Source organism: Mugil cephalus, chromosome 16 (assembly GCF_022458985.1).
Source record: "Mugil cephalus isolate CIBA_MC_2020 chromosome 16, CIBA_Mcephalus_1.1, whole genome shotgun sequence".
In the NCBI taxonomy this organism is placed as follows: Eukaryota; Metazoa; Chordata; class Actinopteri; order Mugiliformes; family Mugilidae; genus Mugil; species Mugil cephalus.
Window position 1 is genome coordinate 24,222,613 of NC_061785.1, and position 72,089 is coordinate 24,294,701.

General features: G+C 40.0%; 2 protein-coding genes across 6 annotated transcripts in view; one reads left to right on the top strand and one right to left on the bottom strand.

Moving 5' to 3' along the window:
- Positions 1-8,113: 8,113 nt before the first annotated feature.
- On the bottom strand, positions 8,114-39,959 carry si:ch211-214e3.5 (zinc finger protein 518A). 2 transcript variants are annotated; one of them, XM_047608629.1, is made up of 5 exons: positions 39,342-39,959; positions 37,926-38,004; positions 36,996-37,113; positions 30,793-30,922; positions 8,114-21,350 (listed from the first exon to the last, which is right to left on the bottom strand). In XM_047608629.1, exon 5 carries the CDS (start codon positions 21,338-21,340, stop codon positions 17,354-17,356), a length of 3,987 nt encoding a protein of 1,328 aa, XP_047464585.1. In that variant the 5' UTR covers positions 21,341-21,350; positions 30,793-30,922; positions 36,996-37,113; positions 37,926-38,004; positions 39,342-39,959; the 3' UTR covers positions 8,114-17,353. The 2 variants fall into 2 exon arrangements, with proteins under 2 accessions (XP_047464585.1, XP_047464584.1); XM_047608628.1 differs by lacking the exon at positions 30,793-30,922 and having other exon boundaries at positions 39,342-39,954.
- Positions 39,960-60,528: 20,569 nt separating this feature from the next.
- tmem67 (transmembrane protein 67) overlaps positions 60,529-72,089 on the top strand; it is a 14,352-nt gene continuing 2,791 nt past the window's right edge. For 3 of the 4 annotated variants that reach the window (XM_047609865.1, XM_047609866.1, XM_047609868.1), the window contains exons 1-19: positions 60,529-60,752; positions 63,281-63,369; positions 63,454-63,544; positions 63,674-63,773; positions 64,244-64,307; positions 64,423-64,494; positions 64,582-64,644; positions 64,938-65,092; positions 65,207-65,315; positions 65,472-65,558; positions 65,745-65,810; positions 65,920-66,073; positions 66,166-66,286; positions 66,386-66,491; positions 71,231-71,287; positions 71,393-71,491; positions 71,576-71,674; positions 71,854-71,862; positions 71,976-72,062. In XM_047609865.1, coding sequence (XP_047465821.1) covers positions 60,548-60,752; positions 63,281-63,369; positions 63,454-63,544; positions 63,674-63,773; positions 64,244-64,307; positions 64,423-64,494; positions 64,582-64,644; positions 64,938-65,092; positions 65,207-65,315; positions 65,472-65,558; positions 65,745-65,810; positions 65,920-66,073; positions 66,166-66,286; positions 66,386-66,491; positions 71,231-71,287; positions 71,393-71,491; positions 71,576-71,674; positions 71,854-71,862; positions 71,976-72,062 — 1,833 coding nt within the window. In that variant the 5' untranslated portion in view covers positions 60,529-60,547. The remainder of the gene's footprint in view (positions 60,753-63,280; positions 63,370-63,453; positions 63,545-63,673; positions 63,774-64,243; positions 64,308-64,422; positions 64,495-64,581; positions 64,645-64,937; positions 65,093-65,206; positions 65,316-65,471; positions 65,559-65,744; positions 65,811-65,919; positions 66,074-66,165; positions 66,287-66,385; positions 66,492-71,230; positions 71,288-71,392; positions 71,492-71,575; positions 71,675-71,853; positions 71,863-71,975; positions 72,063-72,089) is intronic. The other variant, XM_047609867.1, reaches the window with a different exon arrangement.

Consider the following 72,089-nt stretch of genomic DNA (forward strand, 5'->3'; position numbering starts at 1 on the left):
CCATGAAATCAGATGAAACTAATCAGCTGGTTAAACTCCAAGCATGCCTTAAACACATAAAGGCTTGGATGACCTGTAATTTTCTACTTTTAAACTCAGACAAAACAGAAGTTATTAGCTTCATCATATATGAAAGACCTCATAGTACCATACTGTCCCAACAGATCACTACGATCTCTAAGTGCAGGTCTACTTGTGGTTCCTAGAGGTTCTAAAAGTAGAATGGGAGGTAGAGCCTTCAGCTATCAGGCTCCTCTCCTATGGAACCAGCTCCCAGTTTGGGTTCGGGAGGCAGACATAGTCTCTACGTCTAAGGACAGGCTTAAGACTTTCCTTTTTGACAAAGCTTATAGTTAGGGCTGAACTTAACCATCCCTTAGTTATGCTGCTATAGGCCTAGGCTGCAGGGGGACGATGCACTGAGGACATGTCCTCTCCTCTTTCTTCTCTGGCTCCTGTCCTCAAATGTCTTATCATTTTATTTTCTATCTCTTATAATTCCTCCCCTCCCCTCCCCCTCCATCTTCTTGTGAGGGTCGCTGGTCTGGAGTGCTGAATATCTGACCTGTGGAGTTCTAAGCTACATCTGCTGCTGTGGCCTCATCAACCAGCCCAGTCATCATGGTCTGGAGCGCTGTGTATCAGACCTGTGGAGCTCCATGAACTTCATCTGCCCCAGTCGTCATGGCCTCCTCCAGTTATCCACCTACCTAGATGAACAATTCACCAACCTGCCCAAGATTCCTGTTATACTCACAAACTGTCTCACAGATCATCAGCTATGTGTTATGTTACTAGATCCTATACGTTTCCTTCAGCTTGATGTATGTATGACAGAAGTTTGTTTATCTTGTTTCTCCTGTTCTTCTTCTCTGTCTCTACCCAGCTGGCCTTCGGCAGATGGGTCCCTCCATATGAGCTGGGTTCTGCTCAAGGTTTCTTCCTGTTAAAAGGGAGTTTTTCCTTGCCACTGTCGCCCTCAGGTTTGCTCTGGAGGTTGCGGGCTGGTTTTTGTGAAGTGTCTTGAGACAATTTGTATTGTTATTGGCGCTATATAAATAAAACTGAAGTGAATTGAATATTCCTAAGTCCCCGCATCATGCATTCAGCTACAAGTTAACTTACCTCACACTTGCTGTATACTTGTTGTGTTCACGGAGATGGCTCATCAAATTAGAAGTTCTACCTGCGCCCAATGACTGTATTCATGGGTTTCATGTGACGTCACACCGTCTCAATGGCGCCATCTTTAGGACCGTCAGATACCGGAACTACGCTGTCAATATGCCGTCTATCTGCTGTGCGGTCGGCTGCGATAGAGCTAAAGCTAAAAATACAGGACTTACGTTTTGCAATATCCCCAAAAACAATGAAAGAAGACAGAGGTGGGTCACTGAAGTTAGAAAGGATCACTGGACTCCCACAGAACACTCCAGACTCTGTGCTGAGCACTTCATCTCAGGTAAGTTATGTTTATATGCTTGCTGTGTGCAAGCCTGTCCATTTCTGATGTCAACAGCAGCCAGGACTGAATGCATGAGGGCTGCTGCATGAGAGCACACCTCTCCTAAGCCTGCCTTACAGGTGCAGTGAGCCATGACAACTGTTCCATCCTCCTGCACTGTGATCCAGGGGTGTGTGGGGGTCCCACTCAGGCTCTGTGAATGTTTTACCTGCAGTTTAAAAAAACCCAAAATGTAGGTTTAGTATGTCAGCAAGAGTACTACCTTGCAATAACGATCCTTTCATTAAGCACAGCGGGGTATTTTGCCATCAATTACAATGAGGTTGGTTCATGGATCTATTAAAGGAACCATGGGTTGGTTAAAACAACCTCTCAACCTGTATCAATGATACAGTGACACAGATACAATGACCTCGCAACCATTACTTTTACGTTAGTTTTAACCACATAGCAGCGAATATACTGGTAAATAAACACTTAGCTAGCCAAAAACAAGCTAGGAAATGTAACGTTCGTGGTAGTTTTAATTGCCCAGAAAGCTCGTAAAGCAGTAAATAAATACATAACTTACCTTTCCCATGATCAAAAAAATTTTTTGGTCCTCCAGGTGATAAAGTTTTGCCTCAGTGACCCAACCTGAGGTGAAGTACCGGTAGGCTTTAGTGCTCTTGTAAGCCTTCAGAGACTCGCCGGTGTAGGGGCGAGTCTTAGATAAATGTACATGTCAGCAAAGGACAAATTTGGCAAATTTAAGGCAGATTGAAGGGGAATTAGCATTTCAAGGGCAATTAAGTAGGGATCGAAAACCAAAATACCAATAAAGTCCAAAAGGGGCGGGGCCTGAGGTTGCCATGTTGGATGAGCTTTACTCCGTCCACACTTGGATACTCCAAATATGAATATGGGGTCATGTTGGGGCAGAGCTAAAGCAGCCTGAACGTTGAAATTCACCTACCTAGCTCTATGCTACCAGGTTAGCTCAGGCTACCGAGCTAGGCTAATTGCAATCCAAGGTGCTAGCAGCCGGCTAACACAGTGACCTCGCTCCCAGTTTGATGCCATTTATCCCAGCTAAAATATGATATATAATATATTAAATACAGTTATGATTTAGAGATTAATATCTTTAATTAAAAATAAATATATTAAAGTTCTGTTACAAGTTACAGGTCACATTTCACATCTGGGCTATGATAAAAATCGGTGATGGAGTGATGACTTTCAAAGTGTTCTCTGCTCAGATGAGAAGTCCTGATAGTCGAATTCTTCATCTCAAGTAGAACATCTGGATCACCTGAATTTTACACAGACAAATAGACATGTAACATGTGTTATATGTGTCATACGTACAGAATGTACGAAATATTATTACAAATATTCACATTTTGCTTACTCGATCTTAATTTACATCACCGCTGAACGAGACAGTGTTTCCTACTTTACATGGTGGATTAATATTTCCCACACTGAAAAAGTTTATTTAAAAGTATTATTAATCATTATTTACGTTCTGACTTTGGTGGCGGATTGATGGATAGCCTCCTCCCTGGCTAACAAACCGGAACCTCGCTGGAAGGCTCGCCAAAGGCTAATTCATTAGCTGGCTAATTAGATAGTTAACTTCAGCTACTAGACTAGCTGTATTGGACACTGACATCGACCATAAAAATAATTCTCCAAATTCACTTACCGGATGATCTTGTAGGAGGTGCAGAGCAAAGCAGATAACTAAACTAAATAACAAAGTTGTCATTACCTAATTGAGACACCCAGATAATACGATTGGAATTCAATTTTCTCCAGCATTAAGAACCGTCTGAGAGATAGCGCACATCTTACTTGCATCAGAAGTAGTGTGCACATTACGTACGAGATTAAAAAATGTTCTTTTGTCCCTATTGCCGCATGAACGACTCTTGTTTATTATATGACGTAATAGGTCAACCGGAAAACGAGCCGTATTAACGTGGTATTAACCCGCTGAAAAGACATATATCGCCAACTAGTGTGGAGGAGGACATGTTCCCGTCAGTTATTCAATTTTCTTCGGCTGCATGTAAACTGGGACAAGGACTGTTGTCAGAAAGTCGAATTTTGAGCATAGCTTGATTAAGCTCTGCATGTAAACGCACTGAATAGTAAAAACTTGAACAGTAATACTAACCATTTGGAAGTGGTTTATCGTTAAAAAGGTAATTGTACATCACTAGTCTGGCCAAATATCAACTATTTGTCACACTACGGTGAGATCATGTCTTGTTTTGTGTTTTTGTCTCATCATTTCTGGTTTTATTTTGGAAAGTGACTAATTTCCGGTTTTATTTTGAATAGTAACTCTCCGCTCGTTTCAGGTCACATGCCCTTCCTCATGTGTCATCGGTCATTGTCTCCCCTCAGTGGCACCTGCAGAAATTTTTCAAAGGGGTGGCCAGGCGGGGCCACTTAATATCTTGGGCATGGCATACCAAAACTAAAAAGCCATAATTTCAGGAATTTTAGTATATTAGTACGATTACTATTATTATTTTATTATACTGTAGTATATAGGCTAGTAGAAAACTATGAGGAAACGCCTTCTGATATAGTTTTATTGTGTTACATTTAATATTACTAATAATCTAATGTGCATAGACTAATACAGACTAGTACAGTTAACATTTTGAGTCCCACAACAATCCTATTTCACTGTGCTATGTGTGGTAGGTCATTCGTTGTTTTTTAAGATAAGCTAATTATCCTTGACCTTAAAAAGACAAATGTACAGCTTAAGTTAAAGGCACATTTATTGTAATCAAAACAGAAAAAAGAACAGGCACTTGCAGATACAAACAGAAACACTTGACTCTGATTATACAGTATGTTTCAGAAACAGTCATACATTTGCTATTTCCCACCAGGGATCAATGGTCTTTCTGATTACCAGGCTTACATTATGTTTCAGAACAATTTTATTGTGTTGTGTTGTTAATTTTCTTCTTAAAAAAGCAACAGGTATTTGGAGGTCACAGATGCAGTACGTGATGAGGACCGACTGCTGGGAGCACCTGGTGATCGCGATTGTGCATTCAGTGTGAAAGGGCCTTAACTGACGATAGAAGAATATCATCAGTACCAATACCAATATCTGTGACAGACCAGTGGGGTGGCCAGCAAATTTATAGGGGTGGCCCCCCCTGGTGGCGCCATTGTCTCCCCTGATTCCTGATTGTGTCCACCTGTTCCCTCTTCCCCATAGTTAAAAAATATGAGTCCATAGTCAAAGTTTTGCCTTGCTTCGTGCCTGTAGTTTTCTCCTCGTTTCGAGTGATTTTTCCTTGTAATTTTTTAGTCCCACCTTTAGGTCTCAGTTAGGTTTAATAGATAGTGGTTTTGTTTTCCTCCCTTTGGAGCGCCTTTTGTTGATTTATGTTATTCTTTGGTATCATAATATCATTAAGACAGCGTTTCCCTCCCATTGGAGCGACTTTTATGTTGTTACTTTTAGTTTACTCTGTAAGAGCTTTGAATAAAGATTCACCTTTATTACATCTGCTCTGCGTCTGAGTCGTGCCTCGACCTGCCCGACACTAGAAGATGTATTTCCAGGATCATGGAAGGAAGCTATAATAACCCCTACGGCATTGCTCTGTTTCTTTGTTATTTTCCCATCATTTTTATGGTGCTTTATTGGTTTTGCCTGTATCTCGTCATCTCCTGCCTTGTGTATATATAGCCCTGCATTTCCCTTTTTTCCCTATTGCGTCATTTTAGTCATTTAGTCTCCATGCTATGTCTTAGTCTTCAGCATTTTGGCATTTTTTTTCATCCTGCCACCTCTGCAGTGCTTTCTGTTTTTGTTATTATATACCTTTTGCTGAAACTCGACTCATTTCTCACCCCCCTCTATTTATATGATCATTTATGTTTATGCAGCAACCAAGCAGTAAGCTGCAAATAAGCAGCAGCACTGTATTTTAATGCCATTATCATGTCACATCTGTCATACTGTCTGGCTAGCCGGGCCTCTTTTACAACTTTAAAATCTGTACAGGTATTCTAAAATGAGAACTGAGAAGAGAACAAACAAATAAGGAACGAGACATAAACGCCCACGTCTGACGGGTGAGAGCAAATAATAAACATTGTAACCTGAAGGGAGAACATTTACATTGACCGTTAACAGCGTTAATATGAAGACCGGAGAGCTTCATCGAAACTGTGAAAGTGCTGGAGAGGAAGACACTGGTCTGTTTGGGTGGTGAGCCTGATAGTGGCCACGCCATTATTATTGCTGGATATAGAGGAGAGATCACAGTTTAGGTAATTAACCACAAAGTAATTACTCCAACAGGGGAACCTAAAATTCGAGATGATGAGCTGATTAGATTGCAGCCGGGTGGGAATTCACATTCCTCTGGATTACCCCTAACAAAAATGTGTCCAATATCCAGATGGGGAGCATGATCACTGGATGATGCAGTGTGAGCTCAGGGTCTACAATAACTGATCTTACAATGTCAGGCTAGCATTTTGCTTTGTTGCTTGCTTCTAGGCTTTGGGTTTTGAGATATATATATATACACACACACATGAATTTTATATACACGTAGTAAATGTCTTGCTCTTATATAGCGCTTTTCTACCTACTCAAAGCGCTTTTACAGTCAGAGACACATCCACCCATTCACTCACACAGGCACACACACACACATTCACACAACAGTTGAACTGGGAGCAACTGGGGGTTCAGTGTCTTGCTCAAGGACACTTCGGTATATGGCACACTCAGGGGATCGAACCGCTAACCCTTCGGTTCATGGACAACCCGCTCTACCTACTGAGCCATAGCCGCCCAGTAGGTACACATAGTGAATGTTAACTTACCAAACATGTTGCACACACAACCTGAGCCTACCGGAGAGTTGGCAATGTGTTTGGAGGAGCACGTTCATGTGACTGCTGGATGAAGGTTCAGGTTACACATATAGTTTAGATTGCATCCATACACCCATTTTTATATGGGGTTTTTACATAACAACATACTTCAGGGGTGGCGTGCCAAACAGCGGGATTTGTTGGGTTTTAAGGGGTTAAGTAAGGCTTTGAGCCTGTTATATGACACTGTCAAAAACCGGAAGAATGTTACTTCCGCTATCTCACCATATAAGGAGCTGTTTATCAATTTGCTGCAGCTTGCTCACAATATTAGGATACACCTCACCCCGATATCTCACACGTTGGATTTTTTTTTCACGTTAGATCGAGGCTTCCTCTTTTTACCCTTAAGGTGGTTAGGTTGAAGTATCATAGCTGAATCAATACTTATTCTTTGTGTGCCAAATAAATAACCTGAACGAGAGAAGTTGTTGAGTGATCTATACATAGTTAGACTATCCTTTCCTATAGGTATGAAGATCCTGGGCTGAAGGAGAGGACATTTCCTCCTTTGACAGAACCACGTAGCAACTACTAAAACTACGCAGCTAGTCCTACCTTTAGCATGCTCCCCCAGCTAGCATGTTGCCTCCTTAGCCACAGCCGCTCACTTGCTCGCTCTGCTGCCAGAGACATATTGCTTACTGTGAACCTGGATTTTGCCACAAATCCACGCCAACCCACCTCCACCGGCTGCACGGAGGCCCTCAACTCTCACTGCTGCCGTTTCTGCATATGTAGCTCTCTTGTGCTCATTAGCCTCCTAACTACCGTCTTTCTATGGGTCAGTAAGCTCAATAAAATACTCCTATACCTTCTCTGGTTCCGACCACAGCAGCAGGTCCTGCTGTAGCCAGGTGCTAAGGATCTGTGCTGCTGGACTAATCAGCTCCCAGGCTCCACCTTCCCTTAGGTGCCCTGTGCTATACCTGATCCTCGAGGGTCTGGCCTTTTCTCTCTCTCATACAGACATAATATACCTATAGTTCTTTCTAGCAGATAAGGAATTGCAGCTGCTAAGCATTTCAGGACCTGGTAGTGACATCAGGTATATCAGCCCTGCAAGACTAACCCTGCAACCTGTCAGAATGTGGTTAAGTGTACATACACAAGAACACAGTGGGCAGGCAGCATCCTCCTCTAACCACTGGTTTAGGTTCTGGGGAGATGGCAGTACATCATAAATAGCACCATCATAAATCCAATCCTGCTAGCCTCCATGCTGCTCTCTCCACTTAAACTTCCTTTTCTCCACTCTTCCAGTTTACCCACTGTCCTTGCCTAGCCTGCGACACTGCCTTAGTAAATTTTACTACTTCCTCTCACTTATGAATCTCCTCCACTACCATCTTTCAGCCCCAGACCTCTACGCCCTTGCTGTACATGACCTATGAGATCCCTATGCGCGAGGGCTGCCTGTGCTTGCTCTAGCGTATCTTTCGGATTCCACTTCCTCCCTATTATAAGCCTGGGCGCTGCACACCTAACCACTGGATCTTTCGATTGAGTGAGAATCATCTCCAGTCTAGCATCAGCGTACTTAAATTCCTCTGTCAGACTAGTTACTGGGAGTTCCAATATGCCCACTTAAGCAGTGTGGGATGCCAAGCCATTTCCTGATAGAAGAATTAATCTTGCTTTCAAGCTTTTCCACCTTTGACAGAGGAACCTCATGCACTGTCAGGGGCCGCATTAGCCGGGGTAATAAATCAAACTGCAAACACCATAACCATATAAGTACATGAAAATGTTTACATTTAATGAAAGCTTTTAAAAAAAAACATTTTATAAAAAAAGACCCTTTTCAAGAAGATTATGCTTCAGTTTATCACTTACACAATGTGCATTACAATTTACAGATTACAGTGGATTACCAAAAGCACAAAAACATTTAGTCACAGATATCTAAAACTGAAAAATAGTGTCACTTTATAAAACAAACTTGTCAAGGTATAGACATTATTTTTAATTTTGTACACATTTCCACATCTATGTAAACCTGATCACCTAAACTGACTTACTGCACCATACAAAGTGGAAGCTTTAAGGAAGAAAGCTATTAAGCATTGTAAATTTATGATATTCATACACTGAAGAAAAAGAAATCCTATTGTTCGAGCCACAACTTTTATGCACTTTTATATATACATTTTATACATATTAACCCTGGTTTAGACAATTACCATCATTTCTGCAGCAGACCGCATTTGTGTTTTCATGAGATCACCTTCTCAAAATGGCTTTGATGCTAATAATACAAAACTTTTCATCACTGTATCACTGACGGGTTAAATGGGTAAAAATAGACTCTTTCCTTATACCCTCTAAGAAAACTACTGTACCGCCAATTAACGAGCAATTAACTTAGACTTTAATGATCCATGAAGTGAATTACTTTGTAACAGTAGCTTCTTTGCATATAAAAGTAAACACCACAAGAAAGATAAAATAAAATTAGATTAATATAAAATAAAAATAAGTATTATACAGTAAAATAAAACAGTGTAATTTTTTTGTTATTATATACATATATATATATATATATATTTTTTTTTTTTTTTTTTACAGAATTAGCATTATGAACAAATATACAAAAGTAGTTGGCAAAACAGTGTCCAAGGTGATGCAGTTGTTTGGCCTGTTGCATAGCAACAATGGCATGGATTGTGTGGAATTTCCTTGTCCTTGACACCGAGGGAGGGATGCAAACTCTAATTGAGCATGCCCGTCCGTAGAGTGCCGAAGCCGGGCATGGATGTACTGTGGTCCTTTGAACCCACGTCTCCAAAGCACTTCTCATGTCACACTCCCTCTGGGTCCCATCAAGCGCACATAGTCCATCCATTCTGCTGCCAAAGACCTCACGTTCCCCAGTAGAGGCAGCACTGCCAATCCAAACCTCCTTCTCCGCTCTACCACCTCAACTCCAGCCTGGCATCCCCAGCACTTCTCTTGAAGTTCAGCGGGAATCTCAGGCCTCACTCCGGGCAGCTCAGGGGACACGGACTGCACTAGCAGCTGATCTCTGGAATACACCACCAGAAATAGCCGCTCTGCCAAACTCCACAGTTAAACACAAAAAGTCCAGAAAAAAAATTAATAAATAATAACAGCACAAAAAGACAAAAAACTACCAAAACAAACAACCCTTTTTATTTTTGCATGTATGAGTGGTGATTTTTATATGAAAATAATAATAATAATAATAATAATAATAATAATACATTTTATTTAAAAAAGCACTTTTCTAAATAATCAAAGACACTTTAAATAAAAAGAACATGAAATCAACAAGACAATATAAAATAGTACACTAAAAACTAAACTAAAACTAAAAATTAAAAAGGCTGAGCTAAACATTAAAAGCATGATCACAGCTATATTATTGTACAAAATACAATTTTATGTGAGCAAAGTGCTGTTGCTGATATAAGACTAGCCATTCTTTAAATGTCAAAGCTCCACTGCACCAGTAATGTGGGCCTCCTGTAGGGTCATTCCGTATTTACTGTAGAAACAAAAGTATCCTTCCCGTATTGAGCTGAAAATGAACGCACTTTGTTACTGTGAGAGTCAAAAAATAGTCAGTAAAATGCTCATGGAAAATGAATAACAGGGGCACTGACTGACCTAAAGCAACATGCGTCAAGTGGTGGGCACATGCGAAGCATAAGGGACAATAAAACTAGGGGAACCCTAGACCAATTTGTTGTCCATGCAACGCCAGAGGCAGATATGGTATGTAAAGAATAATTTAAAAAAAAAAAAAAAATTATATGGGAAACTAGCAAGGGCAATGGATGTCAGCACTGCATGGACAAAGATATTATAATATTATTTTTTTCAACTACAATTGATAGACGAGTACATTAAATAGATAGATAATACATACAACTAGAAAATTTCTAAAGACATTTTGAGTGTGCCTGACTCTGGCCCTGTTGCCCCCATACATTAAATAGCTGTCAGCATGTGTCTGTAAGGGCCAGGGGGAGAGAGCAGAGCAAGCAACTGCAGCAGCTCCTGTGACATTTGACACAGCTGAGAAGGGAAAAAAACGGTGAAAGAACCCTTTGAACAAGAGGACTTTTTGGGCAAACCATAGTATCATTGAACCAGCATCCTGAGCTCTTCCTGAACGTCTACATATACATTTTTCATGTGGCTACATTTAGGAAATTGGACTTTTAGAGTGATCGAAGAAACTTGTACCTATGTGTTTTTTTTTTTATTTTTTTTTTTTTTAGTGTGCCAAAAAATGGCATAATAATAATAATAATAAAATGAAGTATGGGGAATAATATATAGTGTGCTCTTTCAAGCACACTCAATTAATATACAGTTGAATTGTATACACGCACACATCTGTATATATATATATATATATATGTATATACACACACACACAGTAAAATGTCTTTTTTCTAATTGACAAGTAACTGCTGCAGACCACACTGTAAAGCATGGTTTAAGCTATAACTCAGCTGACTGTGCTCTGAAACTGAGTCTCAGAACACTGAATGACTCCAGCTTTGCTAAGAAGATACTCTGTGGGAGGACAAAAGCTGATGCAATTGTCACAGATGTCCTGTCTCCAAAGGCAAAAGAGGAGGTGATCAAACAATTGAAAAGTGGTGGAAATCCACTACCATTCTTTCTTCACACCGATGCCTTGAATAAGGGAAATCGGAAGATGTTTCGCAATGAGGGAGGGAGAGATTTTGATTATTTTTTGTTGTTACAGCTTTTGCTCATAATTACATACATAAAACATTTATTAAATCATTTTTTAAAACATTTTATTGTTTATTTAATTTAATTTACAGTTGAATTTGTTATTTGTATATATCTAAGTGGTTTAATTGTTGTTGCACTTTGTTGTTCTTGCACTGTAAATAATTTTTTGCACATTGTTGCAGTTTTTTGAAACCAAAAATAATGAACTACAAATAATGTTTGTATATTTTTACTGATTCAGTTTTGACTGTGCTTTTTGCAACAAAACTTCTTTACACCTGAAAAATCTGTGTGTATCATTCGTTCTTTCTATTTTCAATTAAAATCAAAAATCAATCAAAAATCTAAAAATGAAAAAGTGACGGTAGTTTATTAATCTAATAAAAAAAATTAAAAATGCCTGGGTTTTCATTTCATTTTTTATTTCAATTTAGACTCAGATCAAAACTACGAAAATGTAACAAACGAAGGATTTAAAACTTTTCTCGCATTTACATGTAATCCACATCCAGGCTACCACAGACAAGGCCCAGACGGGAGGCTATGGCTCAGTAGCTAGAGCAGGTTGTCCATGAACTGAAGGGTTAGCGGTTTGATCCCCCGAGTGGATGGGTGGATGTGTCTCTGACTGTAAAAGCGCTATGAGTACCTTTGAATAGGTAGAAAAGCGCTATGTAAGAGCAAAACCATTTACAGGCAACAGGCATCATCATACCACCTGGAAATAATGGTCGTAAATAAGAACTAGAAACTATTGAATGTACACTTATAACCAAAATTACAATGTTTAATCTACTCATGCTAATCTCATGCTCGTCTTCCTAGGCCATGTAATGAAGAAGTTAGCCTTTGAGTATTTTAATCATAAGATTCTACTATGGAACCATACTGCCATCCATAGGCTAGTTGAAGAAATATCTTTGGAATGTAATTCTAACAAGTAATACTGTTTCTGCATTTTCAGTATTTTAATATGTCTATATTCTACAAAGCAAGAGTGGTTAGCATAACCCGAATATAATCTACCTTTCCTTCTTCTTGATATTAGTTAGCGTTGCTTACTATTATTATTTAATTATTTGAATTAGGATATTGAGGAAAATCCTAGGAGTGAATGAATGTTTCTGATGTGTTTTCATACTGACACAATGTTTCTCATCTTAATTCTGAGTTTAATATTGTGAGAAGTACAACCATTATATAATGCTCTTGAAATGAAAGCACTGATATGTAAATCATCGTAAGACGCAAAGACCAGTTTCGGAATAAAGAGAGACACCCTGGAGAGACGGGGTGATAAACTAGCGCCTGGCCAGTCTTGGCTCAGTTTTTTTCTAGTCTCAGTTGTGTCTCTGCCTTCATTATTTTTTTCAGTTTGTCTTTGTGATACTTTTTACTTTAACCTCCAAGTTTTTGGCATATTTAAGTTTTATTCTTTCATTTTTCTCATCACATTTAATGTACAACTTTTTCAAGCTCAATTTTATTTTAACTGTCTTTAACTGTCATGCATTAATATTTCTGTAGATATTTTCGACTGGCCATTGAAAGTATTTTCCAATTTCCTTATTGACAACCACTTTTTACCACACGTATGCGACTCTGCCACACAGCAACTTCATACTTTGTCTACATAACACTGCGGAAAACTCTGCTGTAACTGATGCCGAATTCAAGACCTGGATGACTGTCACATTTCTGTTGAGTTGATGTGTGTGTGATAAAACTAAACAAACCTCAAACAAATCTAAATCTTTAATTTATAAGAAATTAGATTCCATTGTGTCTCACTTCTAACTTTCGTTAAACTCATTTATCTCTGTATCATTTTCCATTACTCCAAGTGTTATATTATTCATCATATTGTTTATTATTCACAATTCACCATTTTTTTAAACAAACCACATATTTCGCTTAAGTTGTTGTGAGAAAGGTGCTTGTGAGCTGGAAATAGATGATTCCTTTACTTAGAGCTGGCGCCTCAGATATGATGAGATTGATTATTTACTAATAATTAATATTGATTAGATATTAACTGGAATGCGATATTTCCTAAAAAAATCTCTTTTTCAGTCCAGTTGGGATATCCACGTCTTAAGTGTTTGATGCGTTTTTCTTCCTTCTCCTTACCATCCAATCTTGTGGGTACATTCTGTGCTTGGTGCTGAAGGGTCCCAATTACCCATAGTTTGTGTCCCAGGAGGTGACAGAACTCAAACGCTGATCAGTGTGAGAGGGTTTCCTATATACTCCAAAGTTGACACTTTGGTCTTCTTCCATGTGCACCAGACAGTCCAAGAAGGCCAAGCTATCTCTGATGATGACATCCACTGCATTGATATAATGGAGGTTTAGCTCCAACATGTCTGAAAGACCCCATTGTACAATATCATTTCAATAGATCACTTTGATCTCAAAGTTCAGGTCGACTTGTGGTTCCTAGAAATTCAAAAAGTACAATGGGAGGTAGAGCCTTCAGCTATCTGACCCTTCTCCTGTGGAACCAGCTCCCAGTCTCCCGGTCAACCAACCATGATCACACCAAACCAGACACAAACAAGATACACATTACTGTGAGACCTCTGAGGAGAACAAATTACAAATTAACTTCTAACTAACTAGCCTGCACGGCATCCTGCCGAAAGACCCTCACATTGAGAGCAGCTGGAAAGATAATCGGTGCCTCTCTTCCATCCCTCCAGGACATTTACAACACCTCGCTCAAGCGCAATTGCGCGTGAGCCAGGTGTTGTAAATGTCCTGTCACCCACCTGTCACACAGCTTCCTGAGTCTGCTGCCATCAGGGAGGAGACTGCAGAGTCTGCAGGCCAGGACCAGCAGACTGAGGGACAGCTTCATCCACCAGGCTGTCAGGAAACTTAACTCACTACCTGCTCTACCCCCCTTCCCTCTGCCGCTCACCAACTCACACTAACCAAGGACTCTTCACACACCCCCGACACTGGTCACAACTCACTGGAGATTTATGCCTGTATTTATACAGTACATACATATATTCATTCACTCCACCCATACTTTCTGCACTATTCAACTCAGGGTAGCATCAGTCACTTTATGTATACTGTTGTCATGCGCTATGTCATGTTCTCTTTTGTCTACTTTGTATTTACAGGATATATTTTATATTTTTTTTATTCTCAACATTTGCACATTTCTTGATTAGATGTTTTTGTTTAGCTGCTGCATCGTAGGCCTTTGAGGATGGTAATTTCATCCTGTATTGTGTTGCACATGTCAGAATTGACAATAAAGTTGACTTGACTTGACTAACTAAAGGCCTCTCACAATGGCTAATGTTAATGTTCATGAATTCACCACATCAGGAGAACACTGAACAGCCATTTCTTCTGCAGGTTGAGCCAGAAGTCAGAAGACGATTGGGAAAATGTTTCGTGGACATATGAAACCAAAACTGAATTATATGGATTAAATGAGTGTCACGTTTGGAGACAAAAAACATCAGAACCTAATCCTCTTTGTGAAACACAGGGTTTGGGATTGTTGGGGTGCATCATCATTGATGGGCTAATGAATTCTGATTTATAACAGCAACTCCTAAAGAAATGTCAGGAGATCGGTTTGTGAGCTCAATCTTTAGAGAAACTGCATCAGTACAATAACACTAACAGACAAATAATTCTACATGAGTACAAAAGTAATGTTTTGAAATGGCCAAGTGAAAAGGCCTGACCTCCATCCAAAAGAAATGTCGTTACAAGCAGCTCAAGGAGACTCACCAAAATTTCAGAACTGAAACAGTTCTGAACTAGACTGTGGTCATGCCAAATACTGACATGCCAAACATGATGTACTTATACATCTCACAGATATGTACACATTATTCATTTCTTGAATAACTAAATAAACAGTATACTGTTTGTTTCATTTTTTTGATTGGGTTTTCTTGGAATATCAGATGTTTCGAGCTGTTTTTATGCAGAAATGTAGAAAATTGTGAGGGGCAAAAAAGTTTTTGGCCTGCAGAAATAAAACAAATTCATTACAGTTTAAAAGATTCTCAGAGACAAAATAAGGCAAAGGCATCCACAACTGATGGAGGATCTCAAGAAGAAAACCATTCATATACCTCACGGATAAAAAGGCCACATTTGTTGTCGCCATGAACACATAAGTAAGAAAAGAACAGACTGGGTGCAGAACAGTATAGTTAGGAGAAATGAAACCGAGATCAACTTGTATCAGACAGACAAAGAAAAGTATGGGAAAGAGTTGAACCCAGCTCAGAAACAAAAATGTATGGCTCCAGTAAACACCAGTTATGCACTGTACACTGAATCACTGGTGTTTACTGACAAACTTACTTCAGACAGAAGCAGCCACATGAATTATTAAGTGTATAAGTATACTGTCTGCTAAATTAAGCCAAATGAAAGCAAGGTTGATTAGACAGTGCTACACAGTACCGTCAATGGCATATTATAAGTGTGGTGGGCAGATGCTGCATGACCCCTAAACTCAACATGATCAAGCCTGCATTTTAGATGCAGAAGTGCAGCACAGAAATAATTGCAGAAAGACCAACAAACACTTGACAAGTCAAAACTGGTTTGGTTTAAAAACAAAGTAAAATATGTCAGGGCCCAAGCAAATACCTAACTGTATACCACTTGTTTTCACACAGGGTATAATTGGTCATGATGATTAGCATACAAATCACAATTTTTAAAAAGAAAGCAACCAGGTTTTGAAGTGGACATCAGATTTTTACTGTCGTGTCAAGTAACTGATATTTTTTATGTTGTTTTATGATGTTTCTAAGACAGGTTTTTCATAAACATACCATACCTACATTTACAGTATGAACACAAAATATACCATTTGTGAATTCAGAAATCAAAAATGGGTTTACTTTTTACAACATGAACACAAGCAAATGGCCAGAGCTGCCAACAACAAAAATCATTTTGACCTCTCTGTACTGTTAGTATGCCATGAGTCACCCATGGTAAAAAGATAAAAGGAAAACTTTTCTGAAAAGGTATTTCAAAAAACAATGTAACTATTTGCTATAAAACTTGGGAGATTAAAGAATTACTGTGGTAAATCAAAGCTCTTAATGTGAATTGCATGCTGCAGGCTACATTAAAACTGTACACTATGATGGCAACAGCTTAAATTATAACACCAATTGAAACATATTTTCAAAACAAAATAAAAATTTATTTTAAATCACAAGCATAAAACAACTTAATCTACAAGCATTATAATTCGTTATTCAAAGTTGCAGCCCTCAGTATTTTATAGATTCTGCATAATATCTACGTAAAACATCAGTGGATTTTCCTGAAAGTAAATATATATTAAATGTATGTGAAGTACAAAACTAAGTGCACCTCAAAGATTACAAGTTTATGTCCAGTCAATACAGTGAGACTATGGTGTCATTTGGTGCCACGTTTTGTTTAAAGAAATCTGGGATTTGTCATAGTCTTCTCACTAAATGTTTCCTTTAACAGGAGTGGTTGACTAACAAAAATCACTCCAGAAGCCAGAGGCTGAATAGTCTTGTATGTCACGAAGGTATACAGGGTAACTTCTAAACTAAAGAATGGGGTAAAATCCCTCCCAGCTGGCGGGATGGTCACACCAGATACTCAGAACGGGTACAATCAGCTTTGCACCTCACATATACAGCACAAATGATTATTTTTTCACAAAAGCATAACATATTTGTCAAATTTGTTTGACATGGGTCTCTGTGTCTACGGTCATGACTTGTATGAAAATCCACAGATGTTTTTAATTTTTTTTTTATGCAGAAATGCTTAAAGTTGTAAGGGGTGTAAATACTTTTATACTACATTTTCAACTAATATGCAAAAAATGACAAACCAGGTTACTACAAAATTACCTGAGTAATACAAACATCCTATGTTGATATTATCCGGTTTCTTTCAGCCAGTGCTCATACCACAACTTCTTAATACAGTGTACCGTCTTCACAGTTCAATTTGACATGAGTAAACCTGACGTGCAGACTATCATGCTTGAAGTATTTACTAGAATATGCACCTATTGGAAGATAAACTAAGATTCACTTGAGAACATATATTTACACAGATAGAAACTGAATGAAGAGATAGCGGCAGTTGATTAAAAATAAACAATTTAACTCTTCCAACACAGAAGGACAAAATATCAAAGAATGATTTCCACAAAAGGTGGTCAAGATTTCCATGAGAGGTGAACAACTTTCAGAATAGTTTATTCCAGTCTCTAGTTGCCTCCATGAGATGTCTCTGGCCATGGCCAATCCAATCTTCTTGGCTATCAAAGAGCCGACCACAAAACCAGCAGTCAAACATCACCGGCTCACGTCTACAACCTGATAACGTTTCTACTACTTCATACTTTTTTTTGCTTTTTTTCCTTAGTTTCAGTTTAAGGACGAATCGCTCTTGGACAGAACACTGAACTGCCCGAGGTCTTGGACCATCACTAGGCAGTGCACCTTTGGTCCAGAAATTGTTCCCTTGAGCACCAAGCTCAGAGAGTGCTTGGACTGTTCTTTGAGACAGAGATACCTTAGAGACAGCACCTTTGTACCTGTTAACAACTTTCATAATACTAGCTACTTCAGGAATGTCAGCATCTGGATGATTAAGAACAACTACAGGTTGGTATTTACGAGGGAATTTTATCTGCTGTGTAGAATTTAATGGTGCAAGTCTCAGTGTCTTTTCCTCTTCTTTGGCTACGGGCCTCCATAAGATGTTTGTCTCTTTCTCTGTGGGAATTTTTGAGAATCTTCTAGCCTTATGCACTGTAGGAGGAAGTTCGTCAAATAATGTTCTCCTGCGCCTTTTTCTTTGACTTGGAGGCCGAAATGGCCTTGGTGCCAAGATCGGTTTCTCTGCTTCACATGGCTGTACCTTTACATTCATCTGCTGAGAGGCTGAAACACATGATCCATTGGATTCCTTCCGTGGAGCATTTTGTGTGGTGGTCATTTTTTTCACCACACTGGGGGTAGTTGCATGAGTTTTGTTGGATGACACCAGGAAACACTGAGTCTGAGATCTGGTGGCCAGTAACAAAGATTGATTGTTTGAGGTGGGAGTCCCACTTGTTAGATGGCTAGTGGTAGGAGTGACAATTTTAAAAATGACTTTGTTTCCAGAGCCGTCACTGGTTTGGCTATATTGAGTTCCAACCTGTGCTTCTTGGTTGTTCAGAAGCACACCGGATTTGGGTGGAGAAATGTATCTGAGCAAAAAAGCTTGGCGGCCAGTCTGTAGTGTGCTGGGTTTGTCTGTAGAACTCAGTGGCATGGCCAGAACTGGACGTGAGTTCAGTGAGAGCTGGGTGCTTCCGAGTCTGAGGCCAGGTGCACTGGGGGTTTGCAAAAATGGGACAGACCTTTGTACCAAGTAACACGTTGTTTTGTCTGTAGGTGTATTATGCGGTGTGCTTGAGAGGAGTACAGGATTCGTAAAACCTGGGTTGTTGATAATGTACTGATTTGACCCAGGTTGTACAGCAGCAAGAAGAATCGGCCCCTTTTCAGCAATTCCTGGTTTTGCTACTGGTGCAGTTGTCATCCTACTGTTTGGACTAAGAATTAGACCACTGGTATTAGTTGATCTTTCTAATCCTGGTTTCATGTAAGAAACATTGATCTGAGGATTGGCAGAATGTGTTATAAGTTTGAAACCTGGAGTGGATTTGACCTGCATTGGCATGGCAGCATCAGCAGCCTTAAGGAGTACTGGCTGATGACCCTCCTGCAGCTGGAGAATTCTAAGAGTTGTTTTTGTTTGCTTTGAAGAATCACTGTTTACACTTGAAGATTTGTTTCTTTCTGTATTAAGCTGTTGGGTAATGGCAGCATTTGAATGTTCTTCCAAGGAATTAACCAAGGAAATTGTATTTCTGTTTGTTTCTGATAGGTTTTTGGATATAGGAATGGTCTCCTCTTCAATTTTGATAATATTGAAGTCTTGGAGTACAGAATCAGGGTTTTCCTCAGTCAAAAGATTGTCAACAGCTGTGTATTCATCACCTCCACAGTCATCTGCACATTCTGGAGCCAATGTCAAGCTAAGCTGAGATGATTCACAGAAACCTTCTTTATCTGTTGAGTGTTTATAGTTATTGTCAAGGTTTTGGTTAGTATTAGGTGAAGTACTGAATGTTTCCTTGGAATAATTGTGAAAGCTAAAGACTTCTTGGTTTGGTGAATTTTGAGTGTAGTTTTCTGAGATAACAGCACTTTGTCTGTAGCTAAATGACGTTAATGGAGATGGCTGTGATGGATATACCACATGTTTTACATATTCCTGTCCTTGCTTACTTTTAACCCCCGTACTTATCCTATCACTTAGTTCTTGGGCAAGCTGAGAGGATGGGTCCTCATTTTCTGTAGTGTTAAAAGCAGAGATCTCTCCATGTTTATCAGTGTGTTTCTCGTCTGATAACTCATCTGTAACTCCATGATTTTTAACAGTTTCCATGAAGGCTGGTTTAGATGGTAACGTTTCCTTAGTAACATTTGATGGTGAGGAAAAAACAGAATTACTGCTTTTGGAACCACTATGACCTACTGATTTTAAGTTAGAAGTTGCAGTGACTGAGTTATTAAAATTAATTTCCTCGGAGTAGGACATTTCATTTTGATGATGTAGGTCAAAATGATTGGCCATGGAATATAAAGTATTTGCACAAGTGGAAGAATTATTCAATAAAGGATTTGTCTGTTCACCAACACTGCCTCTATGTGGAGTGGAATTAAGTCTGCAAACAGAGGTCTCCTCCTCCTCAGTCTTTACCTTTACTGCCACAATGTCATCTTCATCCATAGGTATGGACGGTCCACTTCTCGGGGAAACAATTAAGTGACATGATGTTGAGTTCTTGCTATCACAGCACTGCTCTTTATCAGTAGATTCTTTACTTTTATTCAACACAGGATTCGGTGTTGAGGAGCTCCCATCGTCAACTAAAACATTATTCTGTGGGGACAGTTCTTCTTTTTCTGTTGGTATTACTTTTAGGACTAAATGTTTTTTTCCATCAACCACCTTGAATCCCATAACTTTGGTTGTACAGTGGGGTGGAAGAGAGATTTTGTTCTTAACCATCAGAACAGTGAGTCCATTAGCATTGCTGTGTGTTCCAGCATCGGAACTTACAGAGTTGTCACATTCCTGTAACATGACCGCTGTAGACTTTTCTGTGTTGCAAGAAACTCTGCTCCAGCTTTTGTCGTTTTTTGGTCCAGTCCCATCCATAAAGTTGAGGGTCTCCTCTAAGCATATCTCTGGTGTGATTAGTCTGCCATTCTGGTTTGGGAAACTGCCAGAAAGACAATTCAATTTCTGGGGCTCCTGTGAATCACCACTTCTTTTTAACAACAGTTTTAAACTTGCTGGTGTACCAGTGTCTTCTACAGGCCTCCACGGTTTCCTTCTCAGAGCTTCATCTTTGTGAACAGCTGTTGTGTGTTTTATAAGGTACTCACTTTTGGCTGCACCATATCCACAGATAGGACATGTAAAAGGGAATGTACCAGTGTGAGCTTTAATATGCAGCTGGTGATCATCCTCTGTCAAGCTAATATGACTGCATTTTGAACACTTCCAATGGTTTTCATTATGATGATGAATATGTTGAACAAATGTCCCTGCATCCAAAGTTGTAAACTCACACCAGTCACAGTTAAACTGTCCATTCAGACTGTGACACATGATGTAGTGTCTAGTCAGCAAAAGCAGGGAGTACTGAACATCGTCATTGCAAAGTTCACATGTAACCAGAGTATTCCTGTGCTCAATCCGATGACGCTGAAGAGCAGGGAACTCATTTGTGACAAAATCACATAAATCACAAGGGTATGTTGGAAGGGTTCCTTTATGAATTGCTCGGAAATGCTTAAGGAGATCATTGGGGCTAAATGTGAAATTGTCTTTACACACCGAACATCCAAAACTCAGAATCTTTCCTGAGAAAACAGCCCCCTGCTGAATTTTACAGTGGGCTTTATTGAGAGTTTGTTTTTCTTTCTTAGTGGAACTTCCATGTACCTTACAGGAAGAGTCTTCAGCATTATTGAAAAGTGACCCATCTGTTACTTCTCTGAAATGCTTACGGACAAAGTCTTTTACCTTTTCTTTTTCATTCTCCATTACAGATAAGTGGCAGTTTTTGGTAGAATTGTGTGGTACAGTGAAGTCTTCTTCCATAGTTGTAAATCTGCAAATTTAAAGAGAAGACAAATGTGTTTTTGATTAATATAAGTGTGGATTTACTTAATCAACATATATTAAATATTGCAGTGGAGCACAAAAAGTAACAATGTATGGCCAGTGCATTACATACACGCAAGTGCCAAAACTGCAGTTCATCACATTACTACCTTAAGATGGCTCCAAACGGGAGTCAGTCTCAACAGGACAAAGTGGTGCAACGTTCATGAAGACAGATTACACTTGGTTCTCAAATCAGATGTGGATAGCTAAAACTAATACAGTAAAAACCAACAGCCTGCAAAAACTATAAACGTCATGAAAAGTACACTATATTGCCAAAAGTCTTCGCTCATCTGCCTTTATATGCACATGAACTTAAGTGACATCCCATTCTTAATCCATATGACGCTGACCCAATCTTTGCAGCTATAACAGCTTCAATGCCTCTGGGAAGTCTTTCCACAAGGTTTAGGAGTATGGTTATGGGAATTTTTGACCATTCTTCCAGAATGGGGGAGTGAGGTCAGGCACTGATGTTGGACAAGAAGGCTTGGTTCGCAGGCTTCGCTCCAATTCATCTCAAAGTCTATCAGGTTGAGGTCAGGACTCTGTGCAAGTCAAGTTCTTCCACACCAAACTCACTCATCCATGTTTTTAAGGACCTTGCTTTGTGCAATGGTGCACAGTCACAGGAAGAGGCCATGCCAAAATTGTTCCCATAAAGCGTGGATTTGTCTGAAATCTCTTGGTATGCTGAAGCATTCAGAGTTCCTTTCACTGGAACTAAGAGTCTGGTGATTATAAATTGGATGTAGGTGTGCATGTGAGTGTCAATGGTTGTCTGTCTCTCTCTAGATAGACTGGTGACCTATTCATGGTGTATCCTGCCAATGACAGCTGGGATAAGCTATGGCTGTGCCGCGACGCTGTGTTCCAAAGTTCCCTGAATAGCTGGACAGTCCCCCAGCTGTGGAAACACTCTATAGTCATCCCCATCCCTAAGAAGAGTACAACCAAAGTACTCAGTGACTTTAGACCATGACTTTAGACCTCCCTCATGATGATAGCTATGGAGAGGATTGTTAAACAACGTATCATTGGAATAACCAACTCACAGATATTGCATGAGCAGAGGCATTGAATATTCATTCTGGACACTTTATACAGACACTTGGAATGCTCCAACACTACAGCTAGACTCCTGTTTGACGACTTCTCCTCAACACTCAGAACTCTCCAGCCTGACATCTTGGTTCACAAACTCTCCTCCCATTTTCACCTAGATGATCAACTCAGCCTGTGGTTACTGGACTTTCTAACCCACAGATCACAGAGAGCACTGGTCAAAAACACCTTCTCCGACCTACAGCACAGCTCCACCGGCGCTCCATGTTGCTCTTCATTCTCTACACTGAAAACTGCAGATGTACACAGCCCAGTTCCCTCCTGGGCAAATATGCCGACAACACAGGGCTCCTGTCTATGCTGTCAGGCCCTGCACAATTCCACGGCCCAGCTTTTCATGAGTTCATGGACTAGTGTGCCAGCAAAACCAAGGAGATGATGGTGACTTTCTCAAGCAAGCAGCTAGCGCTGGCTATATCTTATGTCACTCCAAAAATAAATAAATAAAATCAGACTTTTACTGTGGACTAAAGGTGAATGCCTCATTGCCATTTTGCACATTGTACTTTACCTACCTGTCAAATTTGTACCGAAATGTATATATTGTATATAATGTTCAGTCATAACACTACTCATTTTTGGGTAACCGGTGTGTGTTCTTTTTTTCATTTATTTTATGTATATATTTATTCCATTTGATTATCCTTATCCTATCCCATGTTATAAATAAAGTTTTCTTAATCTGAATTCATACTACATGATTTAAGCCCAATCAGCTGGTTGTCGACTGTTTTGGCAATCCTGGGCTGTTAATTGTGAACACCTCAAAGACTGCCGGACTCTAAGTAGCCAACTAAAAATATGTATCTTGCCTGCCAAATTTCCAGCCAGGTTGTGGTGACGTGAAACTCAAACGGAGAGATTTTGAAAATGCTTTGACCATCAGTGTTAAAATTTATATAATTGTTTTAGTATGAGAGACTCTCTTTAAATTATCGTAACTATGTTTAGTGTTTCATGTCCCCTTTAACATAGTCTAGCTTTTCTTGAAAAGTTTTTTGAAAAGTGGGTTTGACAGTAAATCCTCAACCAAATTAATTTCTTCCCCTTCAGCCATTGTGGGGTGACAGAACAGCTATTACATCGACATAACTATATTTTTGCTCACCCAGCTCACAACAGATGCAGCTAGCTCTGGCGAGTTTACTCTCTGACTATAAAATCAAAGGGTGTGGCCTGTCATCACCTGAAAATATGACTCGTTAAAGAAACAGTTTGGATTTCCGTGCCTCTGGATTGCAATGTAGGCTAGTTAAGGCAGGAGCAGCACTTGCATTGTTACGGTGAGTTCCTCCATGTTTCCTATTGTATTTCCAAGTGAGCGTCTGACACACTCACACCTGACCCATACTCACAGTCGCACGATCACGATTTATGCTAACGTCAAGAGGAGGCTCTTTGGAGGCACTCAGACTCAGATGATAATCAGTTACAATGACTCAAGTCAGAAGAATCGCAAGAAATACTATGGATTGAAGTGAACCGGTTCACTGACTTGGGTCACTAGAAATACTCAAATGAGCAGGGTCACTGACTCCAATCAGAAGAATTAGAGGAAACACTGTGGACTCGAGTGATTCACTTGACTTGGTACACCGACCCAAGTCAGTGGACTCACCGGAAACACTGCGGACTCAGACAGTGACGCTACGATTTAAATGGTAAATGGCCTTGTTTTATATAGCACCTTTGTACCTATTAGTATTCAAAATGCTTTACAGTTACAGACACATCTACCCATTCACTCACACCAGTACCACAGGAGGACTTTACATGCTCTATCTGTCTGTCGTGTTTCCTCTCACAGACATTAGGTTAATGCGAGTATGAATGGTGACCCTCAACAGCATAATACAGATCCATTTCTACTTGCAATTCAAGTTAAATCAACACTGCATGCTAATTAATGAAATAATGTAGTAAAAGCATCTTTCTTGTTCATACCAAATAAAAAATAAATCTAAAATTTCTTTGAATAGCATAATTAAAATGTCAAGTTTCAAGTCTTCATTCATAGGCATCGTGTTCAAATTCATTTCATGATCATGTTTGTTTAATTTCTGTTTTACATTACACACATAATGGTTAACCAGAAAATTAATCAAAAGAATAGTTGATACATCAAAAATTTTAGCAAGATTAATCAATTGTAAAAAATAGTTGTTTAAACGGTTGTTTAAAACTTAAAGATGGTAAGGTTTGCTTACCGGAACAGTGCTTAACATGGGAGTATCATCATTTCTAAACCAATCTTCTATTCAGTCAGGCTGCACAATATATTGAAAATGTATCTTCTCGTGACGTGTCATTCGTGAACAAGACAGCTCTTGGAGCCATCTCTTTGAAGTGAATGACAGGAGTCAGTTCCCATCATTGGGAGTGTTTTTTTTTTCTCGTCTTTTATTTCTGTTAAAGCCGAACGAGATTGGTCAAGATGTATGGTGGCGTCTGTGTGTCCACTAGGGCTGGACGATTATCGAAAAAATAATAATCACGTTTATGTTGATTGATACTGAAATCACGATTAATAAACACAATTATTCATTGATTTAAAAAACAAAAAAAGAAAAGAAAAGTTTTTACTGAACCACCAAAACTCAACTTTAAATATAACTTTTTATAGCATAAATGTCACAGCCTCTGTTATCTCTCACTGACACTGGGAGCTGGTGGGATATGGAGTGGCATTGTAAAGAGTGTCCTCAGTGGTGGTTCTAAATCAAAATTACCAGGGGGGGCTGAGGTGGGGCCATTTTTTTTTCCCAGGGGGGCACATATGAGGACAAAACAGGGCAATATTTAAGCGTTCAAAATGTTTAGTTTAGTTAAAACCAAAACATGACAAAAATTCTTTGTCTCAATAAACATAAAATAAAATGTGCTCAATAAACCTTGAAACCATGTTTGTCTTTTTTGTAAAATAAGACTTCTCTTTTTGCATAAAATAAAACTTTTATCTGCACAATAACACTTTTTTGATCTAAGCATTTAGCTACATGCAGTTCTTTTTCATAGCATGAGACTTAAATGTACATTATCACACTATCTTTATCTAAATCACACTCATCATCTCACCCTTTCTTTATGTATAGTAAGGAGGAAAAATAGAAAGAAAAAATAAAAAAGGACATAATGTCCTTCTTGCTCCGTTCCATGATGATAGCCTACTAAAAAGAAAATGGAGAGGATTGGAGCATCTACTTTCAGAAGGCCATTCAAGTTTTTCATTAAAAAAGTAGACCACATGCTGTTGGTTATTTCACCTATTTTCCTAGCATGACATGTTTACTGACTTCAACAGCTTTGCTTATTCACAAACATAACAAGACCAAGCCATAATTAAGCGCGATAGTGAACAGTGAACAACAGTAAAACACAAATATGTGATGTTACGAAACTGAATCATTTTCCAACCATGGCCTCTTTGCAGTAGTCCATGCAGGGCTGTTGGCTCTTGGCCTTCACATCCAAAGTTCCAAATTCGCGCTGCTGGTCTTTCAGAAGCAGGTAACACTGCATGTAGCACTTCAAGGAGTCCGCATGGAATGTTCGGTAGTTCCAATCTTCGAGCCCCCACATGTCACCATACGAAATTAATAAACTTATTATCCGTTCAGCACGGGGCCACAACAGGGGCCAGGAGCAATTTTACAGGGTCACTTGCCCCTGTTGGCCCCTGTGTAAATCCACCAATGAGTGTCCTCAATGGAGGACTGTGCTACTGTGGCAGTGGCTGGAGTTGACGCACTTTTTTGGGTCTTTTGCTCCTTCAATACTTTGTCATAGACCACTTCATAGCAGAACTTTAAATGTTTAAATAAATTTGTCGTGTTGCTTTGGGTGCAGACACGACGGCGCAACAAACTTTGCAAACAACCTCCTTCTGCTCCACGTCCGACAATCCAAAATGTCTCCAAATGACCTAAGTTATCTACCTACCTTTCTCTTCAACTAAAAGCTCAGTCTGGCTTTCTTCCATGTTGTTAATCACTCGTTCTACAATTGATCCACACACGTCACACACTTGCTGCAGCTGCACGCAACAGGGGGGCGTTCATGGTGCTTTAACAGCGCAGGAACTTGCATACAGGCCGTGCGGCACATTAATCGTTTTTCTTTATTACAGTGTTTTTATGATTGTGAGAACCCAAAATCGAAATCGCTATCAAAATTCGATTAATCGTCCAGCCATAGTGTCCACACTGAGCAGGGGGAGGGGTTACACACACAACACACGGTAGCAAACGAACAGGAGGCAGAGACAGAGAACGCTGCAGAGACAGACACTACATGCATTAGAACAGTGTTTTCAAAATTTTGAGCCGAGGTACATTTTTTTCATTGAAAAAATCACGAGGCACACCACCAACTAAAAAAAAAACAAAACAAAACAAAAAAAATGATACTCTGTAACCTATATTAACAATATAGCCATTCTTATCAAAGTGTTTTGAATATGAGTCCAATAAACAAAAAGACAAAAGTACTTTATCATCTGTTATATTTCTTTTTTCAAACAAAAAGTATAATTTAATAACAATTTAGTAATTCTCATCAATGTGTCTTGAATAGGAATCAAATAAACACAAAAAAAAATGTATCATCCTTTATATTTCTTCTTTGAAATAAAAAGTGCACTTAACATACATACATTTAAAAATACAGCTTGAACATGAAATGCCACAACAATGTGGTCTTAAAACTAAAGAGGTAAATCTAATTCTGTCCAAAAGCATTCTCTTTGCAGGAATACAGAAATATAGTGTTTATTCTGACAGAAGCAATAATATTTGGGAAAGATGTCACTGTTTCACACAGAGAAATGTGAAGAGTTGCTAGCTTTAAGGGCTCTCTCATTTACTTTTGTGTTTTTTTCTCATAAAAGTTGCCTGTTTCTCCGTGTGTTCATAATTCCATGTGTTTAAATTCCACACTGACACCAAAGGGTGTCACATCGAACAGGATTTTCAGAACTGGGCTGATCCGCCTTTGGTGCACTTTCACATCACCAGAAGCCCTAGGGTCAGACCTCCTGCTGTGAGAGAGCTGCATGGCTGTTTTTCCCCTCCCTCTCATACGTTCTGCCTTTCAAAAGGCTTCCGGTATTCGAATAAATCACTGTATCACTGTAATCACTGCAGAAACTTTCTCTTCTCCACGGATGCAGAGTAGTTTGCAGATCTCACGGTCTTGCCAGTGCGCCATGAAAAAGTGTCAGATATTGCTATACAAGCTGTATATAAACACAGTCACGCATGCATTCCCTGATCGGTGCAATTTCTCAAACCTGACGCAGGGCTAATTATGAGGATCATGACCCCAACAAAACCCAACACAATTGATGAGGAACTGGCTAAAATTATTGTACAAGATTTTCAACCATTTTTAGTTGTGGATCACAACGGATTCAGAAGTTATACCCGTGCTCTCAATCCAATGTATGCACTTCCAAGCATGAAAACACTTTCCCAAAAAAATCATACTAGGCCTATATGACAGAGAACCTTCACTCCGGGGTCAAAAAAAAAAAAAAGCCTAACCTGTTAGCGGTACAACGGTACATAGGACTGCTGGACATCCAAACCATCACATCCAACAATTGGGTTACATGCCACTGAAAATTACAAAATGGTGTCCTCTCTACTGGACCCATCACCCATGTCTTGAACACACAATTAACAAATTTGTAGGAAATGCTCTTGCACCCATAGAAAGAAAATTCTATAGAATGGAATATAACGCTTTTCTTTCAGAAATCATCCTTCTTGAACCAAGATTAAAAAAGCTGGCCTTCAATGACAATAGAGCAGTTGAAGTACTTCAGAGAACTGAAGCAGCAGCAGGATCCTCCTTTTCAGTCAGTCAACTCCCTACCCAGGGGCCAAGAGGGAGAAGAGGCAGCAGACCACGAACAAGAGGAATCACAAGCACTTGCTGTTTGGAGGTTCTCTGAAGAACAAAAAACTCACTACAAGAAGGAATCCATCAGCAGATGCAATGCTGGAACTGAGATCATCTTTCAAGGTACCACTTTTGCAAAGAAGTGCAGATCCACTTAGCTGAATGGAGCCCATGTGTTCAGTCAACCCACGTCTTACACAGGCAGATCACAATAGCCAATCTGCACTAAAGACTTGCCGCATTTTATATATGATGCAGAAAATCTAGTGGGAACTACGTAGGGCTGGACAATTGATTTCGATGTTTGATTTTGGCTTCTCACGATCATAAAAACAGTGTAACTGAAGAAAAACGTTTAATGTGCCGCATGGCATGTATGCGAGTTCCTGCGCTGTAAAAGCACCGCAAACGCACCTCTGTTGCGTGCAGCTGCAGCAAGTGTGTGACAACTTCGGTCATTTGGAGACATTTTGGATTCAAATTGTCGCAAGTGGAGCAGAGGGAAATTGTTGGCAAAGTTTGTCACGCCATCGTGTCTGCACCCCAAAGCAACACAACAAATTTATTTAACCATTTAAAGTTCAGCCATAAAATGGTTGAAAGTGGTCTATGACAAAGTACTGAAGGAGCAAAAGACTGAAAAAAAGCGTGTAAACTTCAGCAACTGCCACTGCAACACAGTCCTCCATTGAAGACACTCTTCATAATGCCACTCCATAACCTACTGGCTCCTGGAGACAGCGAGAGATAACGGAGGCTTTGACATTTATGCTACGTAAGGACATGTGCCCTATCAGTACAGTTAGCAACCCAGGCTTCAAGACACGTCAAGACTTTGGACAAGCGTTACGTGTTGCCATCACATGAACACTTCAGCAGAGTTGCACTGCCTGCTTTGTACGATAAATGTCACGCTGAAGTTGAAAAAGATATTTCCACTGCCAAAACTTGTTACCAATTTGTTTCTGGTTGTTTTTTAAAAAAAGCAGGTTTGCACAGCAAATGGGTTGGATGACAAGAAGGTTCACTAAGGGCACTTGGGCGCATTGGTTGACAGCAGAATGTACGGAGTGAACCCTCCTGTCAGTCATCCACTCTCTTTGCTTTAGTGGGAAGAGGGCTTGGGGGGTGGAGCTTAGGGCAGAACCTTGTAAGGACTCTTCGTGAAGAGTAGAGAGCAAGGTAATGCAAGTAGAAATTTGTAGGAATAAAAGGAATGATTTGAAAGCCGAATGCCACAGCCACAGCATGGGAATATTTCGCATTTAAAGCAAACCATGATGAGCCCATTAACACAGACAAGCCAGTTTGTCGTATTAGTTTGAAACTAGTGGCAAGTCAGTTCCACCAACTTGCACAAACACCTGACACATAACCATCTGGTCCAGTTCCCAGTTGGAGAAAAAAGCTGCAGCTGGAGATGCAGAGGAGCCCTCATCCCGTCAGTCAACATTCTCCAAGACGTTAAAGCACAGGAATTGCGTACAACACAGAGAGCCTTATTTTGACGCAGTTGTGTCTCCCTTGCCAGTTTAGTGGCAAATGCAATAGGGGACAAAGATGATAAAACATGGACTAATGGAAAAGATACTTAAACAGCACAAAATTACAGAAGCCCTAAGCGGTCATGGGTTCACCAATTATTTTTTTCCATTTTCCCGTGATAACAAGTTAATTCCCTTTTTTTCTCGATTTTCTCGATTTCAAGATAGTTATCCCGTTATCTCGAGAAAAACAAAGCTTGTTTTCCCGAGATCTCGAGTTAATTAATTTGTTATCTCTAGAAAACAAGCTCTGTTTTCTCGAGATCTCAAGTTTATTATCACGTTATCTCGAGAAAACAAGATCCTTTTCACAGTGACGTCAGACAACATCTGGCACTAAGTCTGGTTTGAGTCTTAAACTGTAAATGCCAGAACATAACACAGCGCTCAACAAAACTCAGCAAATTTTCTAAAGGTAAGATTGAGACTAAAATATTTCATATGTAGTATATATCATCTTCGTTTTCCTTGGTATTGTTAGTGACTTGGGAAAGTAACGTCAAGCTATGCATGCTAACCTGCAGGCTACAAAGCAGCAACCTAGGCTAGACAGAATATGATAACGCAATGCAGCCAGGCATTATGCACAGATGGGGATTACAGGCTGTCCACCAGCAGAAATCTTATGTTAATGTAATTAATCTTTTATTTTCTCTCCCTGTTCTCCTTGTGTCTCAACAGTATATTATCCACTAAGAAAGCATGGCACATCTTACCACTATTTCAATCAGCCAATCATGTCTTTGCTGCCAAAATGTAAATATGTTTTAGTCTGCTGCTGTCTGCCGTTATTATAGTTGAAAATCGCTCTCCTACCCTCCAGAGCTGGGGTTAAACTCATCTGTCCACTCCTCATCCCTTCCAGATCTCCAACCTTCACTTCTTCAAATCACCACCACCAGTATCCAGGTCCAGTGTGTTTCCTATATTGAGCACAGCTGTGGGCCTGTGTATAATAAATGGTTGCATGTAATTAAGCTGACCTATTGTTTTGAGAATGAAATGCCATTTTGAAAATGAAATGATGTTGTGTAAATTAAATACTGTTTAAAAAAAATGAACTGCTGTTTGGCTTCAACTCTCAAGGTAGGTTGAGGATGACTAAAATAAAGTATAAAAAACAAAGAATACATCAATCATTAAATGTGTACATTAATGATACAATATTTGAACTTAGAGCAACTACATGAACATCATTCATAAAAGTATGTCCTTCTCATACTCACTATAAATAAAGACATGATGTGTTAAGTGGATTTGGATCATTTCTAAATCATCAAAACAGTGACATGACAGTAGGTGTAAAGAACTGAGTGCATTTACATGTGCAGAATAATAACCAGTGTGCTGTTAAATGATCTCTTGGGGCTACCTAAAGTTATTTAAATTGAATTGATAACTGCAATAATCTGATAAAAGACATCAGGTCCTCATGATGTTAAATGGCCACTTGAATAATATGATAATCAAGAAATATGATAATACACTGATTATAAGTGTGCCATGTAAACACTAGAAGTTGTCTATTATTGAGGCTCCTGAAATACTGGCATGAGGAGAAATACACCAAACCCACTGGAACTTGTGTGGAGTCTGCAACTGCAACATAATACAACAAAAGAGAACAGAACCCTATAATCCAGCCTTTCTCAAAGTGTGGTCCACTGGTGGTCCACGAGCGACCCCTAGTGGTCTGCGAGGTGACAAGCAAGTAACAAGCAGAACCCGCCGCCAACTCCCTATGAATGTGAAAAATCCACTGCTAAGGTGAGACAGAAATACCACAGCGACTATATACAGTTCGGGTTTTTTTGGACTGGTGAGGAGGAGGATCCTAAACCACACTGCGTTTTGTGGTATGAAACCTGCGAAGTTAAAGCGGCATCTGGAAACTAAACACAAGGAGTACATGGGGAAACCTACTGGATTTTTTTTTAAAGGAAATGCGATGAACTAAAGCAGCAAATGATGAAAGAGGTTTCACAGTTTGTTGCACCCGGAGAAAGGCTACTGAGGCTTCATACAAGGTATCCCTCTTGATTGCTAAAGCGTAAAAACCTCACTCAATAGGTGAAAATTTAGTTAAACCAGCTGCAAAGGTGATGACTAACATTGTTTGGGGGGAAAGCTAGCAATGAAATTAACAGGATCCCCCATCAAATCTATGGCTGAAAGTGTGGAAGATCAGCTGGTGACACGTTTGTGTGAAATCCAGGTCTTCTCACTACAATTGGATGAATTTACTGACATTGGGAATGAGACAAATCTGCTGTGTTTTGTGAGATACATTTATGCTGGTAGAGTGCATAATGACTTTCTCTTCAGTCGTTCCCTACCGACCACCACCACAGGAGAAGTGGTTTTTCACTCACTCAGTGATTTCATTACAAAAAATAACCTGGACTGGTCAACGTGTGTTGGCATTTGCACTGACGGTGCAACTGCAATGACTGGAAAGCAGAAGGACTAGCAGTGCTCCGTCTGCAGCTGCAACACACTGTTGCATTCACAGACAACAACTGGCTGTGAAAAAAATGCCACAGCACCTAAAATCAGTAACTGAGGAATCTGTGAAAATAGTCAAGAAGATCAAAGGTAAAGCACTGAACACACGTCTTTTTAAAGCTGTGTGTAGAAATGGGGAGCGAACACACAAAACTCCTTTTCCACACTGAAGTTCTCTGGTTGTCACGTGGGAAGGTTCTCACCCGTCTATTTGAACTGCGAGAGGAGGTATCTGTATTCCTGCACTATAGCAATGAACTGTATGACAGAATGCATTATTTCCAGTGGGTCGCAAAGTTGACATACTTGGCTGATGTTTTCAGTGCTCTCAATATTTTGAATGTGGCGCTGCATGGGAAGACTGTCACCATCATCAATGTCCAAGAGAAAATTAAAACCACACGCCTGAAGACCTCCATCTGCAAGACCTCCACTCACAGCTGGGAATATATTTTGACACAACCTTTGAATGGATCAGACATCCATTTGGGGACAAAACGCACATCGAGCAAGTCAGTTCCAAACTTTCATCAGGAGAGGCCAACAGCCTTGTGGACATTATATCAGATGAGACACTGAGGACAATTTTCAAGGAGACAGGACTGACTGACTTTTGGCTCCACATCCACCCTGAGCTTGCTGACTCTGCTCTGAAACTCTTGATGCCGTTTCCAACCACCTACAACTGTGAAGTTGGATTTTCCTGCTTTGCTGGTCTGAAAACAAAGCAGCGCAACCGGATCAATGTGGACTATGACTATGGCACCGTTCGGAAACTGATCAGTTATGTTCAGTTGAACTAATCAGTTCAGTAGATATCAGCGGCTTATAGCCCGGTGCGGCTTATGTATGTACATTTCCTTTTTTTTTTTTTTTACTTTGTGGGTGCGGCTTATATTGAGGTGCACTCTATAGTCTGGAAAATACTGTAAATAAGTGTTGTTGTTTCATTTTGTGTTGTTGTGTTGAATTTATTGTTGTTTGGTTTTATTTTGTTCTTTTATTCTGTGTTAAAATAAATTTATATGAAAATAATATAAATACATATGGGTTAAGTTGTCCTTGGTCCTTGGTCTGAAAAAGTTTGAGAAACACTGCTATAATCTTATTAAAAAAACCTGCGATAATGAGGCTACTTGTTTTTCCTCATAACCCTGTGGTGGCGTGCTCACACCGTGACAAAGTGATCAACAGCGGTTGACACTTTTCCAAAACAATGTTGGTGTGAGAGGGTTCGACATTACACATTAAGGCTTAACGATTCTAATCTATATTCCAGGCATGACTTGGTGGATGACAGCTGTGAAATAGAATACTGGATATAACAACGGTTTAATATTTATAAAGTTACCATAGAAAAACAATCCAGAAACAGACACTAATTGATTATCCTAGCATCTCTGCTAACGGCAGAGCTAAGACAACAACAACAGAAAGTTTATTGCTTTTGAAAGATCTACTTGTATTATTATGCCATAATATATGGCAATACATTAGTGAAAGAAATGTCAATATAATCTTGACAATAATCTTGTTTATCTGCAATAATTTGTGGGACAATATTTTGTCTGCAACAATTATTTATTGTGACCTAGGCCTAGACATGATGAAGGTATCATGAAACAAAATGTCAGTTGTGTGACGGTACTTCACAGTCTTGAAGACAAATATGCGATATGCTGTTTGCAATACATGTTCCAGCAACATTTCGTGAGGCAGTACTATAAGAAAGGATTTCAACACATCAAATTTTATAGGACACCTGAAAAACAAGCAAGAGACTGTGTACAGGGATTAAGTCGACTAAAAACAGAGGAATGAAGCCGCTAAGAAAGCACCACTAGTACGACTCAGACTTAAATTAACATAGCGTTTGAGAACACTAAAAAACTGCCTGTAGACTCCTGTAGTCAGGAGTGGCGAGACTTGGGTCTACTTTACTGGCCTAGAAATGGTTTGGTTTTGACCGGACTGACGTCGGTCAAAATAACGTTATTTGCAAAATATGCCAAAAAGGCTTTAATACGGTCTAAATTGTGAAAGTAATTTTTTAAAAATGGGGAGGAGCTGTTGTGCGATTGATTGTGTCAACAGATTTTAAAAGCAGTCAGAGATATATTTTCACAGATGTTTCCAACTGCCAAAGAAAAGAGAAGAAAAATGGATCGCTGCATTATGAAGACACAAATGAACCCAGGCACTGAAACCTGGTGTTGTGGCTCACATTTAGTGTCACGTAATATTAATTTAAGCAGTATTTGATGCATCCTCGTCATCCTTTTAATGTCCAATTGGACGCTAAAGTATTGTATGGCTAACGTTCTTTTATTTAGCTACATTTATCATAACTGAAATTACCTAAAATGACTTAAACTAACTGAAACTGAGGCTAATCCACTTTTCCAAATCTATACTAGCTTGTATGCATAATAATCAAGTAAGGATGTCACAATTACAGTTTTCCTAAGTACGATATTGTCAGAGAATTTATCACAATATTATGATAATCACGATTATTATGCGTTGATTGATTTCACAACTCTATTCATATGTAAAATCACATGCACACTCCTTGAAGGTCTTAAAGTTTCCTTTATTTATATCTTATAGTTTAGTTATATTACTAATTATATGACCCAATATTAGTATTTGTATATTTATGTATCTATAGGACCAATCATTTATCCCCCTGGAGAATTGTTTAAATTATTTAAGCCGTCAATTGTCATCTATACCAGATGTTTAAGTTTATTTTTAATCGCTTTAATCATTTGTCTAATTTTATGTGGCCACATATAAAACTTATTATTTTGGTTAATTTATTTATGTTTAAATTACAAAGACATAAAACAAATTAGTAAAACATGAACGGACTAGAAGCACAAGTGTACAAGCACTGGATCAAGCTGGAAGTACAAGCCCAACGTTTATGCACAGAAGGGAGAAAGCAAAACCAGGTTATGCTAAGGACGTTGACTACATGGCGTTTTCTTCTACATGTCACTGCACAGACACTGAGACTGTCCCACGACAAAGAAAAAAAAAGTTATCAACCTCACGCTGCACTGAAAGGCGACCCCGCGTCGTACTCGTACACAATTAATTGCAAATGACACGCCAACATTTAATTTCCTACTAATTCAATGCAACATTAGAAAAACTTTGACGTATTTTAATGTTACTGTGTATTTACATGTTACTGTGTATTCACCTTCATTTTGGCATACAAACTCGTGTGGTTGTCCCGCAGGTGGTCAAACATTAGATGTATTTCCTCCTCCTTTTTTTTATAACATGATTACAAGCTCATTTTTCCTGTGGCCAAAATCTTCCCAGACAGCTGATTTAACGCGTTTGGTCGGAGGGAATAACTCTTCTCCCATTTTCTCCACATGCACGCCTCTCACCTGCAACTTGGCTGGGACCAAAACAAAGCAACACACGCAGGCGCGGCAACACGTGGGTGTTGCGTAATTCTAACTTTTCGTTCCGTTTGAATTGCTCTTAACCATGGTTCCAGCATAATATTTTCTGACAGTATTCAGGAAACGTTGCGATCAATTAATCGTAGTGCTTAATACCCCGATTAATTGTGAAATCGAGTAATTATGACATCCCTATTGTCGAGTACAATTGCCTTTAATTTGATTTGATAATCCACATTTTTCCTGGTCTCGCTGAATTTACTGATACATGTCACCATTATTTTGCCACTCAGGGGACTGTGGCCCCAGGCAGCAGTGACGTCAGTGCATACCCTCTATTGTGTAACGTCCTTTTGTTATGAGAAATAAGTATCTTTGATACACGACAAATTTCAGGGGGAATTCTGATTAATAAAAAAGTAAAATCGAGATTTTTTTTTTTTTTTTTTTTAAATTGCCCAATATTGCCCACTCTTCTCTGTGGTCGGCCTACTGCAGGTGATTTATTGGGTAATGCAATACTAAAGAATTCATTGAGAAATAAGATGAGGAAATCTGAAAGTTATTTTTAAGAAAAGAACATGTGAATTAAGGTAATAATAAATGTAACATTGACATTAAAGGTTGTATTCGTTTCATAAATTTGTCTGATTGATTGCATATGTACCATATCAGCCCAAAATTTCACAATTGGTAGATCCCTAATCATTATTATTTTTATTATCATCATTATTATTTCTTTAATGAATCTGTGATTTGTTTTTTTGAAAACAGGGTTAGAAGGACATGCACATGCCTTCATGCACGTGCATGTGGATACTCAAATAGAATGCTTAATGGCAGATACTGGAAGTCTGTCTAAAATGCAGGGCTGTGATTAATTAAGTACTATAGTTTGTAACCTGAGCTGTAATTTGTTTGTCATGTAATTACTGTTTAATGGAAATTTTTTAATAAAAATGTGTATTGTCTCACCCTACTCCCTAGAAAATGCTGTTTATTGAGTTGCTGGGGCATTTCTCTGATAGCTGGAAAAAAAAGTTGCACAGAAAGAGGCACAAAAGGAGAACAACTTGAAGGAACACTCACTCATCACAGAATGCCCAACCAGGTGGGGTTCAACACAAAAGATGATACAGAGGGTCCTGGAGTAGTAGATGCCTTAGATGACAGAAACACATGGCATCTAGTTCCCACCTGGCAGGACCTAAAAATGAACGATATTTAATCATGATTACTCAAAATTAATCCATACCAACCCTATGATTAATCCAATAAAAACTGTAATCATTTGACAGCTGTAGTTTTTGTAGATCTGTTCCTTAAGCTTTTATCATTTGGGGACAACATGTGATAGCAGGAGATTTAATACTGAAGAACCTAGATGTGCAGACGGTCACTCATAAAAGTGCCTTTCATAATTAACTTATTCATAATTAACTGCCAACTTACATGTCAACTACATCACTTTGAAAGCTCCTCAAAATTAGGCTTGTTAAGTTTTGCAGGTGTTAGATGGATAGTTCACCTAACCTTTTTTTTTTTTTTTTAACAGTTTCCACATCTGGGGCCTCACATTAGGCTGTTGTAGCATAAGGTTGTTGTGTAACTGTTTTGGACAATGAATGAAACGTTGCAAGGAGTAATACTGTACAATGTGTAATTTTACTTTTACAGCATTTCTTTGAGTAATTGTGGTCTCAATGGCTTAATTCAAGGTAGGATGTTTCAGTGAGTGAAAAACCTGAATGATGTCATTCTGAAGTTGGGACTTGGAACCAAGTTAAGTTATGTTGATGCTTTAACCAATGAGAATATACCACACCTGGCCAATTGACTAGTAGTCATTCTTATAACATCTTTGTAAGAAAAGATCCAGTAAGCAAATAACATCCAATGCTATATAAAATTCCAAACAAAAAAGTTGCATAATCGATACAATAACACAGAAGCTGAAGTTACAGCATCTCAGGAGGTTAGATTTAATGGAATTAACAATGAATATCCAGTAATTGTTACCTTTACTCCTTTAGAAAAACCTCAACAACTAATAGATGCCATCTTTGAAGAAGAGGAGCTTGTAATGATTCCAGTGTGCCTGTAAGACAGAAGAATAAAATCACAACTTTGATAGTGTTGTATGTGTACATACATATTTCATCACAAGAAAGTTTTTAGTCAAAAGAAAAGGGTACATGGCGACACAAAATGTAGCAAATTTCAAAATTTGTGTATGAAACAAAATATACAAGTAAATAGCGGGACATCAAGCTCCCTTGCTGTTATTTTGTTTATTTGTAAGTTACATTTACAGTAGATACAAAAAAAAAAATCTACACGTTACAACCTTTACTCATTTACTGTAATGTACTTATACCCAATGCATTGTCTATAGAACAGGAGTTTCCAAGCTAAGGGCAGCGGGCCAACTGCAACCCATTTTTAAATGGCCACCAACAAATTTTAGACATGTAAAGGAATAGGGCCCTCACATGAAACTGTGGGAAAATGAATAGTTCTAAAAAGAAGACAAGAGGAAGTGTTTAATATGCAATGTAACTGTTATTGTGATGAAAGAGTACAATATACTATGAAACCAAATCCCAAACCTACACTAATGTCAAACAAGAACAGAAGTTAAGCAACTGCCAGGTGTTTTTTGTTTGTTCTTTGCAGGGAAGTTCATAATTAACTTTGTATTAGGGAGAAGCAGATTGACAACCAGTAATCTCTGAGATGTCCTCTGCATCTTAATCACCAAACTTACTCCCTCCCTGCCAACCATCCCTCAGTCCAAAGTTCAGCATCACTTCTCCAACTGAATGCAACATTGTTACTAGTATCAATGTGTGTGTGTGTGTGTATATATATATATATATATATATATATATATATATATGTATTCCACAGTATTTATGTGTTACTAAGTCCACTTAGCTATTTAATAAAAAGCTTAAGAAGAAGCTGCCTTTTGTGAATGAGCTGCCAACTATTTTGGTGACAAAATGAATGAAAATATTTTAATGGAATGTTGTGATGTACGATATTTTTTAAAGCATTATCATATAGTAAGCATACTTTACCTACTTAAACAGGTGAGGTGTATTGTCGATATATGCCTCATCTGAGTGGCCCAGCCCTTCGTATATTTTGTTGTATGTGGCCCTCAGTGGAAAAAAAAGTTTGGACACCCTTGCTACAGAAAGTGTTGGCTCTCTTTTAATGAATTTAAGATTATAGACAGACAACAAGAAATGACCCCACGTTGTATTGAAGTGCATCTGCACGGCGCCTGTTTTGCCCAAATTCAAGAGAAATGTATGAGTCGCTAACTACAATGTTTGTGTGGAGTTTAATAACCAGTTATTTTACATCAAAATGAAACCTCCACCAATACGAAGACATTCAAAGTTACACAAATCCGTTATTTCTTACTATGAACTCGATGAAAGTTCGTGCGGCATCCCGTCAGCGTCCGGCATTATTACAAAAGGAAGGTTTGCATGAAAAAACAAAACGAAGTCATTTGCCTCCTTCTCTGCACTCTGTAGAACCACATCGACGGCGGCCATGACAGTCCATCCGGGTACTGTTGTGCTGTTGACATTCATCTAAAAGCGGATGAATATGCATTGCTTTTCAGATACCAACTAGTGCCACGAGGTCGGATAGTGGGTATTTGTTGGAAAAGCAGATAAAATTACTTTAACTAAAGCAGAAATATAATTTGTATTACAAAGCATAGATATATAAAATAACCTATCGGTGTTTTTACAGCACGAGTCTCGCGTCATCCTTTGCGTGTGAATGCGTGCGTGTATACTCCATAGGTAGGAAAGAGCCACTACGAACAGTAATGGTGGGTACACGCCATTTCCTATTAAACTCGTTCCTTATTGGCCGAAACCCCTTTGTTTATCTCGGTCGCAGAGTTATTAATTTCCAGCTCTTTATAGGTCCCTATGCACAGACTTGCAATGGTCATATGCATTAACCATGTTTCATACCAGTAGAAATAGCCACTGGCCCATATTTTGGTTGCATGTGTCTGCATGTCTTTCTCCCTCTTTGCCTCTTATTAAGTGTGTCTGTTGAATCCTCTTTGGCTTCATATTTTACTTGAGGGCTAGTTCAGTTATTTATATCCAGCAAAATGTTTTACAGTGCTTGTTATACATCGTTTTAAAGCTTTTTACTGATTGTATTTTAGAGGATGTTCCTTTTAACTACTTATTGCCCTTTTTGTAGAGTTGTGGCACTTTAAGATTGTCAAAATGTAAAGTGCAATATGAATAAAATGTATTATTAATATTATACAGTTTGTGAAAGAGTCTTTGAACTCGCTTTTAATCGTTATTATCACTGTTATTGGTACTGTAGTTTCAGTGCTAAAAAGTCATTAGATCTTTTTAACCACCTAGTATAATAGAACAAAGATAAAATAAAAAAAGATTAACAAAAAATAAAATAAATAAAAAATGTTTTTCGGAGATTTTCCTGTGTACTTCCTGGTACATACTGTAGTCTTGCAAGGCAATCATTTCAAAAATAAACATTTTAACAGTTCATTCATCAAACACCTTGTTTTGATGAGAGGGTTATGTAAAAGGCAAAATCTTGATGACTCCCTGGCTTCATCCATCAACAATGCATCTGACTGTGGTGCCAAAGGACATTATCAATAGCAATGGTATTTTTGTATCTTGTACGCTATAGGCTACTTGCTATACAATAGTTCTATGTCTGTCATTTCCCAAGAACATGTTTTGAGTTTCCTGTTTTATTTTGTGAACTTCATTGGTTTTCTGTCTTGTGCTACCCCCTTTCCCTGATATTGATTGTTTAATTGGTTTCTCTTTGCCAAACACTGGCATATAAAGGGATAAAAGCGAAAGAACAATCAAACTGGTGGATTACAAAATTTATGTAAGAGAGGAGGTTGAAGAGGACGCTTTTGTCCCTTAATGGTAACAATTTTAAAATCAGGTATGAGGGTTAACCAAATTTAATTTTTTGTAAAAAAAAAAAAAAAAAAAAAAAAACGAGCAAGCATATTCAAATATTCACATTCATATTCGAAGCGGAGCAGAGTTTTGTAATTAATCTCAATCACATTTAGTCACATACAATATTTGCCCCAAAAAGCAACATTTTGTAATTTAAACGGGTTTTAGTGGAAGACAATCAAATAATAGACACAGACAGTAACATTGTAACCTCAAGCCCTTCATACACGTTGGGAAGCAGCACAACAAGGGGAAAAGCTATGAAAGGAAGCAAACAACAAATATATATTGTATGTATTTTAATAGGAGGTGTCTTTCTGTAGCCATCATGGTTTGTGCACATGGTTCATCTGTTCTAATTGTGGTGACCTTTTGTTGAATTCCCCATTCCTCTGCCAAACTTCAAACAAACTTCTGTCATAGATACATACATCAAGCTGAACACGTAGGATCTAGTAATATAACATATAACACATAGCTGATGATCTTATGTGACAGTTTGAGTATAACAGGAATCGTGGGCAGGTAGGTGAATTGTTCATCTAGGTAAATGGTAAATGGTCTTGCTCTTATATAGCGCTTTTCTACCTACTCAAAGGTACTCAAAGTGCTTTTACAGTCAGAGACACATCCACCAGAGGGCGACTATGGCTCAGTAGGTAGAGCGGATTGTCCATGAACCGAAGGGTTAGCAGTTCGATCCCCCGAGTGTGCCATATGCTGAAGTGTCCTTGAGCAAGACACTTAACCCCCAGTTGCAAAATTGTATTTAAGACATTTCATGAGAGAATTTCAGACAGATTTTAAACTTGACCCCACGGATACCCTGCTTCCACTCTGATTTATCTAATAATCCTAGACCTGAGCAAACCTTTAATTAGTTTGAAGTCTTTCTCATCCAGACTGAAAAACAAACTTGTGGCATTAGAAACCTCTGCAGGACCTAGTCAATATTTGGATTCTTCAGATGATGGACTTGTCTCTATAGTTGTCCTTCTCCATCTTCCATCCTGCTGCATTTGACACTACTGAGCACAGTAGTCTACTACAAAGACTCGAAAGTGTGATCAAGATTACAGGAACTGCATGAGACTGATTTGAATCCAGATTCCAGTCAAATTTCAGTTTGTCCATGTAAACAATTCTTGCAGCTGAATATTTTATTACCTCAGTACCGGTGTGTGACCGTCAACAGCTCTTCCTGGGAACTACCCTGTTGATCTTTATTGAGTGGAGTGACCTTGTGTGGCAGGGAGGGCAGGGACTCATTAATTCTTCTTGATGTGATACATGCATGTGGGCATTCCCTAAATATGAGTGAGACCATTGCCAGGGCCCAGAGTTGAGTCAGGGCCCCAACCCCCGAAAACCACCACCCCAGTGCAGAGCGCTGGGTAACAAGACTAGAGAACTACCATAGCCACGGGGCACCACACACCCCGGCGCACATGGCGAGCGATGGCGATCAACCCCAGACCGACCACTGGAGCACAATCCGGTGCAGGCCCCCACACATCCCTCCTCCACCGCCATCATCCACCAACCAATACTGCCCCACGACCAAATATGTATGCCTCTGTTGATATACGTTGAGCATGTGTATATCACAGATGTCAGATGTCCTCAGATGCGAATCTATAACACGTCTACATTTTCTGTTTATACTGTTTCACTTCCTTATTGGCAATACTGACCAGCTTGCACTGTGTACTTATAGGATGAGATATTATTTCATGTCCACCTGAAGGGATGGTGTTTGTCAAGTGGCTTTCACTTATGTGAAGTTTAAACTGCACATAAGTGAAAGCCACTTGACAGTGAAAAACCACAGTTGTGAAGACTGGAGCGGAGTATCCTGAACAGCAACTGGTCAGGCCTGGCAGTCCTTAGGCCTGTTAACAGACTGAACATTACCTTGCCCAAAGGAGTCCTGGTGGAAAGGAAGATGGCTGAGTCAAAGTCACTGGAGCAGCTTAAAGCCAATAGGATGTCTGCAAAGCGGCAAATTCTCCGGGCTGGCCAACAACATTGTCCGGGTGCACGCCATAATGTCTGAAGAGGAACTCAGAGACAGTTTCAAAAAACTCATAATTGAGGCCAACAAAGTCATGGAAGCAAATGATGATGTGGAGGCCCAGTACATTGCAGAGGTGGGGGTGGATGGAGATCCTGACGGAGTTCCCAGGTTAAGCGGGCAACAAAAGGCTGATACTTGGAAAACTGCAGCCGAGTGTGAGATGAAACCGCAAGAGCTGAAGGACCTGATTCGAAAGACACTCTGGGCTAACTTCGGAGAAAGAGGAACTGACGATGGCAGTCAAGGCTGCAGTGGAGAAAGTAAAGAGTGTGATTTCCTTTGAACCTGGTGGAAATAAAGATGCCTTTGACTTGACATGTTCAACTACACGGAAAGACTTGGTTAAGAGGGCGAAGGAGCTGCACATACAGTGGAAGTGTTGCACCCCTCCTGCAGAGCAGAAAGACTTCCAGCTGCGTATAAGAGAGCTTGAGCAGATCATTCCCAAGTTAATGTCCAGAAAAGCAGAGTTAATTGAAGCAAAAGCTAAAGAAGACACCAAAGGAGTGAGTGCAGCTTCCATCAGCTACCCCACATCAGCCATTAGCTTGCCGCCAACCTCCCTCCCTTCAGTTCACTGGCATCAGGCGAGACTTTCATCACTGGAAGAGATGACTGGGAGGCCCTTCAGAGGCAAGGAGAACCCACTAGGTCAAGAGAAGTCAAAAAGTTCAAGCTTCTTGACAGTTTTGATGATAAAATAATGAAAGATCTTCGATTGATAACTTATAACACAGCAGATGACATCCTTCAGGTCCTAGAGAACCGGTTTGGGAAACATACAGCAATCGCCATCGAAATAGTTGAGGACTCCAGAAACTTCCAGCTGTCAAAAGTCACCAGCCCAAGAAAATTGTTGAGCTCATCCAAGCTTTTGAGAAAGCCCTCCAAGACCTGAGTGACCTTGGTGAAACTGACGCTTTAAAGAATCCTCTGGTGACAAAGTTAATAGAAAGCAAGCTTCCTGATGCATTGAAGAAAGAGTGGCTTCTCTATGCAGCTGAGAGAAGCAGTGCTGACCCAGAGAAACGCTTTGAAAGTCTTCTAACCTTCTTCAAAAGTCAAGAGAGCATCTATGAGCAGCTGGACAAACTGAGAGATGATGAGGCGCCAAGGAAAGAAATCTGACTGGAGCAGAGGCAAGCCAGAATCAGAGCCTCATACCAGTGAAGTAGCCATCTCTCGGGATGTATCGTCTGTGGGGACTTTAAGCATAAGAAAGAGCTGTACTTCAGCAAAAAGTTCCGTGTCCTAAAGCTCACAGAGAAGAAGGAGGCAGTGTGAAAACTGGGAGGCTGGTGGAAATGTCTGGAGGTCCATGATGATGATAATCACTTCAAATCATCATTCCTGTGCAGAAATCCTGAGTGTGAGGACAGGAGAGACCACTGTTACTATCTATGTCCCAGTGCTGAAGTATCAAGAGGATACGGCCCATGGCCCAGAGGAGGAACAAAGGCAGCACAGTGGCAGGCAGCAACAAGAGGAATTACACCGAGGCCTAGGAGGAATTCTTCCAAAAGCTCTCATCTGAATTAGCCCAACAATGCCGGGACGCATTCTGCAATACAGCAGTGAGCACCTCCCACATTGCAAAGAGTTACTCAAGTCTTCTGGCAGAGGGTGGCCTAGTGGAGTGGCCTGTTATCCTGATGCTTTTGGAGGTAACAGCCAATGCTGCACTGTAAAAAAAAAAAAAAATCGTAAAAAATTCTGGCAGCAGGGGCGCCACAAAAATACCGTGAAATAACAGAAAATTTCTTTATCGTGAAAATAGTTATTTTCCGTAATTAAAATAGTTTGTATTTGTAATTTTAACAAGATTTTGCCATATTTTCAGGTTTTATTAACATTTAATAAGAAACATTTTCACGTTATTAAACAATTAAATTACCTAGAAATATGGTAAATAAATATTATATTACGAATAATAATGCTTAAATTTACAGAAATGTGCTGTTATTAATTGGTTTTAATGACATTATTGTATGGGAAGAGATTATATATTACTTTATATTTGATGTGTTATAACAGTGTATGAAAAAAAAATAATGTGATTCAGCTTTCAAAATACGTCAAAAAACTGTTGCAAAACTTTCGTATTTTCCGGACTATAGAGCACACCTCAATATAAGTTGCACCCACAAAGTTTTTTAAAAAAAAATGGAAATGTACATATATAAGCCGCACCGGGCTATAAGCCACTGATGTCTCCTAAACTGATCAGTTTAACTGAACATAACTGATCAGTTTCCGGACGGTGCCTGTAACATAAAAGTGCTGATCAAACAAAATAGAAAAGTTATTGGTTTATTCATCCTCCTCCTGAGCACTGAAACCACTGAAGTCATCTTCTTCAGTGTCGGAGTTGAACAGCCTCAGAAGAGCTTCGTCACATACCTTTTCTGGGTCTATGTTAGTGTTGCTCTCCCTGTCGCTGTCATCCCGGGGTAAAGCTGGCTGAAAATGATGCTTTTCGCATGCGGCCACATCTTTGCATAAGCCGCATGGTTCAAAGCGTGGGAAAAAAAATAGCTGCTTATAGTCCGGAAAATACGGTAGCTATTTGGTTGGATTGCAAGAATTTAAGGTTAGTTTTAGAAAACATCAAATGGATATATTATTGTTTTACGTTGTTTTTAACGTTTAATTACAAACATTTTACATTTTAAAATAATGAAATTACCCATGAAGCTTGTGAGATCTCAACATAACACACTACAAAGAAAATACACACCAGACTGACTATACATGGGAACTAAATGAACAACATATTCTTGTTGGGGGAACTATTGCTACTGCTTTTACTGTTACATATTTATCTTTCAAACTCCAGATTACTCTGAGTCAACAATACTATGCTTAAGTGACATAACTCTTGTCCCACAAAGCTTGTACACAGGCAAAGGGTAATAATCTAGTTTCTGCTCAGGCTTTCAACATTTCATGCTCTGCCTTGCTTGTTTCACTTTATACAATGCAAATGCTGGCATATAGGACACGTCATGAGGTGTAACAATAAATTATACATGCTGGTCGTGCATCACAAGCATGAGCTCAGTCTGTCTGAATTCAAGTGCCTCACCTTGGTTTAAACACAGAAAGAGTACCTTTTTGTAGTGAGTGCCTTTCCACTGCATCTCGGTAGCTGCTCAACATTGAGTTCTTTGACTAAAGTTTCTCCTACTGTGGAGCGCACTGCTTCACTGTACAGTTCAGCATGGAAAGGAGTGGAGTTCTTAACCACCAGTTTATGCCATGATATCAACTCTCACCACTTATCTGCAGAGAGAAAGAAAAAACAATGATGAACAATGAAATTTGCGAAAATCTAAATAAATGCTATTGGTTGTGAAATAGTCAACCTAAACTGTATTAGCAGATCTCCTCTCAAACTAAAAGATGATCGTTAGCTTATCCTTTACATATTTTCCAGTATTGTTTTGAATTTCATGTTGACGACTGACTAGTGTTGCACCAAAATTCAAATTTGAAAACCTTGAAAAAGGCAGAGTAGGTCGCTCCTCCTATATTTTTGAGAGGCAAGAGGAAGATCAAACTATTTGTTTTAAAAAAGAGTAACTGGTTGAAATAAACCATTACCAAATCTCAGTATCATTTATAAAACATTTGTTCTCTCTTCTTCAGAAGAAAATACACTTAAAATGTCTCACTAGCGACACCTGCAAGTGGCGGAGTAGCAGCAGTCTGTGTGGAAAGAAGACTTTGACATTTTGACACGTTACATAAAATCCAGCTTCCTGTTCAAGCCAGACATCTTGCCATTTCTAGTCACGCAGTAAAAGTTATAGCCAAATTAGTGAAAATGTAGAAGAGGGTTAACAATCGATTATTGTTCATTGTTGCAGCTCTAAACAAATGTTGTTCCTCTTTCTCTCCACCGTTGTAAGTCAGTTGACAAAAGCAAACGTAATGACTGACTGTTTAGTGCTAAGCTAACGTTAGTTTAAATAAAATAAAAAGTGTATGGTCTGGCTGACTACTAACACTCATAGATATATATCTATGACTAACACTGGCAGAAGCCACTTGAAGACGCCGCAGCAGTAAAATGTCTCCTGATTACACGTGTTTTGTTCAGACATGCTGTGAAATAAATCAAGACGTTGTGATTTACATTGGATTGTATATATACACACACATGAATAGCAGTCACTGCAATAATGTCAGTGAATAGTTATTTTACTATTAATTTCTCAGTAATTTTAAATGATTTTTTTAAGTTTTAAAGTAGAATTTTCCAGTTTATTCCATTAAATAACAGACAAATATTTGTAAAATTATGATACATTTGTGAACATATTTTAACAATAAATTTCTGTATTTGTAATGTATTTTTTTGCAAAAGAACAGAAATATGTTTTCACACGTATTTTCACAGTTACAGTGACTTCATGTTGTTTTACATTTGACATGTAAAATCACAGTCTCAGTGGGAAAAAAATTGGGACCCTGATTGACCTAGCTTCTGACACCAATTATATCACCCATGAGGCAGCAGTTTGGCTCCATCTCAGAGGTGACATCACACTTGTGGTTCATTGTGTGGGAGGCATGAAAGTCTTCGTCAAAATAAAACGATATCTCCTGAAAATCCGTATCAACACCTCAAGAGGCACTCTCAAGTTCCACCAGCTAATTTGCCACGGCTTAGACAGCATTGCAGATATCCATAGGCATGTGTCAACTGAAAAAATGCAAGAGTTCTTCCCAGACATTCTGCTCAGCGACCTGGCGAGGCCAAAACAGATCGAGCTCCTTATAAGTCACAAAGAGCGTCAGCTGGCTCCACAGAAAATTCACACAGGGACCTTGTGTTGTGGGACGGACCGATGGGAAAGACAGTTGCTGGCACCCATCCTGAGCTGTTTGAGGAGGTCACTGTATCAGCCCACACATCAAGGACACACTTTGCAAGGTCTATGCGAACTGCTGCTGTGAAATATGAAGAACACACCTGCCTAATCCCCATTTATCCTTCTCAAAGCCAGCGAGCTCCAACTGCTGCCCAACTTCAGGAATCCAGCTATACTGCTACTACATCCAACTTCCTCGACTAGTGGAAATGGGACAGCATTGGTGCTGGCTGTGTCCCGAGATATGGGGGCTGTCATTGTGGAAACTGTCAGCTGGGCGGCAAAGAAATGACCCTTGCTAAGAAAGGGAGATGGAGGTGGTAAAGAGTGGGCTCACATATGTAGTTGCTGATGATCACAGTGAGAGGCCTCACTGGCACACCAAGTATGCCTGGGTGGAAGATCCAGCCACATTACCAAGCAACAGGAGTGCAGTCGAGGCCACATTCTTAAGGACTGAGAGGCAACTGGCCCGGGATCCAGAGTGGAAGGCCACTTATGCTGCTCAAGTTCATGAGATGGTCGAGTGCCGGGCGGCAATGAAGTTGTCCAAAGATGTCCTTCGTGAGTGGACTGGCCCCGTTTGGTACATTAGTCATCTCATCGCATCCAACCCACAACGATGAGTCCGTCACAACTCCAGTGAGGCTGGTCTGGAACAGCAGTCAAAAGTATAGAGGGGTGAGTGTCAATGATCTCCTGCCAAAAGGCCCAGACGTCCTCAACTCAATCCGTTCTGTGCTTCTTAAATTCCGGAGGGGAGGTTTTGCTGCGCTCGTTGACATAAAGAAAATGTACAGTTCAGTGTGGCTCGAACATCGAGAGGTGCACTTGCATAGGTTCCTGTGGCGTGACTCTGAGGAAGAGGAGCTGGGTGAAAATGCACAAGAGTTAACATTGGAGACAAGCCAGCAGGCTGCATCGCTCAACTCGCTATGAGAGAGACAGCTAATCTCCCCCACTTCAGCCATCTTGAGGAAGAGCGTTGAGTGCTACAGGAGGACAGCTGTGTCGATGACCTCTTAACCTCTCATGACAATTTGGACCTGCTTAAAGTCATCACAGAAAATGTGGAGACAATCCTGAAAGCAGGAGGGTTCGAGTTAAAGCGATGGGTCTTCTCTGGTCAAAGTAGGAGGGAGTCGTCTGGAAAGCAGGAACAGGTGGTCACTCCAAGGACTGTAATTCTACCGAATCAGCTCAAAGAGGAGGACAATGAAGCTCTTGGCCTCGGCTACACATTGGAAGATGACAAGCTTCATGTCATGGTTGGGATAAACTTCTCAAAAAGGAAGAGGAAAATGAGACTCGGCCAAGACCTTCGACTAGAGCAGGTGAGAGCTCAGACGCCAGACCCACTGACACGACGAGAGTTACTCAGCCAAGTTTCTGGACTATATGACCCAATTAGTCTAACAACGCCTGCAAAGCAGACAGGAGCCATTTTGGTTTGGAGAGCATTTCAAGAGGCCAAACCCAAGTGCAACGCCACCAAAGAGACTTGAGACCTTGCGTTATCATTAAAGCTCAGAGAAGATGCCATTAGCCTCTTTGAAGAATACGTCCAGCTGAGCAAGGTCAAGTTTCATAGAGCCCTGACACCAGTGGGCGGGCCAGCTGAGCCTGATGCAATCACCTTCTCCGATGGCAGTGAACATGCTTATGGTGCCGTGCTGTACCTGCAGTGGGACTGTGACCAAGGTTCTACAGTGAGGCTGGTGGAATCTAAGACTAAGTTGACTCCCTTGGACCACAAGGGGGAAGCAGTCAAGGCAGATTTTTGTGGAGCAGTATTCGCCCCACGTTTAAAGAAATACTTTGAGCAACATGGCCGGATTCAAGTCAAGCAGTGGTACCACTTTGTTGACAGCCAAACAGTCTTTGGTACAATTCAACGTGAGAGCTACAGCTTTCAGACCTTTTTCGCCAACAGGACTGGAGAAATCCAAGGCAGCACACAACTGCAGGATTGGTGGTGGATCCCTGGATCACTGAACATCGCTGATATTATCACTCGTGGGGCTGGTCCAAAAGATTTGGATGAAAATTCACCATGGCAACAAGGACCAAAGTTCCTGAGCCTACCAGCTGATGAGTGGCCAATTAAGTCTGCAAAGGATGTATCTGCAACTGCCAGAGAGAGTGTTGGAAAGATGCAGAAGAAATCATTTACTGCTGCACTCACAAGAGCTCAGGTGAAGAAAGAACCAACAGATCTGGGGTGTCGGAGACCACCTGCTGGTGCTGCTGACTCACCTGACTCACCTGGTTAAAACGGTCGCCCAGGTTTGGAGGGCAGCAAAGTGCTTTGCAGCTCAAAGTAGGATCTTGGCAACTCCAAAGTGGGAGGCAGTTTCATCAGCCGGGGTCATCACTGCAACAGAGTGCCAAGATGCTTTAAAAGACCTTTTTCTGGCTGCACAAGAGGGCGTGACCTTTCCAACCACCACAACAGACTGGCTGGTGGTCTTCAAAGAGGAAGGAACTGGGCTATTGGTTTGTGGTGGGAGAGTCCAGGCTTTTAATGAAGACAGAGTTAGTGTTCCCCTCTTACCTTACAGCGCCTGGGTTTCAACATTGTTGGTCCGTGAAGCTCACAACAAGGGTCATGAGGGAGTGGCTGCAACTCTACTGAAAGTGAGAAAGAGAGCATGGGTCATCAAGGGATGAAGAATTGCTCAAAAAATCATTGGAAACTGTGTGGTTTGCAAGAAATCCAGAGCTAGAAGATGCCGACTAGTGATGGGTGATGTCGACTGAAAGCTTTTTGATGGCTTATCAGAGATTCACAGCAATCTGAGGACATCCTAAGAAGATTTGGTCTGATCCAGGGACGCATTTTGTCAGTGCTAAACCTGTTCTGGACAGCCTGAACAGGTCTGCTGTGGAGGAAACTTCAGCTCAAAATGGAACCGACTGGCAGTGGAAAATTCAGCCAGCAGATTCAGTTCATCGAAATGACTCTGCTGAAGCAGCTGTTCGGATTTCTGCCTTTGGAAGCAGAAAGTTATTGGGTATCAGTTTCAAAAAAAAGTTATTGTGCATCCCTAGTATTTACTGGACCTATTTATAAACTTAAGTTATTGTACCAGAACTTTTATATTAGTTTTTGTTTGCCATGGTGTCTTGATGTATTTGGGTTTCATATATATGGTGCTCACTTTTCAGTATACACAATATGGCCAATATAAATAACATAAGAGCTTGTGATGGCTGCCCTGTTTACTTCATAAGTTGGAATGTAAAATCACTCGATCACCCAGTGAAATTTAAGAAAGTACTCTCGCATGTAAAACAGCTGAAGGCAGATATTGCATTCTTACAAGAGACCCACATACGTTCCTGTGATAGCTCTCGTCTTATTAGGGGGTGGGCTGATCAGGTGTATCACGCCACCTTTTGCTCAAAGCCCAAGGGCGTCATTATCATGATTAGTAAAATTGTGCTGTTCACAGTATCTCAGGTGCAAACTGACTCTGCAGGCTGGTATGTCATCGTGGTAGGTAAACTATACACGCTCCCCGTTATTTTAGCCTCTATCTATGCCCTGCACTGGGATGACCCTACATTCTTCATCAATATGTTCTCTTGCTTACCAGATATGACAACGCATGAACTTATACTGGGTGGTGACATCTGTGCACTCTCACCTCTTTTGGATAGGAGCATATCTAAGTGGGCACCCAGGGCATACTCTTACTTTTTCCCAGTCTATCAGATGAAACTACCAATTCCACTGCTCTAGAAGATTTTTTCAAATCTTTGTAAATGCCTTCTGTAGATGTAGAACTCTTTGATGAGCTGGAATGGGATTTTTGTCAGTTCTTAGAGTTCAGGAGGAAAATAACATTGGGAACAAATTTTGCTCTCCTCCTCTGGATCTTACATGCTGGACAGCGGAAACTGCGACCAGATAGCAGCAGCTCAAATGCTGGGAACAGAGCATGGGTTGAGTCCTTGAGAATTCGACAATACTCAGGTGGCGAGCAGGAAGTCCAATAATCTTGGAACACACCTTCACAATGTTATGCAGGCTGTTTCTATCCTGTACGGTTATGGAGTGATATCAGCAGCATATAGAGAAAGTTAAAACACTTTCAATGAATGTGTAGTATGTCAGCTCACTCTCTCTCTCTCTCTCTCTCTCTCTCTCTCCCTCCCTATATATATATATATATATAGACAAGAATAACATAAACATAAACAAGAATAACATATATATATATATATATATATATATATAGAGAGAGAGAGAGAGAGAGAGTGTGTATATATATATATATATATATATATACACACTCATCAGAAAGGCACAGTCTGTTGTAGGCTCTAAGCTTGTCACGCTGGAGGAGGTGGTGGAGGACGGGATGCTGGCAAAGCTGCTGGCAATCATATACAATCCCTCTCACCCCCTCCACAAAACACTGGACAAGCTAAAGACTGCTCTTTAGCTTGTGTTTTCTAAGTGTCCTTGTCCTATTCTGTGTTTTTACTTTTGCCTTTATTTTTATATCGCAGTATTTTATTGTATTTTATTGTACCCAAATACCAGAGTTATTGTGCAGGAAACGACCAGGGTGTCGTTTTTGAGGAGGGTTTGTAAATCATGTTATAAAAATTGGAAAGGAGGAGTAAACACATCTAATGTTTGAGCATCTGCAGGACAATCACACAACTTTGTATGCCAAAATAAAGGTAAAATGCAGTGATGTGCATTATCTCCTTGTGCTTTCTCCCTGCTGTACATAAATGTGTTGTACTTCCAGCTTGATCCAGTGCTTGTACACTTGTGCTTCTAGTCCGTTTCATGTTTTACTAATTTGTTTATGTCATTGTAATTTAAACATAAATAAATTAACCAAAATAATAAGTTTTATATGTGGCCACATAAAATTAGACAAATGATTAAAGTGATTAAAAATAAACTTAAACATCTGGTGTAAATGACAATTCATGGCTAAAACAATTTAAACAATTCTCCTGGGGGATAAATGATTGGTCCTATAGATACTTAAATATACAAATACAAATATTGGGTCATATAATTAGTAATATAATTATATTTTGGCATCAAAAGATATAAATAAAGGAAACTTTAAGCCCTTCGATGAGTGTGCATATGATTTTACATATGAATAGAGTTGTAAAATCAATCAACGCATAATAATCGTGATTATCATAATATTGTGATAAATTCTCTGACAATATCCTACTAAAGAAAACTGTAATCGTGACATCCCTATATTGAACACATCATAATTTTTCATCGTAAACCTATTTCTAAAGGTGTTATTGACATGAAATTTTCGCCAGGTGTTGGTAACAACCCAAGCGAAAGAAACTAAAACAAATACGTTCAGAAATGAAGTTATGTGTAATAATGTAAAATAACAGAGGGAAAAAAGTATTGAACACGCAGAAAGGGAGGTGGAAAAAGGCATGGAAAGCCAAGACACCAGCTGAAATCTATCAGTGATCAGAAAGCCATCCTGCCCCCTGTCAGTGCAAATGAATATCAACTGGTTCAGTCCAAACTGATCGCCTATAAAAAGGTGTGCCATTACCAAGGCGTCACACAAGGAACATCTCATGATGGGTAAAAGCAAAGAATTCTCTCAAGACCTTTGCAACATTATTGCTATCAGCATTGGCATTGGTTGCAGAAGGATTTCTAAACTGAAGGTTACAGTACTGTTTAGGTCATAATCTGGAAGTGGAAAGAACTTCATTTGACTATAAACAGCCACGACCAGGTGTTCATTGCAAGATTTCTGACAGAGGAGTGAAAAGAATTATCTTTCAGGTAAATTGTTTCAAAGAAAACAATAAGCAATGCACTCAACGACCATGGCCCATATTCCCGCTCATGATGCAAGACTCCATTTCGGAAGAAAAAGCATGTTGAAGCTTGTTTAACATTTGCTGCACATCATTTGGACAAGCCTGTAAAATACTGGGAGAACATGGTCTGGTCAGATGAGAGAAAAAGTCAACTGTTTGGATGCCACAACACACAGCATGTTTGAAAGACAAAATGCACTGCACATCACCCCAAAAACACCATATCGACACTGAAGTTTGGCGGTAGTTTCTCCATACAGGAGGCATCTGTTATTGCTATTATTATCAACAAATGCTTTTGTCCAAAGTATTAAATATCAGTAAGCGTGTTCAATACTTCCCAGTGTCATTTCACATTGTAACACATAACTTAATTTGTTAAGTTGAAAATTTCATGTCAATAGCACCTTTATAAATATGTTTACTAGAACAGGAACTAGACATGACTATATTTTATTTTCTGTTTGTTACATTTGAAAATAAAAACAGACCTTGATCAAAAATAGACACATACATTGACCTGAAGGAAACATGTAGAATCTAATAATACAAGACATAGCTGATCTTATGTGACAATTTCTGAGTGTAAGAGGAATCATGGGCAGGTTGGAGAATTACTCATCCAGGTAGGAGTGGACAACTGCAGAAGGCCATGAAAACTAGGCAGGTTGACGAGTACACAACAGCAGATGTAGCTTGGAACTCCACAGATCAGATACACAGCAATCCCGTCACACCGCGGTGAGGTCATGTTGGGTTTTTGTCCTGTCTCCATGTTTTGTCTCATCACTTCCTGTTTTATTTTGAAAAGTAACTCTCCTCTCGTTTCAGGTCACTTGCCCCTCCTCATGTGTCACCGGTCTGATTGTCATTCCTGATTACTTCCACCTGTTCTCCATTACCTCCATGTGTTCAAATAGTCTGCGTCTCCCTTGTGCCGGAGTGTTTGTTTCCGTCCTTGTGTGTTCACCCTAGCATTACCACAGCATTGTTCAAGATAGCCATTTGGACTGCGCCCTGTTATTTTCTTAAGAGAGTACTTCCTTTTGTAAGTTTTTTTTTTTTTTTTTTTTCCCATGTTATCGACTTCAGTCTTTTGAGTTTTTTCCTCCCCTTGCGGAGTGATTTTTAGTTTGTTTGTTTTTTTTTCTGGAAGAAGGTGTTTCTGAGGCTGTTTTGCTGTTGAGTTTTTTTTCTTGAAACCATTTCCTGCATCTGTGTCCTTGTCTGGTCGTGACAATTCCAGGCCATAGACCCTCATAAGAAGATGGAGAGGGAGGGGTACCGGTGCTGAAGAAGCCCATCCCATCTGGCCTCAAGAACTTCAGACCGATTGCACTGACATCACACATCATGCAGGTCCTGGAGAGACTTGTCCTGGTTCAGCTGAGACCCCTGGTTGCCCCTGTCTTGGACCCTCTTCAGATTGCGTGTCATGTTGGTGTGGATGATGCTGTTCTCTACCTGTATGGTGGGAAGGGCACTATGAGGATCATGTTCTTTGATTTCTCCTGCGCTTTTAACACCTTTCAGACCCTTTCTGATAAATGAGCATGAATGACTGTGGTAAGGCTCAGGGTTGGTGTCCGCTTCTCTACTGTCTCCTGGATTGCTGATTACTTGTCCGTCAGGTCTCAGTTTGTGTGGCTGGGGGGCTGCCTGTCAGTCAGTACGTTTACATGCACATGGGAAAAAAATAACTTATTGCCTTAGAAGGTACTTCGCTGAAAAAAATATTTCACAGATGGTACATCACTGAAAAAAGGTTGAGAACCACTGACCTACTAAAAAGAAAATGAAGAGGATTGTAGCATCTACTCTCAGAAGTTCATTCAAGTTTTTCCTTAAACAAGTAGGCTACATGCTGTTGGTTACTTCACCCGTTTCCCAAGAATGACATCATGTTTACTGACTTCAATAGCTTTGCTTATTCACAAACATAACAAGACCAAGCTGTGATTAAGCGCAATAAAAACAGATTTTATCATTGTAGTGAACAACAGTAAAACATGAATATGTGACGTTATTTCTCATCAGAAAGGGATGAATGGTGTTAAAAGCACTGGAAAAATCAAAGAACATGATCCTCACAGTGCCCTCCCCACCATCCAGGTGAGAGTGAGCTCACTGCAGCAGGTAGATAACAGCATCATCCACACCGACATGAGGCTGATACGTGTACTGAAAAGGGTCCAAGACAGGGGCAACCAGGGGTCTCAGCTGAGCCAGGACGAGTCTTCTCCAGGACCTGCATGAAGTATGACATCAGTACAACCGGTCTAAAGTCATTGAGGCCAGATGGGATGGGCTTCTTTGGCACTGGTACTATGCAGGATGTTTTCCATAGCACTGGTATCATTTCCAACTCCAGACTTAGGTTAAACAAGAAGTGTAGGATGCCAGTCAGCTGGAAAGTGCAGGTCTTCAGGGGTTTACACAGTCCGGGCCAACTGATTTGCCTTGCTTGACTTTCTTCAGCTGTGCTCTCACCTGGCCAGCTGTCACAGTCATAGGAATGGTTTCTTCAGTGGGGGTGGGAATTGGAGGTGGAGAAGAAGTGATAGGCAGTAAGGGGTCAATGGTGAGTAGTAAATTGGCCATCTGGGGGGTGTGAGGACAGGATTGGTGGGACGAGAAGAGCCAGCAGGGGGTCCAGCATTGAATCTTAATAAATACATTCGGTTCATTAGCTCTGTCTGGGCCACTTTCTTGCTGCTTGGCTTTGGTATTACAGCTGATTTATTGTTAAACTCAAAGGTTAGTTAGAAGCCTACACTAATCACTAAATTATAATTTTGACGTTTTATAGATTTAATTTTAATATCAACATTATAAATATGAATGTGAATACTATGCTTGTGTGGTGGTGGTAGTGGTGATAAGGGGATTCACTCTCTCACACTGACAACACACAGCAAATGTACTGAAAAAAAGGAGACTGGCCATCTGTTGAATTCATTTAAGCATCTAGGTTGTATTTAACACAACTCTCTCACGTTTTAAAGTTAAGCGCAGATGCATAGAGTAGGAACTACATAATATGCAGAGAGGTGCCGTAAGAGCTACATATACATTAATACACAGGACGAGATGTTATGATCCCATGTGCCATGATCTGAGACAAAACTCCTTTAGAAGCCCAGTCCAACTGGAGAACCAACCAGCAGACCAGTGGTCAGCTACTAACTAGCTTAGCCACCAGCGGTAGGTAAGAAATGATGGGAATGTAACCACACTACAACCAAACATTTCTTCCTTCTGCCTATATCAGAAATAAGAAACAACCAGACACCAGCTACATAGCCTAGTCCACAGCCGAGGTAATTAGGGGTGGTTTCAGGAGTAACACACAAGAAATTGCCAGCTAACAAGCCTAGCCAACAACAGCAGGCAGTGTGCAGTGTGCGGTACATCATTAGGGTTTTCAAGTGGGCACCTCCCTTCACCGATGTTTTGTTAAGTTAGGCCCACAACACCTCAAGAAGGCTTAACAATGAACTCCAGCATTCTGGAATCACCCCCCTCAATGCAGCCATCACGGCACTGTGTGCCTATCAGCTGACCGATTAGATTAATCCTACTACAACTGCTACTTATTAACAGCACACATCTAACCTTACCTTAAGCATGCTCCCCAGTAAGTGTGTTTCCTTCGTAGCCACAGCCACTCACTCACTCGCTCCGCTGCCAGGGACATATTTTTTACAGCGACCCACTGTTTCTGCAAATGCGCCAACTTGTACAGGAGAGCAATGGTGGATTTTGCAACAAATCCACGGCAGCCAACCTCCACTGGGCCCACCCGGGCGCTCCAGCCTCGCTGCTCAGTTTCCGATGCCAACTCTGTATATCTATCTCTCTTGCGCTCATTCGCTTCCTCAGCTCTGTCTTCCCACGGGACAGCTAATTCCACAAAATACACTTTCCTTTCTATCTTGGACCACAACAGCAAATCCGGTCTTTTGAGGGTCACGGCTATCTGTTATGGATCGCTTGGCCGGCCATCTAAGTCGGACCTCACTTAGCTGCCCTGCACTGTGCCTGATCCTTGCTAGTTTGACCTTATCTCCCTCCCGAACAAACATAATATACCTCTTCTCCTTTCTAGCAGAAGAGGAATTTGCTTCAATACATTTTTCCTGAATTGCAGCTGCTAAGCATTTCAGAACCTAGTTATAATGCCAGGCATATCTCCCTTGAGAGAGGCTAACCCTGCAACCTGTCAGAATGTGGCTAAGTGTACATACACCAGAACAAAGTGGCAGGCAGCGTCCTCCCCTAACCACTGATTTAGGTTCTGGAGAGACCTATCATAAACCTAAGCCTACTAGCCTCCACGCTCCATAGCTCTCTCCAAGACACCTTCCTTTTCTCTACACTCTCCCAGTTCACCCACTGTCCTTGCTTAGCCTGCAACACTGCCTTAGTGCATCTCATTACATCCTCTTGCCTATGAATTTCTTCCACTACCATCTTCCTCTTTTCCGCTGCGGATGCTTTGCTCCACAGAGGCTTCCCTGGGAATCACCTCCTCATTTATGAGAAACGTCTTATCTACTACCTTTCCTTTAACAACTGAGATACTCCTAGACTTACTCGGCTTCACTTTCATCCTAGCCCACAGGACTCATTCCCTCTCATTTCCCCTGATGTTTAGGAACAAAGTATGTGGATGGTTTGTACAAGACATTCGACGCGACTTTACATCAAACAGCTATATGATTGAAATGTATTTTATATGTGTATTTTGTATTTTTAAGTGTTACTGTGGTGCATTTTAAAATAAACGTTTTAAGCTTAACATGGCCTCTTAATCATAATTTATTTTACATGTAATATGTAACTGTGATTTTTTTAATTCATTTATTTTTTGCACCATATAGAGTAAATTCAATTCAATTCAGTTTTATTTATATAGCGCCAATAAGAATAAAAATTGTCTCAAGACGCTTTACAAAAAACGGCCTGCAACCTCCAGAGCAAGCCTGAGGGTGACAGTGGCAAGGAAAAACTCCCTTTTAACAGGAAGAAACAGAACCCAGCTCATATGGAGGGGCCCATCTGCCAAAGGCCAGTCGGGCAGAAACAGAGAATATAGAGATAAAAGAAGAACGGGAGAAACAGATAAACAAACTTCTGTTAATAATATAACACATAGCTGATGAGCTTATGTGACAGTTTGTGAGTATAACAGGAATCATGGGCAGGTTGGTGAATTGTTCATCTGCTAGGAGTGGACAACTGGAAGAGGACATGAAGACTGGGGTAAATGTAGTTTATGGAGCTCCACAGCACTCCAGGCCATGAAGACTGGGCTGGTTGAAGAGGCCACTACAGCAGATGTAGCTTAGAAACAGCAGATGCAGCTTAAAAAACACATGTAGTAGTTAACAATTGACACTATGAGTGAGTTAATATGTAACACTATACACTAGTTTTGAAACTAACACTGGTTAGTGTTGAGAAGTGTTACATTTGAACTATAAGAAGAGTGTACAATATAAAAAAACATTTGCTAAAATATCAAGGTCAAACAAAATGAATGAACATCACAAAATGAAGGCCTCTAGACCTGAAATACTTTGCGTCCGGTTTAAAAGTAAATAAAGTGAAAAAGTGTATTTCTATGCCAGTTCTATGCTTTTTCTCCCTCCCCATGGTATTTTCTTTATACATTTATTGCACTCAGCCAGCAAACTGTCTTCCTCATAAACTTTAAAAAAAAAAACTCCTACACTACTGCCGCCATTTGTATATTTACAAAGGTATGCAAGTTATGATGCATGCATGTGGTGCATTTATGTTCATGTTTCTATGATTTATGTGTAACATCCAGGGCAAAGAGTAAAATACTGTGGATAAGACGTTGATATCAGTCACCTACTACCAGTTGACGAGTTGTTTTCCGACATGAGGGAGTAATGCATTTTTTCAGTCAGAAGGTTGTTTTTCCGATTATACTGACACCACTTGAACGCAGCATTCACTGCAGGCCTGCAGATCTCGTCGGAGAGGGAGCGCCTGATTACGACGATTCACACCGCAGTGCTTACAAAAATATATATTATATGTTATCAGGCCGATAAGTCATGATATCGGACTTATCGAAATGATGTTATAATTTCCTGATATCGGGCCGATAATTATTGTGCACCCCTAGTTAACAGTATACAAAAAACACTGTAAATCATTGGTGGTACTGCCCAGACATTATGCAATGTAGTTGGTAGGGGGGCATCTTGGTCTCTGCTTTGAGCCTAGTCCTCCCCACTTACTAAAGCACTTTGATCAAAACTGAAAAATAGTACCACGATTCAATCATACCTTGCCGTGTTGCCGTAAAGGGCACTCTGCTTGTATGCTTTTTAAAGGAAAAAACTGACCCAATAACTTTTCCAAAACAAACTAAACTGACCTTCTGACCATCTGCGTGAGTATGTGTGTGTGTGAATGTAAGGTAAAAGAAGTGTGTTTTATGCCACAACACACCGAAAACGCTGTTGCCATAAAACTTTCCAAAATCCATTATCATACTTTCTAGCCGCAGAAGTGTGCTGGGCACATAAGAATATTTTCTACCTCGTATCAGCTAAGCTAATATGTGGTCCAAAAAAACACACTTAAAGGGACAGGACTTCTTCTCCTTTTTTATTTAATTATTTTTTTTGGTTCTGAAAAAGTTCACTTCCACTTTGGAGTTCCGGCATGGAGTTGATGTATGGCGGAGCCCTTTTCGTCCATCTTGCCTGCAGTTGGGTACCTGTCTCACGTTGAGCCGCGCTTGTAACGTCATCACGCTGCTTGAAGGATTGTGGGTAAAACGGAAAACCATTGTTTACCATGGCGACAGGGACGCTAACGTTTGTGGTCAACAAATACATAGCGCCTTTAATATTACTTATTTTAATATACACGGATCTCCTTCACTGCCAGCAATTTATCATCCCATTTAAGGCTCCTTCAGACTGCGGCGTGCAGGAATTTTTCGACATCTCCAGTTTGTCGTGTATGAGGTGCGGTCCAAATCAGCGAAAGAGCCCAACAGGTAATTATACCACGAGAAGTGATTAAAGCAACGCCCGTTAATCTGCCAACAAAACGTATAATCAGTCTTATCAGAATAAATTAACTTGAGGTGGGAGGTGGTCGGCCGCGTACGCGGCAACAAAGAGCTGAGTAGCAGTTAGCTTGGTGTAAGATATTTTTATTGCTAGCTAACGACACCGCTAAAACCGTCAAAGGTAAAATCCACCTAAATCACCATGCACAGGGTCTATATTTATAAGTGAGTAAGGCTGAACTGACTATTATAATATCATAGATTGTATCCTTATATATATCAGCATATTAATCTATAATATTAGCATAGTAGCATACAGTGGTGGAAAAAAGTTTTCGGACAACTCATGTATTTGTGAAGTATTGCATTAAGAATCACTCTTTGGTCATCAAGTGCAATGTCCGTGTGTGTGTGTGTGTGTGTGTGTGTGTGTGTGTGTGTGTGTGTACATATATATATATATATATATATGTACACACATTTAGTGGAGTATAATAGCCATTTTTTGACTACTTTTTTGTTTTACCTTTATATTTCATCTTAAAAACGGTTTACATAGCCTTGTTTGGCATCATTCTTTTCAGCACATCCTCACCTGTGTCGTGTTTTTATTTTATTTATTTTTTTTTTCATTTTGACAACGTGCATTAACACATTGGACCTAAAACCACACTAAAACCATAAAATCTGGTTAGGAAAAAGTTAGATTTTTCACCGTGAAAATCACAAACATGTTTAACGAACTATTTTTATAAATGAAAATGCAAATCTAAATTGTAAATTTCAAAAGCTTTTGTACAAATTTAGCAAACAAAAAAACTATTTATAACCATCTCCATTAAAATGAAGGCAATGCATCACGCATTTTTGTACAACTATTTACAACCATTTACAAAACCAACAGGCGTAATGATAAGTAATAATATCTAAAAGTCCTAAATCTCTGGCTTCTTTATCTTTTGCTTCAGTCACTCAATAGACTGAATATAGCCTCACTCACAATTTTTCCCTCTTCCTGAGCAACCACTGACACATTTTTGATGGGACGATGGGATGCATTTTTCCACCAATAGGAAAGAGGGTGTCATAGGGTGTTGTATTTTTTGTTTAGTTTTTTGCATTTGAGCACTTGAAGATGACTGGCGCTATTTGTTTGCCATTTCTCTGTGCACCAGACATGTACGTAAGTACTTACTCTGTTAGTACTTTCTACAAAAGTTGAAACAGAGATTCAGTGATGCTGCAACAACAGGCCAGTTGAGAGAGTCAAGCAAGGCAAGACAGTAGGACTGTGTAAACCCCCCCCCCCCCGTCCTGAAGACTTGTGCTTCGCAGCTGACTGGCATCCTGCACTTCTTGTTTAACCTGGATACTGGTGCAATGGAAAACACTCTGCATTGTGCTGGTGCCGAACAAGCCCTTACTCAACAACTTCAGACTGGTTGCACTGACATCACATGTCATGAAGGTCTTGGGGAGACTCGTCATGGCTCAACTGAGACCCCTGGTGGCACCTATCTTGGTTTCAGTTTGCATATCAGCCTCATGTTTGTGTGAATGATACTGTGTTCTACCTGCTGCAGCGTGCTCACTCTCACTTAGATGGTGAGAAAGGCACTGTGAGGATCACATCATTTGATTTCTCCAGTGCTGACAACGCCATTCAGCTCTTTCTGATGACTGAGAAGCTGTTCAGATGGGTGTCAGCTCCTCCACTGTCTCCTGGATTGCTAATTACTTGTCTGACATGTCCCAGTTTGTGCACAGGGTACTGTCCTGTCTCCATTTCTGTTCACTCTTTATACTTAGTAGACTTTATTATCCCCTGGGGGGCAATTTGTTTTGCAGTCAGCAGAGAAACAACATAAATAAAATACAGACAGACAGAAACAGTACACATTCAAACACACAGTCAAACAATAGACAGGCACAAATGTTTCAGGGGGACAGGCCATCATAAATTTCAAATGTTATTTTGTAAATTAACAAAAGTTGACACACTCACTCTCTCTCTGCTGCTGTATGTCCCCTCACCAGTGCCACTTCACACCACGAGCACTCACTCCCCACCCCTTTAATTTCTGGTACATCTATGGGTCCTGCCTCCTGCAGAACTTCTCTGATGACTCTTCAGTGGTTTAGAGATGAACAGGAGGTGAAGTGTAGGACAATTATTGCAGGGTGTGGTCCCAGGCAAACCATCTAACCACCTGGAAGAGGACACCAGTGGAGCCCCATCACCATCCAGGGCCTGGGGGTCTAAGTGGTGGCCCGCTGCAAGTATGTGGGAGTCCACATGAACAACAGGCTGGACTCGAGAGATAACAGTGGAGCTTCTTACAAGAAGGTCTTTCAGTGTGTGCAGCGAGTTACTAGAGTCTTTCTACCAGTCTGTTATTGTGAGTGCCCTGTATTCTGCTGGGGTTTGTTGGAATGGTAGTCCTAGCAAAAAGACATCTCTCTCAAGGCTTGACTTGATTGCATTCCTCAACCTGTGTTTCCTTCCTCTTCAGGACTGAGCTGCATTTGTCAAACTGGTTACCAAACTCTCACCACAGACAAAGTGTCCATTACTTGTCAGCAATGTCCCATCGACAAGCCTGTATGTACGCTTATACAATATATTTGTGGCTTTGAGAGTCAATATCATTTTTCATATCTGTAGTTATGCTTTACATCTTTACAGGCCGTAACAAAAGATGGGTTTGGTTGTATTCGCTGTCAAGGCCGTCTTAGTGAGGAGGGGAAGTGCCAGTGCCCACCAGACAATATCCTGGGTGAGAACTAATGAATGAATTGACAGTATACATTCAATAAGCAGTCTGTAATACTGAATTTGCTCACAAATTTAATGAGGGAATACAATCATGGGAAAATTGTATATTTTATGAATGGGTTTTTGTCAGTGGAAAGAGATATCAATGGAAACCTTCTGGATGTGGCCAGCTGTGAAGCATGCAATGGAGATAACCCTGCTTATTCTGTACCAAACAGCAGTGGAGACAGGTACGTACAGTATCATGTCAGATATCATATCAGCCTGACAGGTAAGCGATAGATAATGACACACAGCAAACTTCAGTTAACTTTAGAATCTAGTAATACGTTACTGATAAATAGTCAAATGTTTACGAGATAGTATGGGAGTTAAACTCCTATTACTGCTAATTTGACAGTGCTATTTTCTGCTTGCTATTACATCATCTGTGTATTTTCTGTTTTCATGTATTCTTCTGTGCCTCTTATAAGCATATGTTCATGATCCTCATCATTGCAAGGACAGATTTTTATTCCCTCCTTGCCATATTTGCCTTTTGTGTTTGCTCTGACAAATAGCTTTCTCTTGCTTACTCTCTCATGGCCTGTTATAGTACCATAGGCTATGTTATAATGTCAGTGCAGAGAAATGCTAACTAGAGTGAAGTTTTCCATTGTACTGTATGTGAGAGATAACAATCCCCGAAATTGTTTTTAAGGTGTGAGAGATGTCAGACTCAGTTCATTAGAACCTCCTGTGTGTGTAAATCTCCTAATATCTTGGTAAGTTCTGACATCTATCTACCCTTGAAGCCTCACCATCACATCACACACACATGTCTTTCATTAACGGGCTCAGGGTGTATACATCATTGCCAGCTGTTATGTGATTTTTCAGACCGGGGGATTATGTTTCCCACCCAGCAGCATCTCTACCAATGTGAATCCCAGTGTCAATTATGCTCAGTTGGTGAGTCTCATTCCTGACATCTAAATGCATTTTTGTTGATTGTTTTATGCTTATTTATTTATTATTTTTGTTATGTTTCTCTTGCAGAAGTTCACTATGCAGTCTGTGTGGTTTGCACAAAACCTCTTCTCATCTTCAGCAAGCTGCCTTGTAATTTCAAGCAATTTATTTATTTTAAAATATCATTTTTTATAACAAAGCCACACAAGATATACTAATCATGACGATGGAAGAATATTTAGAATGCTTATTAATTATTCATATTTAAAATGTTTATTTAGAACAGGTGCATGAAACATACCCACATACATTTCAGTTATAATTGATGTGAATGAGGTAGGTAGGTGAAGGTAGGTAGGTAGTAGGTGAGTTTCAAATGATCAGCTTAAAATAGTTTTAAAATTCTTCACCTTTTTTTGTGTGAACAAGTCATGTTTTTGCAGGTCTTCTCTAACCTTACTGCATGTCAGGCTCTGGGGAACATGTGTGTAATGAACATGCACTCCAGCAGCGGTATGTCCACAGATGCCTGTGGTCTTTTTAACACCATCTTCAGATCAAGAGCTGCTCCAAGCTCAACTCAGGACATTCCTTACTGGTAATCATGGATACATTGTACTAACTTGCATGATTTTGAATAGAAAATTCAGTCCCACTTGATGTATTTTCCCCCAAAGCAAACCACCAATAACTTTGATTCTTCTGTATCCAGGAGAGACGATCTGCCCTGGCTTTACTATGGAGATAAGCCGGGACTTGCCAGTCGGGTACTTCAGACTAATCCTGTTCCTGTTGGGTTCAGTTTCAGAGGAAGAAACAAGGTGAGTGTGTGACTATAATCATCTTTACATTGAAAATGGAAAACATGGAATGTTGAACATAATATTCCTACGGAAACCTATTCATTGACTGATACCCCAAATTAAGCTGTAAACCAGAAGGTATTCTTTTGTGTATTTTGTTTATTTTTATGTCAGAACACAGACATTACACTGCTTGCTGCTGTCTATAATGTGAGAGGAGAGTTTCTTAAATGGGAAGAAGTAGGAGGAAGTAATCTGCAGGTAAGATTTAAAATGACCAATGATAAAAATACGATACTTCACTTTGAGAGAACAAGAGCATTGTCTACACAAGCTACATAAATGCCTGTTATCCATCCATACTATTTTACAAATTTAGTAATATTTCCAGAGATTCGTATAAAATATTCAACATATAAAAACCACAACACCTCTCTTTTCCTTTAGATTTGTCCACAACCAGCCACTACACAGGCAGCAGCGTTCAGCTTTGGAACTGCTTACCAAGAAAGAGTGAGTTTCATGCATTTCACTGAGCTCAGTGAGAAGGTGTAAAAATTCCCTTGCAATACCCAACTGTATTACAAACTCTGCATGTATGTGTGAATGTGTGTGTGGACAGTGTGATCTTTCTGTACAAGAGCTGTTTGGTACCTACTCTGAACCATTGTTCTACGATGTCTTTATGGTCCTTGGTGGAGGAGACACGAAAAAACTTCTTCCCCTGCCCACACTAGTCAAAAACCAGCAATACAATGGTCGATTCATCAACCAAGGTAGTATTTTAACACACCAAGGTGGTATTTTATCTTTTAGAGCAGGTACATGTGCATGTGTGAATGTTCTGATATATTTTTTCTTTTAACAGAGAGCATCAACAACTGGTACTTGTCACGACGAATGTTTCTTGTTGACACTCTCAGTGGAAGAGAGAAGACCTTGACTTCCATGCCTAGAGTCATCCGTGTGGCCAGCAGTATCAAAATAAGGTGTGTGCACACCACCTCGATTAAAACAATGTAAAAACATCCCTTTTCCTTTTTGTGGAGTGGTGATGTTGGTATTTATCAAATGTGTGTGTTTCATAGATTCAAGCTGGTTCCACGGACACAGGAAGGACAAGTATATCCCCCTCTAATGGTTGTGACCTACACAGATGTTCCCATCACGGATGTAAAGACTCAAACTGTGTCTGTGAGTAGCACCCACATGCATGCACACACGTACAATACACACACGCTTGCCTTTGTAAAATGGCTACTAAGAGGAGCTGTTAAGTTCAATTTTGTTCAGCCTCACTGTGTAATTTTTCATTACATACATTCCTTACACTAGTAGAGTATAGAGCGCAGCAATTTTTAACATTCAATATGGTTTGAAAAGATGGCCGAAGGATTTTGTGGTCTGCTGTCATTTGTTAGGAGACACTAAATGTAGTTCTGATGGGGCTCCAATTGCATGAAAATCAGAACCAGTGTTTTTTTCCTTTTTGCTCACAAATGGAGATTTTGTTTCACAGTTATGACTACACAATTCACAAGGAAACATTCTGGCGAATGAAATAATGACCAAGATATAAGTGAGCTAATTTGTTAAAAAAAAAAAAATAATTGAAATTTCTTTTTTACAACGTTTTTATTTAATTATGAGACCAATAAAACAAACAATGAAAACTCATAAAATTGAATCGCTAATCTTTGCAACAGTTTGGCACAAATAATAAAAGCAGTGAATTTAGGGCAAGGTTCTAGAAACATCTAAGAAAAAAAGTCTTGTAAGACCGTTTTGCTCATGCAGAAAACACAAAGGACTAAGTTAGACTTACTACCTCTCTAAACTAGGAATAAAACATGTCCCAGCAAAAGCACATGTTGTTTTAATGTTAACGTAAACCGACACACGGTGCTTAGACTCACTAATTTCAGCTAGCTTGCAAAAATTTTACTTTTCAACAACTTTGTTCTAACACTGTTCTAAATGGCAGAAAATTTAACTCCTCCTCCAAACCCTCCTCCTAAGTCAGGCAAAAAAGGTGAAATACTGTTAACTTACTCAGTGGAGGACGCTAGGCAGCTAAGGACATCTATGACAAAAGGCTGAGCAGGTTGTCTTGCCTGATTCCATGTTTCTGGAATCATTTTCACTCTGGAAGCTCTACATAGGTTGGTTTATTCGATCGCTGATTCACCCTTGGACACAATAAGGATTACATACTCACGGGAGCTGCTGCTGCATCTCAACCTCAGTCCGGCTCCGTTTTCCCCCGACACTCTTCATGGGGAGATTCCGAAATGGACATTCAAGTCGGATCAGTCCAACACCAAACAGAAACTGCACAAGGCGACCAGACCCGGGAAAAAGAAGGGAGGTATCAGAGCGTGACTTCGGCGAGCAACAGGTAAAGAGCTGACTTTGCCAGCAGTCATCCCCGCCAATGTCCGCTCACTAAGTAATAAATTGGACGAACTTCAGGCTAATGTGAACCATCTGCATGAGTATAGGAATGCGTCCATTCTGGCATTTACTGAGACTTGGCTTAATCATGGCGACGACAACAAAGCGCTGCACATCGATGGATTCGGCCCCCCCATCAGGCTCGATCGCAACAGTGACGTCAAAGGTAAACAACACGGCAGCCGTGTGTGTTTCTATATCACCCTCGGTGGGGCTCCACTGTCCACGTCAGAGAGAAGCTGTGCGACATTGAGTTCCTGGCTCTGTCTCTTCGTCCTTTTTACCTACCCAGAGAGTTCCCCAAACTCTTCTTTGTCCTGGTTTACATACACACCAAAGCTAACTCCACCTCAGCAACTGATCTCATCAAATGCTCCCTGGACAAATTTGAACATTTATCCACTGACTCCCCCAAATTCATTCTTGGAGATTTTATTCACTGCAACCCTGGAAAATCTCTGAAAGGCTTTGAACAATACATCCATTGCTCCACCCATCTGGGAAATACACTCGATAGATGCTACGGTTCTGTCCCAGACACCTACAAAGCAGCCCCCCCCCCCAGCTCAGCTGATCACCTCACCATCCTGCTCGCTCCTATCTACACCCAAGTCATCAGGAAATTTAAAAAGGTTACCAAGACCATCAAGCAGTGGACTAACAAGAGTATAGCCATCCTCCTTTCCTCTTCTGATGACCTAAACGAACAGGTGGACGTCGTCTCTTCATACATCAACTTCTGTGGGGAAAACATCATTCCCACCAAGAGTGTCACCGTCTTCCCTAATAAACCCTGGGTCACCAAGGAGCTTAAAACTATTATCAACAAAAAGAAACGGATCTTCTTCTCTGGATCAAAGATCGAGAAAAAGGCCATTAACTTTAATCACTTTACCACTTTAATCATTTTATTTATTTATTTGCCATACCTTATCTGCTGTTTTCTGTTTTTTTTTGTTGTTAGTTTGTTTGTTTTATACATATTGATCTTGATATTATTTTCCACAATCCATCTCTCTTCTGTTACTGGCAGCAGGCCTGCCATTGTACTTAATATGCCGTTTTCAATGACATGTCTCTCTGTCTAAAGCTGTCCCCGAATATGTTCCAGGTTTTAGCGTTTTATGAATGAGAAAAAAATGTTGCGTATAGACTACAACAACAGTTAATAGGGTAGCCTGTCGCGCTTCTATTGACATTACACACATAGCAGTTGAAATCTAAGCAGGGCTCTCAAGTCTCACGCATTCAATAAGTTCAGACGCCACATATGACATTTCTCTAGTGATCTGTGAATAGATGAGGTTAAGGCTGGCTGCTCTGCTTAATTGTCGACCAATCAGAAAATATCAGCGGCCAATCATAAAATAGTATTTGTTGTTGCCAGGTGAAATAAGAGCACACTAACCACGCCTTCCACACATCAAAGGAGAACAGAAAGTAGGAGCCTGTGATCTGATAATCACTTAATTTATTATTATTATTGTTATAAAGTCTAGGAATGCAGGATATTTTCTTATGAATCATGCTGAGTTCTTTAAACAGCCCAGAAACAGAAACTGCTACTCACAGAAATTGCTATTCACATTTTTTCGAAAATGCAGCCCTACTTGTGACTGTGTCTTCGTGGTGACAGAGACTGGCTGCACCAAAGTTGAAATCAACAAAAATAAGATGCAAGCTGCAAAAACAAACGTTTGCCAGATGTTAAAAAGGTCTTGCTATATCCGTTGATTTTCAAATTTTAGTTCCCATACTTTTCTTTCACCATCTCAAAATGCTTAGCTGATTGCTGTTTAATCCTGTAAAAATGGCATTCTCTTAAAGTGCTGTAATTCACTTTTTTTTCCTCCAAGATTGCATTGCACTTTACAGTATGACACTGCATGACAGTAATACAGTAAAATACTGTTCAGATTTCACTGTAAATTTACATCAAAGGTTTACAGTGTAGGTGTCCACTTGAAACCCCTAATGATATGCCCTTACTGCCTACTGCTGTTGGCTAGGCTAGTTATATGGTGTCATTGTTGGTTGCTAGTTGGAAGCTTAAGCCAGATTTCCATACACACCCTACCTGTACACCGCCCCACTCCTCACCGCCCCACAGCTCACCAGTTTTTTTTGTAACCACCTTTTCCATTGCTTAGGAGCGACCCCCCTTACCCCCGATTTTGCGGACTTTAGCCACACCCATGCTTGTTGCTACGAGCAACAGTGGTCTACACAGTAAAGTTATGATCCAACAACCAGTGAACAAAAGAAAACAACACTTATGCAGTTATGAGCTTTCAAGTAGAACATAGTAAAAGATAAAAACTTAGCGGAGGACTGCAGCAACAGTGTAATGTATTCAAGGCAAGCTTCCCTACCAGCGCTCCCTGGTCTGTGGCTGTATATAGCGTCCATCTCCTGATACCATTTCAGGACCTTTCAATCAGCACCACTTGTATGTTGTGCCCCTTGGCTGCACGATAATTGGCCTTCAATTTTTAAGTTTCTCCTTCATTTGTTTTACCGTGCTGATAAAGCTAAGTTTGGCCACCTCAGCCGTGACCTGCTAGAAAACCTTATTGTTCGGAGAGCTCCCGTCCAACTCCCGCTCTCTTCTCCCAACAAGGACGGAAAAGCCCTCACGGTGGTGTCCCATTAAATCTGGCATGAAATACTTGTTGTGATAAATGGCGTCTTAAAAAAACGCTTGACTGCAGTTGCTTACAGTTGTTGCTGCTAAGGGTGGCCCAACTAGTTATTAGGTTTAGGGGGAAATCACTTTTTCACACAGGGCCATGTAGGTTTGGATTTTGTTTTCCCTTAATAATAAAAAAAAAAGGTAAATTAAAAATACATTTTGTGTTTACTTGTGTTATCTTTGACTTGAAATTTGAAATTTGTTGATCTGAAACATTTACGTGTGACAAACATGGAAAAAAAAAGGAAAAAAAAATCATGAAGGGGGCCAAACTTTTTCACACCACTGTTTGTCCACTGCGCATATTTTTATTTATGAACCAGGTATGACAAACATGCAAATAAAAAGAAATCAGGAAGGGTGGAAACGCTTTTTCATACCACTGTATATGACATGCGCATAATCTGAGGCATGTGCTCTGGATGTATAGATAAAGAAAGAAATAATTAGATGGCTGTTTCATTTATCAGAAATACCAATGTTTGTTTGTTCCTCTTCTACTTTCGCTGATCCTCACGAAGGTCGCGGGGGCTGGAGCCTATCCCAGCTGTCATCGGGCAAGAGGCGGGGTACACCCTGGATAAGTTGGCCAACAGGGCCAACACAGAGACAAACAACCATTCACACTCACACCTAGGGTCAATTTAAGGTCAATTAGCCCAACAAGCATGTCTTTGGAGGTGGGAGGAAACCAGGCCTTCTTGTTGGGAGGCATCAGTGCTAACCACTGAGCTATTGTGCCACCCCCCGGTTTGTTAATTCATTAAATTAATTTATTTCTTTGTAGACATCCTTTGCTGTGGAGTATGACATGGATCAGAGTGAGGCTCATGTAAAAACAAATGTGAGTAGAAGCATGAGTGAAATGATGATTAAATATTGAGTTCTTCTATATGACTGATGTCATAGTACAAAGTGAAGGCATTTGTTCATGTCTTTGTGTGCTCAGACAGCTCTAGGTGTGATGGGTGGGGTGGCTGTCCTCTACTCACTGCTGAAGACGGTCAGCTGGAAGAGGAGAATTGCATCCCCCCTCATTGATGTCGAGGTGGTGTCTTCATTTAGTTGATTTTTACACATAGGTTGGTATAAAGCTTGGAAGTAATGTTATTTTCCCCCTTTTCTGCTTTAGACAATTCTGACATTTGTGTTGTTTTATGCCGGTGATTTGGCCAATGTTTTCTTTGTGGTCACTGTGGGAACAGGACTTTACTGGCTCATCTTTTACAAGGTATGTTTCAGTAACTTGAACTTTAAGTTTTTGTTTTATAGAATTACAGATTATTTAAAAGGGTTGGCACTCTGAATTTGATATCAGTTTTGATTTCTTTCTCATAATGTTTTATTTATTTTATTTCCTGTGTCTTTGCATGGCCTCTTAACAATTCTTTCTTTCTCTCCACTCGTTAGACATTAAAGGCAAGTCTTTACTTAATTTATTTTCCATGATGAACTTTTAGATTTTTTTGTGGATTTAGGTGTGATTATTATTTGCTTCTCTCTGGGATTAATTTCTATATGTGACTGTTTAGACGCAGCAGTTTGTATCAGTGCTGCTGCCACTGCCTGCTCAGGAGGAGCAGTTTGTGACGTACATCGGTTGTGCTTTCGCTCTTAAGGTTAGGCACCTTAGGAACCACAAATGA

Excerpts from the sequence above, each read along its gene's own strand:
- si:ch211-214e3.5 (XM_047608629.1), bottom strand. The coding sequence starts at position 21,340 with ATGGAAGAAGACTTCACTGTACCACACAATTCTACCAAAAACTGCCAC.